Here is a 72,089-nt window from a genome sequence, read left to right on the forward strand (position 1 = left end):
TGCACTAATTACTTAATCTTTCTAAGCTTTATTGTCCTTATACTTACAACAAAGATGAGAATAGTCTCTATCCCATAGCATTATTTTGAAGATTAAAACAGAAACTAGGGGGCACCTGGGTGGCTCACTTGGTTTTGAGCATCTGACTCTTGATTTCGGCTCAAGTCATGATCTCACAGTTCGTGGGATGGAGCCCCATGTCAGGCTTTGCACTGATAGCACAGAGCCTGTTTGGGATCCTCTCTCCCTCTCTCTCTGCCCCTCCCCCACTTGTGCTCTGTCTCTCTCTCAAAATAAACAAACATTTAAAAAAGAGAGAGAAAAAAAATACATGTAAAGTACTTAGCAGAGTGTCCAAGACATAAGAAATAATCAATTAATGTTAGCTCTTTTGGTTATAATTTATTATTTTTGTTGTTATTAAAGTAGTACTACTTTGAAAGAATCAATGATTAGGGATAAGGTCCCTGTCTTGTCCAATTTACATTAAAAGGACTTAAGCCTACCCCATCTGGCAACGTGTTTTCCCTGGAAAGAAGCATAGGAACCTTTCCGTTATTGAAGTCCTTTCTAGAAGGTAGAGAATTACAACCAGAGAACAAGATAAATGCCTTATTATTGTGTGACTCTTGAATTTTAGACAGATTTCTGTTGGCTAGCAAGGTCAAGGTTTTTAATGTTTATAGAGGCATCTCTGCCAAAGTTCAGTTTTGGCTACTTTCTGTGATACTTTCAGTCCTTAGCTCTGATGATAGAAAAGAAATATTCAAAAGAATAAGAGGGAGGGATGGAGGAAGGAAGATAAAGAAGAAATAAAAAGGTCTCTGAAGTCCTGTCTTAAAGGATGATAAATCCAGTTGTTAATCATGTTGGAGGAATGCTAGCCTAAGGTTCCAACAGCTTCATTATGGATCTCTTGATATATCCTCATACAGTCTTCACAGAAATCTAATTAGAGGTTTGAAGTTGAGATTGTTGAAATTATTAAAATATAAAATTGCTCATTGAAATTAAATATAAGTAATTACTTAAGGAGCCTTTCCAGTGTGGAACTTTCCATTTTTCTCTTCTTTTTGGGATAATTATCTATATAATACCTAGCACTAAATGGTTAAAAACACACTGCACCCCTTCCCTGGGTCTAAGTTGAAAGAATGATTATTTGTCTTGCACAGGAAGTATCTCAACTTCTGTATTTCTGTGTACCGCAAGACGGCCTGGACCCAATCAGGAAGCATCACTTCCCACCAGGGTAGGGTGCACGCTCCATCACTGTGAGCAGACCAGCAATGAACACTGAGAGAAAGCGGCAACTCAGGCACCAGAGAGAACCCTGATCAGAACAAGACCAAGACAGAATTCCCCAGTTTAACAACTGGGACTTCATAGAACACTTCAGAAGTACAAAACCTCCACTGAAATTTTTGATAGAGGTTTGGCTTAAAACGTATGTTAGAAGTTGCAGATGAAATGATCACCAGCTCACCTCCAGCAGGATAAGTTTCTGAACTTCCTAGGAATCGTTCAAGCTTCTCTTCTGTGGCTTTAACCATGGGCAACTTTAAGACTCCCATCCCCTACACTTCCTTACATTTGGAAATATGTCCAAGTTTTTTCTCTTGAACCCACTCACTCTGTCTTGCTAGTTTGTTTTTTTTTTTTTTTGTTTTTTTTTTTTTAACCAACCCTTCAATTTTAACCAATGTCTTGCTGTTTCCTTGCTCACATGGATCTTATATTTCCTATCTCCCCTCACATCCAGATCTTCCTCGGTGTTCATCTATCAGACCTTTTTTTTTTTTTTAATTGAAGTTCTACACCTGTATAGTCGTCATATCCATTCCAAATATAAGAGCTCAGCCCAGCGATCTCCACTTGTCCGAGAAAGAGGTCAAGAGCAAGGATCCTGAAACATGAGTAAACGAATTCACTTACAAAAGAATGGAATAAGAAGGGCATGTGAAAGAAGACTATCAGCAGAAGCCAGAATAATAGGGATCCATAGCTGATCAGTTACTACCTTTCACCATGCTGGCAAAAGGTTCTCATAGGATACTTAGGAGCATGAGTATTCAAAAAATTAAAGTTGAGGCTTGGAGAGGGGGAGGAATGAGGAGGACTCGGGCCCTGCAATTTGGCCTATCTAGTACAAACATAAATTTCAGTGAAAACATCAGGACCTCGCAACTGCTTCCCATCTCGTTCTTGTCTGGTAAGAGAGAGCTGGATGAAGTCTCTGCTGGATGAAGTGATGAAGCCAAGATGCGTCAGCTTCTGGTTTTGCCCTCGACCTGTCCTGGGAAGACAATTAGACGAGCTTCTCTGGCATTATGGGGTTTTCCTGTTTAAGCCGAATCAAGCACATAAGCTAAAGTAAGCTGAGTTTTCTCAAAAGCTTCCAAATTACTCTTTGTGGGTCATGGCTAAACATTAGTTGTAGGAGAAAGTGGATGCAGTAGCCAACAAATCAGTATGTAGTCATCAGTTCCATTTTCCTAGCTGTTTTGAAAATGACATGTAAAACAGGACATGGAGGCTTTAGGGTTTAGATGTTTGGATGACTTTCTGCATTAGACCTCTTTGATGTTTAAAGCATCAAGTTCTAAATGAGTGTAATGCAAAGGCAACTCTAAGACAAAGTATGATGAGTGCAGGAAAATCATCAACATTCAAATTCTTTATGTGAGGCCATGTGCCTGGATATAGATTTCTACCTTATTTCTCATAAACAAGGTCCATGGTCCTGGAGGAGTAGGAATTACCAGATCAAGACTGATGGGGCAAACCTAGAATATCTTGAGTTTATTAAATGCAGTTGAAGCATCTTTTGAACAGAGGTTGAAAGGAAATATTCAAGAGGAAAATAAGATTGATAAAATTAAAATAAAAAGAAGATCAAAAGAGGAACTGCCAGCAACAAAATGGAACCACAGAAAATGAAAACATAAAATATAAAAGAAGAAGAAACACGGGGCTCAGAAAGAAGAAAGTAGGTTTGACCAGCACATGTATACCCCAGTATACTGATTCTCAAACTTGGCTGCACATTAGAATCCCCTGAGAAATGTTTTTAAGTACTAATGCCTAGGTCCCGCCTCTAGAAATTCTGATTAATTGGTCTGAGGGGAGGTTGGGAAGGGAAGTAAGATTAGCATTTCTCGTTTTCAAGCAACTCTCGTGGTCATGTCTGATTGATATTGCTGATTAAGATCGATTGGACCTCAATACTCATGTCCACAACAGGAGGCTTGTAACAAGTATAAAAAAGAACGGACTAAAGCCCCAGTGTTTCTTCGTCCCTTTTTTAGTCCCTGTGCTATCTATATGCTTTCTTTTCAATCTGTTGATTACCATAATGTCCCTCAAATTCTTGAACAGAGTTTGGCAATATGATGGATGCGGGGAAGTTTAGCTATATGAGAAAGCAAGAGTCAATTTGTAACAGAAAACCTACTTTACAGGAATGTTATTGGTAACCTCTAGGGGGAGCTGCACTCGCCTTCTCTTACCTCCTTTCTTTAGCGACCCCAAGGAGAATCGCTTGGGTTTAAGTTTAGGATTTTACTGGTTATTTGATATGAGATGGCACCACATTGCCAAGTTAATACTGTTATAATGTGGGTGTGGCCTATTTTGGCTTCTCTTCCTTGGAAAGCGAGGGGGAAAGAGAGTAAGACCTGCACTTGGGGTTTTTTTTGGAGGAGACAAGTAATTTCTACTGTTGGCTAAATGTGCACATATTAGCAGAGCAAAGAGGAGTCCTTCATGGCTCCATTGAAACCGCTTGGAGTTCTGCACTAGGCTTAGGACTTAACCTAATGTTTCTTTGCCTTGTGTTGCTCCACCTTGATCATCTATCAGGTCTTATCTGCCTCCTAGGTCCCCATCCTCACATTGAGGGGGAAGGTTGTTGTTATTGTTGTTTTTAAGTTTATTTGTTTATTGTGAGAGAGAGAGTGCGCAAAGGAGGGGCAGAGAGAGAGAGAGGGAGAGAGAGAAAATGCCAAGCAGCCTCCGTACTGTCCGTGCAGAGCCCCATGCGGGTCTCAAACTCAAGAACCATGGGATCATGACCTGAGCCAAAACCAAGAGTCAGTCCCTTAACCAACTGAGCCCCCGGGCAGTATTGTTTTGTTTTGTTTTGTTTTGTTTTGTTTGTTTTGTTTTGTTTAAGAGAGAAGAAATTGGAAACAGGACAGATGTTTGCCATTCAGCCTTGAAAAAGATAAGGGAAGTTAAGCCAAAAATATCAAGGCTGAACTTCTGAGTTTAAATAATAGAAAAATAATAGTGCCTGACTTTGCCTTAATTGCCTATCAGCATATCTATGACTGAGAAGCACACAAACTTAAAAATACTAATATTTAATAAAAGATGCTGAGCAGATGCTGAGCAAAATTGCTATAAACCATTGTCTCAGTTTGCTTGGGCTGCTATAACAAAATACCATAGACTGGCTGGCTTAAACAACAGAAATTTAGTCTCGTAGTTCTGGAGACTGGGGAGTTCATGATCAAGGTGCTGGCCAATTCAGTTTCTGGTAGGAGCCCTCTTCCTGGCTTATAGACAGCAGCCTTCTTACTGTGTCCTCACATGGCAGGGAGAGAGCACTGTGTGTCTTTTCCTCTCTTATAAGGGCACTGATCCCATCATAAGGGCCCCACCCTCATGATTTCATCTAAACCTAATTGTCTCCCAGAGGCCTCATCTTGAAATACCATCATGTTGGGAGTTAGAGCTTCAACATATGCACTTTAGGGGAACACAGTTATGTCCATAGAAGAGAGAGCGTCAAATTGAGAAACACAATTCTGTCCATAGAACAGAGAGGGTCAAATTGAGAAACCTCATACCCTTTAAATCCTGACCTTGGAAAGAATACTAAACTTGGAGAGAATGAAGAAAGGATGTGGCTTCCATCTTTTACTGCATTAGCCTGTCATTCTACCAAAAAACTTTCCTTATCTATCAAGGAAGACCCTTTGAAGTGGGTAGACAGGCCATTCCTCCTGCTCTATTTTTAGCCACATACTTTCCTCTAAAGGGCACTCAAGTGTTTAAACACATTCCTTACTCTTGAGTTCATAGCCCTTCAAAGTAGTATTCTGATACATTTCAAATATAAACAGATTCCAAATGTAATTTTAGGTAACATTGAAGATTTTGGTGGATAAGGAAAAGAGATTAAAATCATCTTCTTGGATGCTTGTTCTTTAGATCGCTTTTGAACTCATTGATGATGTGACTGATGTGATAAGATAAGCCCAGATTTTCCTCTCCCCTGGAGAAGGCACTGTCTGAACTTTCTGCTTTAGACACCTGAGAAAGAACTATCTCCCAAAGGTATTGATCCAGTCTAATTGAACCTATGCACTGATTACCCCACTTTAACTTCAGCATAAGTAAATTCATAAAACTCCAAATGCTGCATGGTAGGGGTTCTGATGTTAATCTAGTCCCTCATGATTCACTCCCATTTTCAGCATAATTGTAGTTTTAGACATTCAGCATCTACATTGAGAGGAATTTTAGATAATAATTTATTAATATTCTTAACCAGGATTAATTTGGGGGGTGGGGAGAGCATTGCAATGACTTCTGTCATCAACTACCTGGAGTTGGGTCAGACTTCTCAGGTAAAGGACACCGTCACTCACAAGAATGCCCTCATTTCAGACAGTGGCTGCAAGTTGCGGTGATCCCCAGGCCTCCCTCACTTCTGACCAACACTCTAAAAATTTGGGGGTTCCACTATCCACTTAGGTTCAATAATTCACTATAACAATTCAAAGAACTTCAGAAAGCCAGTATATTTGTTATTAAAGTATTATTTTAGCAAAAGGATACAAATCATAAAGTGAGGTCTGGGAGGGTTCTAAACTCAAATCTTCCATTGCCCTCTCTTCGTGGAGTCAAGAAGCATTACCCTCCTTACACATCAACAGAACACTGCCAACAAGGGAGGCACACTCAAGCTTTGGTGTCCAAAATTTTATGGGGTTTTCATTACTTAGGCATCATTGTTAGAATCATCTGTTGAATTCAATTTCTAGCCCCACCCTCCCTCTCTGGAGACCTAGCTAATATCACTGTGGCTCAAAACTCCAGCCCTCTAATCACATGTCCAGACTCCCATCCTGAGTCATCTCAACAACACAGACGACAGGGGCCCACCCAGAGTCAGCCTGTTAAACTATCAGGGCTGACCATAAATAGCAAAGACACTTTCCTATCACTCAGGAAATTCCAAGTATTTTGAGGCTGTGTCTCAGGAACCAGAGAGAAAAGTCAACCAAGTTCTTTATTATACTTGCCACCCACTGGTCTTTGGCCATGGTTCTCTTTATATGTGTAACATCTAGAATAGCCAATGTGCGGTAGGTACAGGAGGCTTTTGACTCAATGTCACGGTACTTTTGACCACCAGTATCAGTATTAGCTTGCCAATGATTCAGTGTTACACCATAAATATGGTACATATAACTCAAAAAATAAGAGTAAAAAGATACTGACATGTTATTGGAGTCCCACTAAGTAGTTATGTAGCTGAACCAATGTGAGTTAATTCCTTGGTGAGTCACAGATATACCAGGTGGACTTGTCACACCAAGTAAACTTTATTGGCAGCAACAAAGGAGATCACAGGGAATAACTTCCAAAGCCATGATTCCCCGAGCAAGGGTGGATGGATTCCTTTTATTTAGGGTTAGGAAGAATACCTAGGGAAGCCTTGTAATCATATGTAGAGGTGGGCATAAGGCTGTGAATATGCATATGCCTTATGTAAACATGCCTATACACACATTTTATGTTATGTAAATGAGGCTTGTGCTCATTTTAGTATTGTATATTAAAATGAGGTAAAGGTAGTTGTGATTCATTCTAGAGGTCACTGCATGGTCCATCTGTGCAGGCGCAAGTCAGGGATTTAACTCAAACCGGTCTAAATGGTCTGGGCAAGTGGGAGGTCTTGTCAGGGCAGTTGCTATTGCTAGACTGGTGGTTTCAGTTTCCACTTCCCTGAGTTAAGAGATAAGCTGAAAAAAAGAGCTTAAGGAAAGACTTGGGACAGAGGTCGGTGAGTACAAGCAGGTGGGCAGTAAAGGTCAGGTCTTAGCGCCTAACTGGTGACAATTAGCAATTAGCCCATTCATCATCATATCAAATAACCAAAATGTCTCTCTGGGCAAGGCCACTCGGGTTTGCTGGCTTCCATGTTACTGTCTCATTTTCAAAAAATAGAAGTAGTCTAAGAAATATATGGCATCACCCTTTTAGGCATCTGGTATCAGAGCTAGAAGAGTATCATCCCTTGTTCTGAGCCTCGTTCCAAGTGTTAATGTAATACATTGGAATTCCCTCATCGTGTAACCTGTTCATTCATTTTCCCTTAGCAATTATCTCTCCTTCTCTCCATTTATACCCGAAATGTTTAGCATGTGTAAGGAATGTTAGTTTCAGCTACTGGACTGGTTTAGGTTGCCAGATATACTCCTTTATCAAGTACCTCCCCTCAGTCTACTCCAATCCATTTAAGGTAGGATTACAGAAGTAAAGAATGAATGAACTACCACTAGGTAGTACAGCTGCATTAACTGTCAGCATCAGTTTTGCCAGATGTGGTTAAGGCACAATCCACCCCATCAAGCCCTTAGGAATTCTGACCCAAAGGTTTAAAGATACAGTTTCTTGCTTACAAATCATCCGTGTTTCCAACACGTGCGGTGGTATCCCTCATCCTAGGGTCACTGCGTGAGTAGGGAAAGGAAAAGTTGAGATGATGTGGGAAAGAAAGAAAAAATATAGTCACTGTCATACCATCCTTCTCCTCCTCCTCCTTTTCCCCAGATACACCAGAAAAGGAGAATAATTTGTGTAGTGGGAACCCTCCCTTGGCCCCCTTCATATTGAATGAGAGCACGCACTCATGAAGGTATGTAAGCCAGCCATTTATGTCTATATCTCCTCCCATTGGTTTTAGACAACCACTGTTCCAGCTACCCATTCCAATTCTCTTTTATTTTTTTTAATGTTTATTTATTTATTTTGAGAGAAAGAGAGGGGAGGTGAAGGGCAGAGAGAGAGAGAAAGAAAGAGGGAGAGAGAGAATCCTGATCAGGCTCCATGCTGTCAGCACAGAGCCTGACTCAGGGGTCTCATGAACCATAAGATCATGACCTGAGCCAAAATCAAGAGTGGGAGTTGGATGCTTAACTGATTGAGCCACGCAGGCACCCCTCCCATACTCTTTTATGAGGAAGAGCTCTCTCTGCCATTGTTGGACAATATGGACTGTGAAATGTTCCTTAGTCTGAAGAATTGTGACTCAGTGGTCCAAATTGTTGCAACATTTTCTGTTGTGGTCATTTTTTGTACTTTTAGCATTTACATCTACTATCAGGTATGCAAAGCTTAGTCCAGACTGTCTATTCCTGTCTGGACCCATTTTTAGCCTTTTGGGGTTACTGGAGTCAGTCCATTTTGCCAGATACATGCAGGGCCTTCCCCCAGGGAGTCTTCCTCATGGCCCTCTGCCTTCTTTGCCCCTCTCTCTGGCAGACAGAACAGTTCTAATGGAGATAGCAGTGCCCAGAAGAGTTCCATAATAAAACAGAAATAGTTTATTTCTGCAACATACTACAAGGGGATTGCAAGGAGGTACCTATGAGCAGGGAGCCTCTTTCCCCTAGGGCTGTCTTTGAAGCCACCTTAAAAGCTGCCAGACCCTATCACCACTTGGATAGTACCTTATAAACAGCCATCAAATGACCAACAAATAGCTGTTTGGTTTATGGATGGCAGTTCCAAAGCAAATGGCCAGCGTTTTGTTTGGAAGGTCATCACTCTGATCAAAGAAGGTAAAACAAATCAGTGTAGTGGGCTGAAGAGCACACTGTTTGCCCCTGTGTTGGGGATCTTATTGCCTCTCAAACAGTGACCAAATATGTGGCTATATGGTCAGGCAGAAGAGCAATGGTAAAGTTGGCTACTAAGGGCTGAAAATATGGGGTGAAAATTACTGTGGTAATTTGGAGGGTACTTTAAAGTAGGGTATGTCAATACCCATCAGAAGAACCACCTTCCAGGACTAGAAGGTGATCAGAATCAATGAGTAGGTTTTCTGGTGCACTCATTTAAGGCAGCTATCTGGGTCCATTAAATGAGTGGATCTTGGGGGACCACAGCAATGAAGAGATGAGCTAAATCTAGACATACTCCTCCTGTACCCTCTGAAGCGCAAAACATTATTATCTGTTGTGAGGTAACAGTAGTGCAACTCTCATTTCCACCCCTTGATTCTTGGACTGTGAAGCTTGGCTGTGGGAGAAACAGTACCATGTATTAGACACTGATTCATAACATATAAGTCTTTTAGAGAACCTTGCCCCTGTCTGGCAAGGCACTGTCACCTGGCTAGCACTGTAACTGGTTCTTTGAAAAACCATTCTACTATTCTGTCAAGCTAGCTGCTTCAGGATGGTGGGAAACATGATAAAACTACCAAATTCCATGAGCATGAGCCCATTGCCACACTTCATTTGCTGTGAAAATAAGTTGTTTGATCAGACGTAATGCTGTGTGGACTCCCATGACAGAATATTTTCCTTTATGAGTTCTGCATTTATGTTCTGCTTAGGGAAGTCTTCACTATTCCAAGATTATGTGAATAGTTTGTATTGTTTTCTTCTAATACTTTCATGATTTCAGATTTTTTGTGTGTGGTAAAAAACTCTATCTTTAATTCTTCTAGAATATTCTAATTATGAAGGGAGTGAAATAGAGGTTAAAATCCATTTTCCCTCCAATGACTAATTAGTTGTCTTACCAATCTCCATTGGTTTCAATTGCCACTTTCATTGCATGCTGTGTTCTTTTATATGTTTGAATCTGCTTTTCAGTTTTCTATTTAGTTCTGTATGCCAGTACCTGTATTTTATTTTCATGTTAATTTTTTAATATGTGATAGTTTGAGTCTGTGTTTTTCTTTTCAAAACTTCATTGATTACTATTTATTCCTCCAAATGTAGATTCATATTGTCAAGTTCAAAAAACTCTGCTGTAATTTGCTTTATGATATCACCAATTTTATAATGTAATTTACAAAAAAATTTTAAATGTAATTGACATCGTTACTATTGAGATTCTCTAATTAGAAATATGGTGTATTTTGTCGGATGGTCATGTCTTCCTTGTTTTCTTTGGATAGTTTTCTAGGTATTTGATACTTTTTGTTTCAACTGGGAATGAGGGTTTTTTCCACTAAATTTTCTTGCTTGTTCCTTTTCTATTACTCTTCATTGTTTTAATTTACTTTTGTGGTAATAGTCTCCTTTCTGTCCCTAATACCTTCTCCTCTACTCCATCCTCTCTATTGCAGAAGTCATCTTTCTAAATGGCAAATGTAATCATAAAACTCTCCTCCTCTAAACCTTAACTCCTCAGTGCCTTTGGGATAATATGCAAGCCGTTTAACCCGGTAGACAAGGCCCCCTTCTCCTACCACTTCTTCTAGCTTTATCCCTCATGGGTGTTCCTCTTCTCTCTCATTCTTCATTGATATACTGAACTAGCTTTAGTTCTCCAGATGCCCAACTGGCTATTCATGCTTTTGAACATGATATTTGCTTCAACTGAACCATCTTTGTCTGCTTTGTCCCTCCAGAAAACTCTTAATTTTCCTTCAGGAACCAATTCAACTGTTAACCTCCTGCTTAGAACTTTCTAAGAACCCCACAGAACTGATCAGCTTTTACCTTGTGCTACTACAAAACTTTGATGTAATCTTTATAGCTCTTGCCTAGAATATATTGTATATTTGTTTCTCCTGCTAAATTGTTGGCTTTTGATGTCAGTTATGTTGCTTTCTCATTTTTTTATTCTTAGTGGCCAGTTGTGCTTGGCATATAGTAGGTCTTAACAATTGTTTGTTGGATTCATAAAATAGAATAATAATAAAGCCATCCTAGTAAGACATAAACTCTAGTTTCCAAAAGCTAAAACTATACTGGAATACACACGCGCACACACACACACACACACACATATATATATATAATATATAATATATAATATATAATATATACATACATATATACATATATAATACATATATAAAATACATATATAATATATAATACATAATATATAAATACATAATATATATATTATATATATACATATATAATATATGTATATATATAATATATATAAATGAAAAAAAGAGTATGCAGGAGTAGGAGGAATATGGAAAGATAATATCTAATTTGAGCTAGGATAATGGGAAATTCTTCTAAGATGGAAGTGATACAAGTTGAGTATTTGAAAGACAGGTATGAATTAGTCCAATGCATGATTTAGTAAAGAGTATTGAAGAGAGCAGGAATAGCTTTTGCAAAACTACAGCTTAAGAAAACAGGCCAATTACTGCAAGGAGGGTATACATATTTCACCAGGAAAATATAGCCCAACTTTGTAGAAAAATACTGTGGCCTCCTACCTGGTGGGAGTCTTGGTTGAGTATCTCAAAATAGAATGGGCACCTGCTTGTCTGGCTTCTAAAGTATATGGAGTACATGAATCAGCCCTCAACCAAAAATAACAGTTTCTATTATCACTCTTCTTTTAATATTCTGTTCAAATATCTTTCCTAGGGGAGAGATTTCTCAGCCCCATCTAAATTGAACTGGATGCTTTTCTTTGTTCCTCTAGCATGGCAATCCCTTGGCATTTATGTGATCAATTTGTGTGCCTTACTCCCTTTTCTAGACTCAAATCTCTGTGAGTGTCATATTTATTTTTGCATTCCTAGTATCTATCACAATGCAAAACATTTGGGGAACACTCAAAAATAATATAATCAGAACTACTATTTGTTGTCTACCCCATGTGTCTGGTGAGTGTTTCTTAAATTAGAGGGATCCAGGAACTACTTAATGGTAGTTCACATCATATGGAATCAGTGAAACTGACATTACTTATTACCACTGTGACATTAAGAAATGTTTTCAATTCAGCTGTTATTTTAAAAACTCAACCGGGCACTTTTACTTTCCATATCTAATGTTCCTGATGTAGAGCAGTTTTACATGCACATGCTATCCATTTATTTACACAGCACTGAAAAGGTACACATTCAGTGACTGTTATCTATTGCATACACAGTTTTCAATATTTCCTTTAACATAAATTAAGATCAAGAGTCATAACATTGATCAACTATTCTCTGCAAAAAATATAAGGTGTGGAGTAGAACTTGGACCTAATCTCCTTTATTTAGCAGGGCAACACCTACTCTTGTTACAAACCCAGTAGGTATCCTGGAATTACATATTCTGATGCACCTCTCCCAGGCTATATTATGGTTTATGAAATCATCCAAAACTAACAAAAACATAACTTCTCCATAACAAGGTACTTCAGTGATGAATAAAAGAAAAAGTTATTGTGCACTTTTCCCTCAAATAGGTACAGCACCTATGGCAAATGATGATTCCTGCTCCACATACCAGTAGGTCCATCCAATTATGGAAATGAAATATCTACTAGATTGTAAATGTAATAATAATTGCTCATCCACACTGTGGGACATGCTCTAATTAATGGGATTTTGTGTCAGTCAGAGCTACCAATGCAGTAGAATGGAATTTTCAGAAATATATACAAGAATTTAATATATCATAAAAGTGGCATTTCTAATCATTGAGAATAGTTATTTGATTAATGTTATGGGGATAATAGTCAACCAATTACAAAAAACATAGATGTTGATTAATCCACTATCAACAGAAAAGGATCTAAGTTATTCATGTTAAAAATGCTATAGATAATTCATAATTTATTCAACCTGTCTCCTTTTGTTGAAGAATGAGTTTCCAACTTGGGGTCATTGCAAACGATGTAATAAATATCTTTGGCCTTTTATCCTATAGGTTGATGTACTTATTTGTAAAAAGTGGAGTTATAAAAGTAGGAATGCAGAATTAAAATGTATATGCATGTTTCATTACAAAAGATAGTGCCAGATTACTTTCCCAAATTACAGTAACTACAGTAGGAAGATTTGTAGGATGACCTCCTCCTCCTCCTCACCACATACACCCTGTAATAATCCCCAGTACTCGGAATATTGTAGATTTCCTGATTATGTCAACCTGTGGCTGACAGCCAGCAAAGAAATGGGGGGCCTCAGTCCCCATAACTGCAGGGAAACAAATTCTGCCAACAACCAGTGAGATGGAAGGAGGCCCAGATAAGAGCTGTGGCCCTAGCAGATATTTTGATTTCAACCTTGTGTGATTCTGAGCAGAGAATCCAAGCACACCCTCCCTGGATTTCTGACACTGTGAGCTAACACACTTGTGTTGTTTTGATGGTAATGTTACACAGCAATAGAAAATTAATACACTAAGAACTCACCCTTCCAATGACAATGTACAAGATAACATTTTCCTCATCTTACCAGCATCAAAACTAACTATAAATATTGTTAATTGAGTAGATTTGATAAGTAAAAGAAAATGGTATCTCATTATTGATACATTTTCAATAAAGAATATCTTTATTTTTTATTTGTTTAGATTTCTCCTTCTGTGAGTTGCCTATTCATATACTTTGACCATTTTGTCCTTGAGTCATTTGTCCAACCCTTGTCAAGGACTTCAGCAACCCCAAGCAGTTGTGCACATGCTGAACTGAACTATTGCACTTTCAAAGTCTAGTGGGGATGGAAACAGTAACCCAAAGGGTTTAGATAGTTTGTACTTATGGCACAGAGGGCAGCATGTACTCCATGTTCACATCTGCACCCCTTGTTCCCAAGGCCATGTGGGGAGGGACAGGGCTTGTGTGGACAGCCACGTAACTGGGTGCTGTCACAGCTGAGGAACCCCAACCTTAGGAAACTTCTAATCTTTTAAGGGGCTACAAGCAGTTCTGTCCAAGCTTTGCACCACACAGAGATTCCATCTTCGTTATGCTGGACCAGAAGCAAATCTGCCCTCTGACCCTGAGAAAGACACTATTTCTAGTTTTGAAGGCTGTGTGCTACATGATCCTAGAAAAAATATTCTAGAACAAAAGCTGACACAAGATGTGTGAAAACACCATGGAGAATTGCCTCCAAACAAACCCACCTCTTGTTTCCACACTTCTCTGAATATACCATTCTGTTGGCCATTTTCATCTGACTGATAAGACCACATCCGTTCAATTGTAAACACTTGCAGATCTCTTATTACCAGTGTTTTCTAGGAGAGAGGAGAGAATTATGCACAAGAATTACAATTCCAAGGGCACACGTTGTGTTCCTGAAAAAAAGCATTTTCAATTGTTGGGAAAAAAGTGATTTTGATTGTTGTGGACCCTCCTTTTCCACTGGGACATGCATCAGCCATTGGGCACAGGTTAACAGTGCCTCCTGGGCTTAATTCCAGGAATGTAAGGATGGATCTGTAATTTATTAAGGTAGCAGAGCACATAGTTATAAGACCTTTATACACACACACACACACACACACACACACACACACATTCAAATCTTACAACAGTGTGGTTGATAATAATATCATCATATTGAATAAGTAAAACAATAAAAGCATCTCAATTGGTTGTAAAAAAATCGATAAAATCAAACAGTTTTGTGATTTCCTTTTTAACTGAAATACAATTGACACACAAATTTCACATTACCTGTACCCATTACATTAGTTTCAGATGTACAACATAGTGATTCAACTCTATGTGTTATGCTAGTTCACCACAAGTGTAACTACAATCTGTTTCCATACAACACTGTTACAGTACCATTGATTATACTCCTTATGTTGAACCTGTCATCTCCATGACTTATTCCTTCCATAACTGGAACCCTGTATCTCCCACTCCCCGGTACCCATTTTGCCCATCCCCCCATTCCCTCCCCTCTGGCAAACATCCATTTGTTCTCCGTACTTATGGGTCTGTTTCTATTTTTTGTTTATTCATCTTTTTTTTAGATCCCACACATAAGTGAACTCAAATGATATTTCTCTTTCTCAGTCAGACTTATTTTTTCTTACATAATACCCTCTAACTCCATCGATGTCCCAAATGGCAAGATCTCATTCTTCTATATGGCTAAGTAATATTTCATTGTATGTGTATGTGTGTATCTATCTCTCTCTCTCTCTCTCTCTCTCTCTCTCTCTCTATATATATATATATATATATATATTACATTGTATATAATGTATGTATAATAAAGTATATTATTTATACTTCTTTATTCATCTATCAGTGGACACTTAGGTTGCTTTCGTAAGAGTTCTTTTTAAGCCAAGATATAGTGTAAAATCGAACACTTTTTCTTGATTTTAAAAGAACTCTTTGAAAATTTATATGTTCCTATTTCCTTAAGATGATAAGGAACAATTTCAAGCCAATAATCAACACCAACATCATACCTAAGAATTAAAAACTAAAGATAACTGTGTTAATCCCATGACAAAGAGAAAGGACAGAGGTCAATGACAATTGTTTTCTGTAAAAAAAATTTCAGTACAGATTGACAGAAAGATTAATCCACATCTACCATGTCTCTCTAACTCTGCTATCCAGTGAGTGAAATTTTTCCTTAGGAAGACACCCTCTAAGCTATAGGCTCCACACTTTCCCCCACCTGTCTTCCTCCTCCTCTCCTTGCCTTAACTACTAATATAGCCTCAAAGTGTACACAGTTGTTCCCAATTTCCCATATTTGGAAAAGACTGAAGCACCAGTTCAGCCCCCTGTAATTTTGCTCAAGGGAAAAGCACATGAAGGTGGAAGTGAATGAAGGAGCAGAGAGTATGAAAAGAGAGGACGCACTGAATCTGCAAGCCACAGGAAAGAAGCTGACCTCTAGCCCAGGTGCATCCCTGGTTAGCTCCCATGACCATCATTAATTTATGGACTGCACTTGGTAAAGATTTCCTATTTTACCTTCCAAATTTACAAAAATGTTGGCACTCACCTGCTTTTTAGAAAGGGAGATTAAAACAGGTCACTCGAAAGCAGGATTACAGGAGGAACTTGCTCATCTGTGAGCCAAGAACCAGGCTCCTGGGTCCCTCAGCCTCCCCAGGGCATTCAGCACTGCTGCTTTATTTTCTGCAACTGGATGTTAAGTCAAACCTCTGTATGTAATGCTGTGATAAATCTCTGATTTCTGAAGACAGAATTTCTCTCCCTTTCATCCAAGAACATACAGTTACAGTCCCTCAAAATAAGAACCCTAATTTTTCAGAACAAGTCAGCTATAATCATAATGCTTCAAACGTTCCAGGTGTTTGTAAGACCATCAGTTAGAGTGAAACCTTTTCTTTGAACCCATTCAACCAGAGTGAAACTCTGCCTGTGGTAAAAAAGAAAGCAGCACATGGTTTTATGGTACTCGCCCCACCACCTTCCACGGTGGTGAGACAGAAACCTGTCTGGAGTGAAGAACACGGGGGAATTTGTAGCAGTTATTATCTGTCATAAATGTAACTGCTCCAGATGTGTTCTGTCCAGTCAACATCTGATGTCTTGATCATGAGAATAACCAGAAACAGGCCCAAATACAGACCTAAAGGAAAGTGGGGTCTTAAACCTGGGAATCAGAAATCGGCCATGGTCTGTGTAGCCCTTTTAGGCTACTGACTCCAATTTTTAGGAATGCTCTATTTCTAGGCCTCCTGGGAATTTCAACAGTAGGAACAAAAAATGAGGGGTGAGAGGTGATAAGAAGAAAGAGATACTGTCAACTCACATGTAAGTTACTTAGCATAAAGCTGGGATATATTAAGTACTTAATAAATGAACTGAGCACAATTCCAATAATGATGGCTACTAAGTATGAATCAGATGTAATGCTCAAGGCTTTGGGTAATCATTGAATTATGTCTTCACAATAGTCCTATGAACTAAATATAGTTATTGCCCCATATAATGGACGGGAAACTGAATTTCAAAGCCAGTGAGTATTCTAACTAGTGATAACATACATAGCTCATCAATGACAAACTGGAACTAGAGACCCACTCAGTCTGATTCCAGCCTCACGGTCTTATCCACTGTGTTATACAATCAAGCTAAGAGGAAAGGTTCTTGACAGAAATAGCATGATGAGCATAAGAGGGAGGATTACACTCAGGGGGAGAATGACTCCACAAAGATTTCCAGGCAGTATACCCAATTAATGGGTAATCTGTGTGATCTGCCCATCTAGAAACATATCATTCCTATCCTCTCAGATAAGACCCCAAGTCTCATGTTCACTTTCCCTCGACTTTCTAGACAATCTGAAATTCCTATGTTCCTATGTTCCTCTATTACATGCATCCAGAGATTTTGATTATCTTCTTAACTACTATACACCAGCACCTTGCACAATGCTTGCTATGGAATAGATGATCAATTAATTGTTTAAACTAATGACTGAATCAATAAATGAATTTATATATCTCTTATACTCTTCCTCCTGATCCTTCAAAATGATGCATTACTGGTTATCTCCAGCCTCCTTGAGATTAGCAGAAATTTTTTTTTATTTTTATTTTACTCCCATTTATTTCAGATTCCAGCTTGGATGGAATACTTTGATAACACTTATCTTTGTCTTTTTTTTTTTTATTTTACTTTAGAGAGAGAGAGAGAATGGGGAAGGGACAAAGGGAGAGAGAGAAAGAATCTTGAGCCCCAGTGTGAGGCTCAATCCCACAACCCTGGGATCATGACCTGAGCTAAAATCAAGAGTCAAACGCTCAACTGACTGAGCCACCCAGACGCCCCTGTCTTTGTCTTTATTAAGTAACTACCACCATCTATATGTCATTTCCACATCAGCATGAAAACTCTAAGAAGAGGAGCTCTAGGGAACTGTCACTGGAATATAAAGTTCTCAAACAATTACCCTTAACATCTTAACAAATCAAATATGATCCCAGAGCACAGTTAGTATATAAGTGATCGTATAAACCTGGAGAAACCATCTTTCCACGCAAAAGATATTTCAATTCTAGTTGGGAAAATGGCAGGCACAAAAAGCAGAAGAGATCTCCAGGATACACGACCCAGCTACCAAAGCATCCTTGAAATAGATTGATATAATGATATAGCTTGGCCAATTAATTAGGGAGGAAGGCAAGACCAGAACTCCCAGTAAAAGCCCTAGAAACCCTGTAAGTTGTAAGATCAGCCACAGTGACTGCATACAAAATAGATTAGGTTGCCCACTGTCAACAGAAAACATCTTGAGGAACATCACTTCTGTAATTCTCTGTATTTGAAGAGAAATTCATATTAGCACACAAGAAACATAGGAGCTACCTTTCTTGTCTAGTGAGCATAAGTTGTTCTTGCCAGAAATTCTCTTTTCTCCTGGCCACTGACTCAGTTATCACTTGGTGATTCTCAGGAATTAGCCAGCTAGTTTCCTATAACAAAATTTAGGTCAAAACTACAACTTCTGTTTTTTTTAAAAAAAGGAGTGGTAATCAAAGGCACCCCCACATTTCAAAATCAAATATATATCTACCTTTCTCATCTCTCTTTTATTCTCTCAGTGACATTCAACGCTGCACTCTTCCTTTGTAAAAATTTCTCTCCTGGTTTGAGGTTGTGCTCTCTCCTGGTTTTTCTTTTAAGTTTATTTATTTATTTTGAGAGACAGAGAGAGAATCCCAAGTGGGCTCCACTGTTGATTTCATGAACTGTGAGATCATGACCTGAGCCAAAGCCAAGAGTTGGATGTTGAATGGACTGAGCCATGTAGGTGCCACTCTCCTGGTTTTTCTTCTGGTTCCTTGGACACTATTTCTTGTTATGGAAGAGTCAAAATATACAAGGATACATTATATTCTACATGGAAACATCTCATGCTTAAATCCTGGATGCTTTGGTATAGAATCCTGGATTTGACTCTATGACCTTAGACACATTATTCCATGCATCTAAGCTTCAATATTTTCATCCTCAGTGAGAGCAAAGACATGGGAATCTGGCAGAGTGGTAGATACACACTAAATTTCATTTATATATCATCATCAGAAATTGAATAAGCATTGACACTGGACTGCATTTCACAGGGAGTTATTATATACCCCCCTTTAATAATTAAATAATTATTGAATAATAATTATTATTATTAAAATCAGTTTACACAACAATGCTAAAATTACTCCATTTTTTAAAGATAGCAGTTTGACAATTTCTGGTGGCTCAAGGTGAACCAACATATGATTGGTTCTCTGTGTTAGTTTTTGGCTGTAGGTAGAGGGATGGGTTGATCACAACATCTACAGAGGACAGTTATTGTACTCATTATCCAGGAGATACTTGCTGAAAGATTTACATATCTTATCTCATTTAACACTCACAACAATCCTGTAAATGAGATACTAAAATATTTCTGTTTCACAGAAGAGTAAACTAAGGCATAGAAAGAATGAGAATCTGCCCAGTCACACATCACTAAGTGGCAGAGCCAGGTATGTCTGATGTCAAACCGTCTCCTGCTCACTCTCCACCCCAAACTTCTTATCAAAAATCTGCTTTTTCTTTGTGGTTCTAGAGTCAATTTTTGGATCTTAGCCTAGACATTTAAACCCCCTGCTTCTGAATAATATGTATGTAGATATTTACAATAAAACTGTTAAATTCTATAAAGTCTGATGTTCCTTTTAGCTTGGACATGTGATGATTCTTTGATTTTATACATATAATAAATTCTTATTAAGGTAAAAGTGAAAAGTGACTGATAAAAATTTTGGTATGTCACCTGCACTGACCAGCTGAGGCGCCACTTGCCATTTATTAAGTAATAAGAGCTTTCATTACAAAAAAAAACTCATTTTGAAAGAGAATTGCAGGCATCAACTACAAGCCAATGGCAGCAACATCATTCAGCAGCAAATCTGTCCCAGATCTATCAAGACATACTATACTGATAACTACCTTCTCTATGTCAAAAGTGAGTTATTCGTTCAACAAATAGTTGTGACAGACGCTGGATTCAGCTGAACATGGTTCTTAAAGACTATTTTTTGCCTATATGGTGGACTACACTCTCTGCAGGACCCTTCTCCTCCTGTTTCCTGGATGAAACACACCTAAATGCATTTCTGGGATATCTGTGAAGGCTCCAACCAACAACAGCCCCAGAAAACCAAGTCCTCCCTCCCCCACCAAAAAAGAGTGAGTTGAAATCAGAGTAGGAATCCATGAGGAATAAGCAAGAGAAAAATGTAAGATTTTCTGCAGGTCATTTGATCAGAACTGCAGCTAAACGAGAAACTAAGCCTCAGATTAGGCAACCTACATCAAAGACTCCCACGGAAAGTCAGAAACCTAGAAAGAGGTGAAAGTGGTCCCAGTTTGGTAGTGCCTCCTGGATGCTGGTAGAAACAACTGGAAATCCTCTACTAACTGAAACTACTTCCAGTTTATGGCCTCAGGATCCTCATAGATTAACTTCAACCAGCTAGGAACTCAAAGAAAAATTGCTTAATTTCCCAGTCACCAAAAGCACCTGAGAGGGTATTTCCCTGACTGAGTTTCCCTGACTGAGAGGGAAAACAAAACAAAACAACAGTAAATTTAGAGAACAAATTACTAAAACTCTGGAATTAGCTGATACCTAATATAAAATAATTATGTATGAAATGCTTCTAGAGATGGAGTCACAAAAATGAGCAATAATCAAAAGACTATCATAAATGGACAGGCAGGTGTGAAATTAAAAAGTATAGTTGTTGAGGAGGAGTTTTGAAAACCAGAGAGAAAAGGCAGATCACCTACAAAGGAATAAAAAATTAGATTAAACTGGCAGCTGACTTTTCAACTATAACAATGGAAGCCAAGCTAGTGTTTTTAAGGTGTTGAAAGGAAATAACTGTCAACCAAAAATTGTGTGCTATTAAGACTACCTTTCAAAAATTAAGTTTAATAAAGACATTTCCAGATAAATAAAACTAGTAGTCACCACCAACAGACATCCCTAAAGAGACTTCTAAGAATATATTTCAGGCAATAAGGAAGATGTTCCCTGAAAGAAGTCTAAGCTGGACTTAGAAGCTGAAAAAAATTATGAGCAAAGAAAATGGTAAATATATGGGTGAATTTAAACATTTTATTTATAGGAAAACCATAATAATAAAGACTGATCAATGGGTTAAAAAAGAAAGAACCTAAGAATGTGTATGACAGTAATAGTATATAAGCTAATACAAAAGTGAATGAAAATAAAGTATTCTAGATCCTTATCTTATTCAGTAAAGTTAGACTTTGATATTTGATGTTTGATATTTGATGGCAAAGTTGCAAGAGTAATTACTGAAAGCAATAGAAATAAAAATGAAAAACTAGAGGGGAAATAAATAAAAATTTAATTAATAGAAAGACAAGAGAAAAGCATGAAAAAGTAGAACAAATACAAAGCAACAGTAAGATGGAGTGGGAAAAAAAGTCAATATATATGAGAATAAATTTTTTTAACTGTGATGAACTAAAGTCAACAATTTAAAAGGTATAGATTGTTCACTTAGATTTTTAAAAATTGAGTTATATCCTATTCACAAGAGAGCCAGTTAAAGCCTATTTACAAGAGAATTGTCTAAGGCTGTCAGCAAACTATGGCCTATAAGCAAAAATTATGCTCACTGCCTGTTTTTATGAAGTTCTATTGGAACAAGACATGCCCATTTGTTTACATATTGTCTATGGCTGCTTTCACTTTGCAACAGCAGAGTTGTATCATTGAAGAGAGTATGCACTGCAAACCTGGAAATATTTATTCTGGAACTTTACAGAAGAAAGTTTGCTGATGCCTGACCTAAAATAAACATGTGGCAAGGTTAAAAGATTCAGTTAATCTAGAAGACATATTTTTTTAATTAACTCTTTGCAACTAAGAAAGTAACAAAACCTTGACAAGACAATTTAAAGACAACATAACTAGGGGTGCCTGGGTGGCTCAGTCGGTTAGGTGTCCAACTCGAATTCAGCTCAGGTCATGATTTCACAGTTCATGGGATCCAGCCCTGCATCGGGCTCCACACTGACAATGCAGAGCCTGCTTGAGATTCTCTCTCTCCCTCTTTCTGTACCCCTTCTCCACTCTCTATCTCTTCTCTCTCTCTCAAAATAAACATTAAAAAAAAAAAGACGACATAAGTAAATAGAACAGTATACTATGCTCATGGATTACAAAACTTAAAATTGGTGAGATGTCATTTCACCCCAAATTGTTCTATAGATTCAGTTCAATCTCAATCTAAATTCCCAGCAGAGGTTTGTTTTGTTTTGTTTTGGATTTTAAAAGCTTATTCTAAAATTTATATGGAAATGTAAAGAACCTAGAATAGCCAAGGCAGTCTTGTAGAAGAATAAAGGTGGACAACTTACACTATCTGACATCAAGACATTATGAAACTGAGGAAATTAAGACAATATTACATTGGCACAAAAATAGAGCAACAGTAAAGAATAGAGAGCCATAAAAAACCCCACACATATACAGTTACCTGATTTGTGTCAAAGATGCCAATTCAGTAGGAAAAGGATAATCAATTCAAAAACTAGTGACAGATCAATTGGATATCCAATTTTAAAAATTAACCTTAATTCCAACTTTATAGAACATCTAAAAATCTGTTCCGAATAGATCGTAAGCCTAAATATGAAAGCTAAAGCAGTAAAAATTCTCATAGAAAAAAATAGAAGAATATTTTCTTGAACTTGGAGAAGAGAAAGGTCTTTTAAACAGGACACAGAAAGCACTAACCTTAAAGAAAAGATTGATATATTGGACTTCCTTAAAACCAAAAGTAACTATTAAGATAATAAAAGCCAAGCCACACAGAGATTTTTTTAATACATACATTTGACAAAGACTTATTATCTATATCTTTAAAATTCTATAAATCAATTAGGGAAGGACAGACAAACTAGTGGGGGTGAAATGAGTAAAAATCCAAATACTTACTTAAGGAAAAAAAAGAGAGAGCGTGAGATCCAAATGGCCAAAAAGCATATGAAACTGTGCTCAACATCATTAGTCATCATAGAAATGCAAATTAAAAACCACAATGACATACCAGTACACACCCACCAGAATTAATAAAATTAAAATACAGACAATACCAAGTGTTTGCAAGGATGTAGAGCAACTGGAATTCTCATGCTAATAGTACTAATAGGAGAGGAAATTGGTGTGCTTCAGCTTACAAAACTATTTGGCAATATTTACTAAGATGATATACATACTTAATTTATGACTTAGCCGTTCTACTCCTGGGCATTTACCAATAAATGTGAATGTTTATTCCCTCCACAGAAGGCATGTACAACGTTTGTAGAAAGGTTATTTATCATAGCTCCACCGTAGAAACAACCTAAATGATTAGGGAAGGTAGATGGGGGACATATTCACACAATGGAGTTCTTCAGGACAATTTTTTTTTAATTTTTTAATGTTTTTATTTATTTATTTTGAGAGAGAGGGAGGGAGAGAGAGAATCCCAAGCAGGTCCCATGCTGTCAGAGCAGAGACCGATGTGGGACTCAGTCTCACAAACAGGGAGATCATGACCTGAGCCTAAATCAAGAGTCAGATACTTAACCAACTGAGCCACCCAGGCATCGCTCAGAACAACTTTAAAAAACAAATCTACAGGGGTGCCTGGGTGGCTCAGTCAGTTAAGCTTCAGACTTTGGCTCAGGTCGTGATCTCAGGGCTCGTGAGTTTGAGCCATGTGTTGGGCTCTGTGCTGACAGCTCAGAACCTGGAGCCTGCTTTGGATTCTGTGTCTCCCTCTCTCTCTCTGCCCCTCCCCTGCTCTCTCTCTCTCTCTCTCTCTCAACAATAAATAAGCATTAAAAAATTTAAATAAGGGCTCGTGGGTGGCTCAGTTGGTTAAGTGTCTGACTTCAGCTCAGGTCGTGATCTCATGGTTCACGAGTTTGAGCCCCACATCGGGCTCTGTGCTGACAGCTCAGAGCCTGGAGCCTGCTTCAGATTCTGTGTCTCCCCCTCTCTGCTCCTGCCCCACTTGTGCTCTGTCTCTGTCTCTTAAAAATAAACAAATATTTTAAAAATTTAAATAAAAAAATAAAAAATAAAATAAAAGATAAATCTGATACACAAAACAATATAAATTTCAAAATCATAATACTAACAAAAAGGTACAAAAAATACACGTTGTAGATTTGTATGAAATTAGCCATATTAACAGATTTAAAAAATATATAATTTCAATAGATGAAGAAAAAGCACACAGAATTCAACACACTTTTATGATAAAACCTCCCAGCAAACTTGAAGTGAACCAACTTCTTCAACCCGAGAATGAGCATCTGTAAGAAACCCACAGCTAGTAGCACAATTAATGTTGAAAGACTAAATTTTTCCCCTAAGACTAAAAAGAAGGCAATATATAAAGAAGTCTTACACTGAATGCTTAAGAAGATAATCCAATTTTTTAAATGGGTAAAATATTTAAATAGTCATACCACAAAAGTTACACAAATGTCTGATGAGCACATGAAATGATGTTCAACATCATTAGTCATCAGGGAACTGCAACACAAAACCACAGTTAGATAACTACACACATTAGAATGTCTAAAATTTGAAAGACTGACAATAGCAAGTATTGATGAGGATGTGGAGAAACTGAAATTCTCATATATTCCTGGTGAAAATCGAAAATGATACAAGCATTTTTTTTAATGCTTGAGCCATTTCTTATAAAGTTAAACTTACGTGTACCATATGTCCCAACATCCCACACCTAAGTAATTACCCAAGAAAAATGAAAATATGTCTCCACACCAAAACCTGTACATGTACATTCAAGGCAGCTTTATTCATAATAGCTGAAAGCTGAAAACAACCCAAACATTCATCAAGAAATAAATCGATAAGCAAAGTGTGATCTATCCATCTCATAGAATACCAATCTGTAATAAGAAGGAAATAATTATTGTTACATACATCAACACAGATAACTCTCAAAAACATTCTGCTGAAATAAAGAAACAGAGACAAAGAGTAGATGATAATTGTTTCAATTTACTTGAAATTCTACAAAAGGCAAAAGACATTTCTAGTAAAAATAGGTTAATGGGAGAGAGAATGACTGCAAAGGGTCATGAAGGTACATTTGGGGAAGATGGGAAAAGTCATATTTTAATTGTGGCGGTGGTTTCATAGGTGTATACATCCACTGAAACTCATCTAACTTTATTCTTAAAAAGGGTGCACTTTATTGTTGATAGAACTGCTGTAAATGTCCAGCAACTGAGGGGTGCCTGGGTGGCTCAGTCGGTTGAGCAACCGAATCTTGATCTTGGCTCAGATCATGATCTCACAGTTTAGTGAGTTTGAGCCCCTCATCGAGTACAGAGAATTCTCCCTCTCTCTCTGTCCCTCCCCTGCCTCCCCTGCTCAAACTCTCTCTGTCTCTTTCAAAATAAATAAATAAACTTTTTTAAAAATGTCCATTAAAAAAAATAATAAATAAAATAAAAAAATTTAAAAATGTCCATTGACTGATGAATGGATAAAGAAGATGTGGTGTGTGTGTATGTATGTATGTGTGTATGTGTGTGTAATGAAATATTACTTGGCAATCAAAAAGAATGAAATCTTGCCACTTGCAACAATGATAGAACTAAAGTGTATTATGTTAGGTGAAATAGTCAATCAGAGAAAAACAAATATTATATGATTTTACTCATATGTGGAATTGAAGGGGAAAAAATGAACATAGGGGAAGGGAGGGAAAAATAAGAAAAACAGAGAGGGAGGCAAACCATAAGAGACTCTGAAATTCAGAGAACAAACTGAGGATTGCTGGAGGGAAGGTGGAGGGGGATGGGCTAAATAGGTGATGGGCAATAAGGAGGGCACTTGTTGGGATGAGCACTGGGTTAATTATATGTAAGTGATGAATCACTGGGTTCTACTCTTGAAACCAATACTACACTGTATGTTAACTAACTTTAATTTAAATAAATAAAATTTTAAAGTTTGCACTTTAATGTGTGTAAATTAAATCTCAATAAAGTTTATTTAAAATACTATAAGGGTGCCTGGGTGGCTCAGTCAGTTGAGCATCAGACTTTGGCTCAGGTCATGATCTCGCGGTTTGTGAGTTCGAGCCCGGCGTCGGGCTCTGTGCTGACAGCTTGGAGCCTGGAGCCTGCTTCGGATTCTGTGTCTCCCTCGCTCTCTGCCCCTCCCCCACTCATGCTCTGTCCTCTCTCTCTCTCCCTCTCTCTCAAAAATAAATCAACATTAAAAAAAATAAAATACTATAGATTAGGGGTGCGTGGGTGTCTCAGTTGGTTAAGAGTACAACTTTGGCTCAGGTCATGACTCCTGGATGGTGATTTTGAGCGCTGCATCGGTCTCCACGCTGACAGTGGGGAGCCTGCTTGAGATTCTCTCCCTCACCCTCACCCTCTACCCCTCCCCCATTCTCTCTCTCTCTCAAAATAAATAAACTTTAAAAAATAAAATACTATAGATTAAATTAATTACTATAGATTAAAAGACTATAGACTAATAAAGCAACACTTTGAGGAAGATGTACAGCTTTGCATGCATACATTAGAAAGAAGTGTTAAAATTAATGATAATAAGCTTCCAAGCTAGGAAGTTAGAAAAAGAACAAGAAAAAAAAAAAAGCAAAGAAAGTAGCAGACGAGGGGCGACTGGGTCGCTCAGTCAGTTAAGCGTCCAACGTTGGCTCAGGTCATGATCTCGTGGTCCGTGGTTTCGAGCCCCGCCTCGGGCTCTGTGCTGACAGTCAGAGCCTGGAGCCTGCTTCAGATTCTGTGTCTCCTTTCTCTCTCCTCCCCCACTCATGCTCTGTCTCTCTCTTCTCAAAAATAAACGTTAAAAAAAAAAAAAGAAAGAAAGAAAATAGGAGACGATAAAGATTAGAGCAGAACTGATTGAAACAGAACAGAAAGAAACAAAATAAAGAATCAACAATGCTAAAAGTTCTTTGGAAAGAATAACAGACAAGTTTCTAACAGTACTGCTTAATACTGCAACCATTAGTCATCTGTGGCTATTTAAATTTAAATATAGATGAATTGAAGTTAAATACCATTAATGTAGTTCCTCATTATGCTAGCTTCAAGGGCTCAATAGCCACATCTGGCTAGTGGCTACCTCATTGGACAGAGCAGAAAAGAGCATTCCCCCCTCACTGAAAGTTTTCTTGGATAGCTTTGCTCAAACAAGTCAGATCATAAAAAAAGAGGAGGCCTATACAAGGTCCCTGCCCTCAGGAAATGTTTGGCCTCATGAGAGAAAAAGACAAATTACACAGGCAACTACAACATGATAGAATTATTCTCATGCACTCCGATGATACTGAGAAGTTAAGGGTTCTATGCAACCACATAGGAGGAACATCTAGCCCAAGTCTGCATCACCCTAGAGGGTTTCTCAGAGGAAGATATTTTTTTAAGGTAAGTATGAGGTAGCCAGAGAGCTAGGAAGAGAATGTACTTGGCTAGAAGCCCTGACCCCTCGGAGACAAAAGGTGACGGTATCGAGTACATCTATCCATCACGACCTAGATGTCTAACACTAAATTTCAATTTCACCCAACAAATATTGACTAGAGTCCTGATGCAGAGAAGGCATCTGTTCTACTCATTGGGGTAAGAGAGTGTGAGAAAAAGCCATACTTTCGAGGAGCTCATAACACAGTGGGGAGATAGACCTTAAAGACAAAAAATCATGCAGAGGTTGCATAGTATCCCTATCAGCTTTAGAAGCCACCTAAGCCATACACTAGTGATCATTTACTCTAAGGTGTATAAGATATGGTGGGTTTTTTAACTGACAGAAGAGAAGACTGGAAGAGAATTTAGGGAGAAGTAGGGAGAAAGAAGAAGGAAAGAACAGAGGCTTGGCAAGGATCTTGACAGCATGGATACACTGCTAAGCACATATCTCCCTACCATATTAATGGAGGTGGGTAGGCAGGAAGAAAAAGGCACTTATTAGCAGCTTGTTATATCCTCCTGATCACCTTTATCCATTGCCAGCCATGTTCCCCCTGCCCTGCATGGAGAAGACTGTGCTTGCCAAGATCTAGGTACAGCAAGGAGGATGGTGTGGATGGACAGAAAACATCGAGAGACAGAGTCACATGTAAGAAGCCAATATCCTCTTACCCTCAGCACTGCCTCTAATGGGCCACAGAGCCCTGGGTTGATGGCACCCAGAAAAGCAAAATAGATATTGCTATTTTTCTTCCTTCTCAGAAAACTGGAAGACGATCTACACTTTCCAAAGTTCAGTTAATTCAGGAACAAATACATATTGACACTTCTGTGTTCCAAACTCTAGAGAATCAATGATGAACAAGAGGGTTGTTTTGTTTTGTTTTGTTTTGTTTTGTTTTGTTTTGTTAATTATTGCATGGGGGCTTGTAGAAGAGAAAGATACAAAAAACACAAGGGAAAGTACATGGTGCCATTAGAGTACATAGGAAGGGTACCCAGTCTACCCTTGGGTGGTGGTGGGGTTGGGGATCATGGCAGGCTTCCATGAGAAAGATGGTTCCATCTAATGATATACCATCTAATGATATGTGACACTTTGTTTCCTTTAAACCCCAGGGCATAGGTTCAGGGGTTAAGGGAGGAGATATCTGGCTACACAGGAAAAAGAGCAGTGGTATGGAGGCCAGATCTACTACAACCCAAGTAAAGTCAGCTTTCCCAGTCATTGGTGTGGTCTCCTTCTAGGGCACCTTATGAATAACAACAAACATGTTGTTTCCAAGGCCAGGGTTCAGTGCCAGGTTAATCTAATCCCTAAGTCTTGAAATAACAGGAAGCACAAAGCAGACCTGACCCCAACTGGCCCTGCTGCTTTGTTGAAAGCCAATCACCTGCTGCTTTGCTAGCCAATCACCAGCTCCCAGAGCTGGAGGCCATGCCAGAAAAAATGTGGGCCCCAGGAGCAAGGTGTTGAAGTTGAAGGCAGAATTCATCCACATCTAGCCCCAGACAGGAGGTTGCAAAAGGGAATTCTGAAATATGAAATATGTAATGCAACCAACGCTGGCATCTTAACCAGATGGGAGGGAGATGGAGGGATGGATGCATGGATGCATGGATGTGTGGATGGATGATTAGAAGAAAGAGTAGAGGGAGGAGCAGAATGTGCAGCAGAAAGCCTCTGGGGTAGAAGGGAAAACTAGTGTCATGTGGCCAACCAGTCGGGAAATGCCTCTGGTTAGAAATAAGCCAACTACACCTCCCTGGAGTTGACCACATGACATTTTTCTCTAGTTTTCGGCCAAAACCAAGTTTGTGCCATCAGTGCTGAAAGGCTTAAAATTCAAAGGAAACATTTCCACCGCTGCGGGTAGTGTCTGGGGAAGTCCGTGTTAGTTAGCTCTACCCTGACCTGAAGGATGATCACTTACTTTCAGGACAGGGACTAAGAGAGAGTTGTCACCAGGAAAGATTAAAAATGAGACCAAAGCAACCACGACCACAACAAAAAGAGAGAGAGAGAGAGATAAAGAGAGACTTAGAAAATGAACACCTACTTGCTTTCGGATGAACAAGTTGAGTCAAAGTGGTGTTGAGGTGATAGATCCTATATTATATGTAGCCAAGAACCCCCCAGAACTAAACAAATACAGTGGTTTTCCTTTCCCCCCAAAAATATGATTGTTGCAGCCTCTACTGGTGGGGAGAAGGTGAGAAACACATTCTAAAATGCATCAAGATTTACTTAATGTATATAATTCAATTGACTGTTTTGTCTTGTCTCTTTTGTGTTTTGTTCTATTTTGTTTCGAATTTACTTCTGTTGAGCCAGCCTGAGTTGCAGTGGTGAAGCAGCAAGAGATGGTTTTCTTACTTCAGGAAAATGCCACCTTTCTTCCTCACCCCTTCCCTTTGCAGTCGCCTCCCACCCCCCACCTGTTCCTCTCTGTCTGTACATCTGCACTACCCTCAGCATCCAGGGCTCCTCATGCCAAGGCTTTGACAAGCATCCTTTGTATTATTGTGCACTACAGCCCTGTGGAGAGGCCAGCCAAAGTATCATTTTTGCCATTTTACAGATGCAAACACTGAGAACAAAGAAGTATAATGACTTGTACTGTAGTAAATGGCAGAGTTCTAATAAGAACCCAGGCCTTTCAACCCAAGTCTCAGACTTTCTTCAAGCAGATCATACTGGATAAGTGAAGTTAATTATATGTCAAACCAAATTTGTGCTCACACAAATTTGTATGAGCTATATCATGGGTAGCTATATCACGGATCCCTAAAAGTGATGCTTCTGAACTAACAGCTATGCATGATACATCCTCAGTTGGTTAAAATATTCCTCTTACATATATGACATCAAAAACACCAGTCACTTAGAGAAATGGCTGAACTATAATGTCTCTTATTTAAGAATATTTTTTAGTGGTGCCTGGGTCACTCAGTCACTTAAGCGTCCAACTCTTGGTTGTGGCTCAGGTCATGATCTCACAGCTTCATGGGTTTAAGCCCCATGTTGGGCTCTGCCGCTGGCAGTGTGGAGCCTGCTTGGGATTCTCTCTCCCTCTCTCTCTGCCCCTCCCGCACCTGCACTCTCTCTGTCTCTCTCAAAATAAATAAATAAACTTAAAAAAAAAAAAGAATATTTTTTGAGTACTGTAGTGGATGCTATGGCATTACCACCCAGATCCCTGCATCCAGAATTAAATAAAGCACACTCATTATTCCCTTAGCTTTGGAGAGTTTGGGCAGCAGCTGACAACTCTAGGTGAGTTATTTCCTGGGAACTGCCCTCTGGCCCGTGAAAGCTGCCTTTCTTGAGGCCTCCACTGGGAGAGCCAACCTTCATCCCATGACTAGCAGATGAGTAATGAAAGCCCACTTCGCTTGCCTCAAGAGGGCAGGGGTCATTCCAGCTTTAGAGTTACCCAAGGTATTGATGGGATCTCATGAGGTTTTCCATTTCGACTCTTTCCTCTACCCATCCTACTGCCTTCATTCCCTCTCAGGTGTGAGAATATCCCCGCACACAAATCCCTGTCTCATGTAGATGTTTTCCTGTGGAATTCTATCAAAGACAAGCACAGTGAGATAGGCACTGTAAGCTGCCTTTAAAGAAGTTGGCCTGGTGGGGGAGGCAAAGAAGCAAAGGAGTAATCACAGTATAGGATGGCATGTCTACAGTGGAGCTATAAACCCCAGGGGGGAGCTGGGATGGCAGGGTGTAAATTCCAGTCACAGAAAATAGTGTATCCCTTGATAGTCTTTTGTTATAAAATGTAGATGTCCTTGGTTCCTCTCTCATAACACTGATTTCAATGGCCAAGAAGGCTGTGATGATCCATTCGGGTATGAGAAGAAAAGGCCAAAGGACTAGCTCAACCAAGATTGTGACGTTTACATTTCGGAGAAATGAGGATTTTTTTTTTCTGCCCTTTTCCTTGAGATATCTTTCTACTGGTTAAGGATAGCCTAACTTCTAAAATTCAACATGTTTTATCTAAAGATTTGCAGCAGGTAATTCATAAATGTTTTTGTAGTGACTGATTTGTAACCCTGAGATTAAGACTTTTTCTGGGAATGCTGCAAAACAGTGACTTTGCAGAAATAATCAAATGTGTAATCATGAATGTAGAGTTCATCTGCTCCTCAATCTATAATGACTAGATAAATTAGAATTCCAGCATGCCCCTGTAGTGGATGTGTGTGGAGCATGATGGATGGGGGGTACAGTGTCAGGGCTCAGGGGCTCCTCAACTCCAAGGACTAAGTGATATTTAAACCCATCCTCAAATGGCCTCACATGGCTAAAATTACTTTGGGCCTGGCTTCTCCAATCTCTGGAAGCCATGTTTTATTAACTTAATCCCTAGGCTCTATTGGTTGGTTGATAGCTGTTCATTATAATCCCCCAACTCCTCTAAAATAGATAATGATATATAGGTAGATGATGATGATGAGATGATAGATAGATAGATAAAATAAAAGCTGAAGTTGATCTTTAAAGCAGCCCCTGGGGAAGACCAAGCAGCCCCAGAGTCCTTTCTCTTTAGCCCACCCATATTGGGGGTTTCTCCAGCCAGGAACTTCCTATGAGGAAGAGGAGGAGAAAAGACTATCAGAGGCCAAAATCCTCAGTCATTCAGAGAAGACATGAAAGATAGTATCGGCCACTGGTGTTTAGATTGCACTTTATCAGCCCTTAGAGAATCTCAAAGGTCCCTGGGACACTTTGTCATCATGGAGGGATTTTCTTAAGGTAGGGGTTTCCCCAAGAGTCTCTGACAAGTTTCCCTGTCTGTAGTTGCCCAGAGCCCTCTGTCTCACTGTCCAAATGACCGGATTTTGTTGATCATCGGATGTGTGATGCTACACATATTAACTGAGATATAAATAACTGGAATTTTTTTTGACCCTCTGCTTTCTTTTGGGGTGGAGATAAGTTTGCTGCAACCTTCAAAGTGAACAAAAGTAACATAAATTCCAGTGTCCTGGGACAAGTAAACTGTCAATCCAAACTGTTATAATTCTCACAACCAGTCTCTAAAATATTTTTACTATTAATCTATCCTATTTAAGGAGAGGCAGCATGGTATATTGGAGGAGTATATCTGACTTCAAATCCCAGGTCTACCAGTTAGAGTTAATGTCACATTGAGCAAGTTACTTAGGCCCCTAAGCCTCAGGTGTGTCTATCAGTAAAGTGGGTGTTCTAACGACATGTCATTGCAGTTCTTATGAAGAGGAAAGGAATTGTTAGTGAAACACAGGACTTGTGTGCTTACCAAATGGTAGCCATTCTTTTGTATTTTTTTTTTTTTAATATTAAACATGCGATGCTAGTTTCTGCTGTGCTTCTGGGTTGTTTTTTTTTTATGTTTATTTATTTTGAGAGAGAGAAAAAGTATGAGCAGAGGAGAGGCAGAGAGAAAGAGAGAGAGAGAGAGAGAATCCCCAGCAGTCTCCCCCTCAGCATGGAGCCCAATGAGAGGCTTGATCTCACAACCTTGAGATCATGACCTGAGCCAAAATCAAGCATCAGACACTTAACCAACTGAGCCACCCAGGCGCCCCTCATGACCATTCTTGGTATAGTTTTACCCACTATAAATACTCACTACAAAAATTCACTGTCATTAAAGACAAAAAAAAAAAAAAAGAGTTTCATTTAATTTCTTGATGCCTAAGTATCTTTATGCATAAAAAAATTACTATAGGACTGGCTGAATTCTGCAGTTTCTTTCAACTCAGACTTTCTACAGTTCAGTTATAACTAACATGAATGAAACAGATAGAGAAACCATTATTTTTTTAAGTTTCTTTTTTTTAATGTTTTATTTATTTCTGAGAGAGAGAGCAAGCACAAGCGGGGGCAGGGGCAGAGAGAGAGGGCAACAGAGGATCTGAAGCAGGCCCCTTGCTGACAGCAGAGAACCTGATGCCAGGCTTGAACCTGCGAGCTGCGAGATCTTTACATGAGCTGAAGTTAAACACTTAATCGACTGAGCCACCCAGGCACCCGAAACTATTATTTTTATATAGAACTTTAACAAATGTGTTCGATAGAAAATTAGATGAATCAGAACACCACATTTCCTAGCATTTTGACTAATTAAAATGTGACAGTTGTTGTTTTTAAAGCATTTCAGATTAAAAGGAATAACAAGAACATTCAAGAGTCTATAACATAAAATTCCATTCCCTGTACCACAAATGTCATTATAGCCCTTACCTGAAAAACCGGGTAGTAATGTAATTAATTCTTTGAATTGTTGTGATGATTCAGGTTTTAAAGAAATGCAAATCATTAAGCCTAATTGCCTGGCACATAATAAGAGCAAAACAAGAGCAGCTATTTGTATTAGCTGGTATAACAAAAGCATTTCCAAACACTCCTGGATCTCTGCAGGAATGGCTCCTCCACTCACTGATTCATTCATTCAACCAATATCTACCGAACACACATTGTTTACAAGGCACTGGTCTAGTCACTGGCAATGGGGACGCGAGGGTGAAGAGAGGGCTGTCTCTGAGCCCATCTCCTTTGAGAATCTTTCTCTGACCACTCGAGCCTGGGTCACACCCCATCCAACACACCACCCTGTCACCCCTGCAGGTCACTACGATTTGATTCAGAAGTGCTTATCACTACCCAAAATTCTCTTTTTCATGTATTTGTTGACTCACTTATTTTCAGTTCGCTCACTCCAGCCCAACCCCCCCCAGGACACACATTCCACGGAGGCAGGAACTGTGTCTTCTCACTTACCACTGTATTCCCTGCACGGTACAGGCTTAGGCTGACTCAGGGCTCACATAATTCAACCTCACTTTCATAGCAAAACTCCAGAGAAGAAAATCATCAGAAAAATTCATTTGCTTTTCTTTGTTGGTTATGTTGATGTGTGGAATTAATGAAAGAAAAGCTGAAAAGAGGTGAGATCATTTAATTCACAGAAGCAAACACCCATGAACAACGGCCTTCAATTATCCGGAAGTCTGGGTTCTAATGCTGTGAGACTGTGTGCAACACAGCCTCCCCAACCACATCCTGATCTATAAAATAGAAAGGACGATGTCCTCTCTGACAAACCCGCTTGTAGAGCCATCATAGGGCAAAAACATACAAATACACAAATGTAGCTGCCATTCAGACCCTATTCCTTACCACATTCTTCACACGCATCTGCCCAGCTGGATCTTACACAAGCGAGCCTTTGAAGTACAGAAGAGCAGGGATCATTTTCATTCTGTTTTCCAGAAAAGGATACTGATACGTACAGAGTTCTTCGGACTGTGGTAAGAAAAGAGCAAGGAGAGAAGGGGGAAGGAGGAAGCAAAGGGTCAAGCAGCATATTTGCAAGATGCTATTGTTCATCCACACTCACTTTCATCATTTCCTGTGACCCTCTCAGTCACCCTCGTCCCACTTTATAAATGAGGAAACTGAAGTCCAGAGAGTTTAAGGGAATGGCTTTCCCACAGGGAGCCTACTGGTAAATGGAGACAACAGGCTCCACCCATTTCAAACCCCACACACTTCATTTTCACCCTGTTGCTTCCAAGAAATGATCAAGGGCAAGAAATTTGGGAGGAGACAAACATGCTATGAAAAAGAAAATTTTTAATTACTCAATAATTTTTTAAATAAAGGAGAATTATCAACTCTTTATTTTTTTTCCCAGTTGAACTTTGGGGGGAAATGTATGTGGAGCAACATGAGGTTCGCCACGGGGAAGACTTTAATAACAGATACAGTGTTTTCGTCACTAATGAGCTAATGAAAGATACCTTTGGAATAGGGTTCCAAGATGTGTGTAAACCCTGACACCAGGGCGCCTGGATGGCTTAGTTGGTTGAGTGTCCAACTTCAGCCCAGGTCAGGATCTCGCAGTTTGTGGGTTCCAGCCCCGCGTTGGGCTCTGTGCTGACAGCTCAGAGCCTGGAGCCTGCTTCGGATTCTATGTCTCCCTCTCTCTGCCCCTCCCCTGCTCACGCTCTGTCTCTTTCTCTCAAAACTAAATAAACATACATACATACATACATACATACATAAAAATTCTGACATCAAACCTTTCATCATTCTAGGAGGATTTGAATGAGAGTCTATGTGAAGACAAAGATGTTAACTTAAAGTTTCTAGTTGTGATCTTTGATCTTTATAAAACAGAACTGTCTTTTTAAATTATAAAAGGATACATTTTTACACACTTTTAAAAATTCAGAAGTGAATAATATAGACAGTACCCCCACAAACTCGCCTCATAATCCAGAGACAATCATCATTAACAGCTTGACATAGTTACTGTCTACACTGTATTTGTTTATGCACGCATAAACTTTTACCTGCTTGTGACCATTCTGTACATACTGTTCTCTAACCATTTTTTCTCACTCTTTATGATAGACAGTGTCTCAAGTCAATAAGATAGATCTACCTTTTTCTTTTCAATAGCTACGTAGTGGATATACCATAAGTATTATTTCCTTTGTCTTTGTTTAGGAATTTAATACAATCTTTTCAGAGACGGAACATATTGTTCCACCAGTTTTTTTTTTTTTTCATTCTCCTGTCCAGTTTGAAGTTCCCACACAGTTTTAGTAGGTCCTACTATATAGGTGTGAAAACAGTCATTTCTTTCTTTCCCAGAAGCTTTGGCCACTTGGTCCACTAATTCCGTGTATGTAAGAAATACTGACCAAAAAAATAAGCATTCATTTCTAGAACAAAAAAGGTCTTGAGGTAAAGGTTACGGAGTCTTCTGCTTCATACAGAACTTGTGAAAAATAAAATCTTTATTGCATGAGGCTCAAAGTCAATATCCCATGGCCGGAGAAGTGACCACAATCTCACATCGTGGAAGTACTTAGAATGCTTATAAACCACGTAAAGGACTTTGGACTTCATCCTGGAGGCAGTAGGAGTCGGTGGGATATGGATGTGTTCTTTAACTGGAGGACAGCATGATCAGATAAATGATATAGAAAGATCTCGTGGGCTGAAGATAACGGTTTAAAATGAGGAAAACCCAAGGGTGAGAAGACCCAGTTGCTCATGAATGAAAAGTTTCTTTTAAAGATTTAAGTATTATACTTTATTAATACTTTATTTTTCTAAAGCTACTGCTCTATATACTTTATTAAGGTATTAAGTATCGTTGGGGAAAATTGACTCTAAGCCTGGGTATAATCACGCTGACAGAACTATAAATACAAACTCTGACCTTACCTTCACCTTCTAAAATGTCCCTTGCTCTTGGTAAATTGCCAAAGAACTGACTTTCACTTCCAAGCTTCTATTCCTTACCACATGAACCTCTCTCTCTAGAGGACTACTCAAGGATCCTCCCAGCATGGGAGCTACTCCCTCCACAGCAAGAGAAAGGGCAAGGAGGAAGCCTAATTAGCCTTATGACCTAATCTCAGAAGTCACACAATGTCACATCCACCACATGTATTTCATTAGAAGTAAGTCATTTAGTCCTAATCACACTTAAGGGGAGAGGAACTAAGTATCATCTCTTGAAGAGGGGAGGGTCAGAGAATTCATTGACATATTTTAAAACCACCACAGGAGTCCAGTTTCAAATCCAGACGGATGCCCATGAGAACCAGAGCCTGAGGGGACTGTGAGACATAATTCTCCAGGAATTGATGAAAGCAAAAGGAAATTCTTCGGACTTCTACAGACCTTAGAAGTGGGTGGTTTAGTTTATCTAGACAGCTGAGGCGTGGGGAGGCCAGATGATATTTTAGTAATACTATGAACCTCCACATATTATCAGCTCTGTTAATGAGAGCATAACATCTAACTCTTTCCTGTCATTCCTCGTGAACTATGAGAACATCTCAAGTATTTCATCATTTCTATGTATTCCAAATTTTAACTCCAACCAAGAAAATTTAGCACAAACATTAGTGTTCAGGGAGTGTGTTCTTCTCTTCTGGAGCAGGATTAGACATATTTCATTTGGAGAATGTGAACCTTAAAACAAGCCTTCAAGTACCTGGATACTCTTTTCTGTTCAGGCTTCTGTGAAAGACAACTTTAGCTCATGTGTGTTTGTGTGCTAGAAATTAGATTGAGAAATTACATTCTTAAACCAGGTTATTGAGCCAGTCGGACACTGTAGGGTACAGGCAGGAATAAACTTTACTTTTTATCACCACTGTCCCCCTTTGAATCCTGCATAATTAATTCATTTACCCTCCCCTAAATGAAATCTCAAGCAGACCTCATAGTTTTTCCAATCACTCTCAAACAGTAAAATACTACTATATTTTATCTGGCCTAAAATGAGCATACCTTTCCATTTTAACATCTCCTCTCTGAGTCTTAATGTCATCGTATAATCACAATTGGAGGGGTTGTTTTTTTTCCTTTCTTAGTTGTATATGAAATAATGGAGCATCTTATCATCAATAGCATCTTAGAGTCAATGAAACATAGTATCTCTTCTTCTACTATTAAAAAAATCTATTTAAGAATAGTAACCAAAATTCTATTCTCATCAAATTTAAAACTTCTTCCTTCTGGGGGCTCTGGCCTACTGCAGGCTTGGAAGCTGGTAATGAAAAACAAAAGGGGGGTGCTTAGATTCGTATCTACCTCTTATTCTACCGTCTCCTTCACTCCCTAGCTGAGGCCTTGGGACCTCTCAGGGATTGGAATAAAGTGAGTGAAAAGAAGTCAGGGTAAATAAAAGTACAGTTACAGTACAGCTAGTTATACTCTGACAGAGATAACCTCTCTGTGAGGGATGTTCTAAATGTCAATTCTTTCTTTCTTGGAGTGGTTTTGTGGCTTTTTCAGAGACAACTTCCATCACTGGAAATCTCTCGCCTACGGTTCCTTTGACGTACACCATGCCTCCTCCAGCTGGCCACTTACAACTTCCTCTTTAGCCACTGGTTTTTTATAGCCCACCCCTCCATTGGGTCAGTCCCTTTGTGTGGAGTCCCATTCGGAACAACCCAGTAGGATTCCCTCCTGTGGGGCCTCACGGGTTCATGGGGAGTTCAAGCATCCCTTGTCACACCAGCGGCTAGAAGTTGTGGTGGATTCCAGGAGGGCCACCTTCCCTTGTTCTGCTACAAGTCAGTGGAGCTCAGGCCAGTGACGCTCACCTTTAGACTCTGTGGTTGTGGGTCAGCTGCTAGTCCCTGCATCCCTCCGACTTGAAGGAACACACGAAAACCCTCCAGATGTCTCCATGAAGCATCCTCACTGGGTCTGAGGACACCATCTTATTACTTGCCGCTTGGAATGGTCAGTCTTGAGCAACCTGACTTCTGTTTTACATTTCATCGTCAACTTTGAGACAAACACACTCACACATAAAATGCTAAGTAAATCAAATTTTGTTTATTAAATCAATTCCTGGACTACTTTTTCAAAAAAAAAAAGTTGAGAAATTCTTTGTCATAAAAAATATGAGTAAGGTGAGATATAGTAACTATTTACTTTATGCTAGGTCAAATTATATACTGTTGAGGTATTGAGGACAAAACCTCAACAATGTGGTTATGTCTGCTAAGACTGCATAACCTAAATCTAATCATGAGGAAATGGCAGATAAAGACTCCAAATACAGAAATCAAATCAAATTATCAGCTTTCATACTGACAAAGATAACTGGGGGAATTTAGAGGCCAAATGCTAATGCCTGCTAGTATCTCACTCCTGAATTAATCAGACTTCACACGGGTCCCCCCCCCTCCCCCCCGCCCAGTTCTGTGCATAAACCATAGGCCTCTTAATTCAGGGGACAATGTCTCCCCTAGGAGAAAAGGACCCTAAAATACATGCGGGGCTCTGGGGTAGGCAGATCTAAAAGAGAAAAGAACCCAGAAAGGGCTGAAATACACATCCTCACAAGGCCCCCAGCAAAATTACAAAGATGAGCTTTGTAGATAGTTCCCCTTCCTAGGGGGGGGATCTAGACCCTCAGGCACAGGGCTTGAAGACTGGACAACATCTTAGCTGGAATTAACACTTTCCTCCAGGTGAGATATACTCCAGGTAAGCTTAGCTTTCTTCCAAGGCACAAGTCCTGAAAGTTAGCTCAGGAATTAAAAAAATAATAATAATAAAGAAAGAAATTCCTTTTTTTTTTTTTTAATGTTTATTTTTGAGAGACAAAGATAGACAGAGTGTGAGTGGGGGAGGGGCAGAGAGAGGAGACACAGAATCCAAAGCAGGCTCCAGGCTCTGAGCTGTCAGCACAGAGCCTGACACAGGCTGGTACTTACGAACCATGAGTTTCAGCCCCCAATCACCAGCACAGAGTCAGCCTGTGTAAGTGGTACCCCTTCATGATCAATTCCTTCTCTTAATCTCAATCTCACTGAAGCTTTGAGTAGGACAGATTTTAGGGTGGAAATTCTCTTCCTTTTCTACCACATGGTTGAAAATTCTACTTTGATGGCCCGTGCAGGGATTCTGTGAAGAAGAGAAAGTGGATCCCTCTACATGAGAGAGCTGAATACTTTAGCGGTGTCCGTTTGCTGTCCATTATACAGGTTTTTTTTTTTCCTTCTGGTTTATCATTTGCCTTCAATTTTTTTGACATTGGCCAAAAGAGAACTTTTTATGACTTTTATGTACAGAAAACTCAACAGCGTCCACTTAGCCCAGTTTGGTGACCTTTAGCCTTTGCCTTCTCTGACTTGGCAATGCGAGCTACTGACTTTGGACCCTGATGTTGCCTCCCCAGTGACAGGCTATCTCATCATATCTGTCATTGTCACTGGCCCTGCTGGCTTCCACCAGCTTAGCCAGAACCCCTTTGTCTTCTGAGTTAATTTGTGTGAAGGTGACAGTGGTGCAGGTCTTCCAGTGAACCAGATGCCCCAGCCTAGTCTTCCCCTGTATGATACCACAGGGAACCCCCATATTACGACACAGGGCAAGCAGGAAGACAGCCAGCTCAATGGGATCCACACCATATGCAATCACCACCAGCTGAGCCTTCTTGTTTTCCATCAAGGTGGTGACAGCGTTAACCACAGCTTGAAGGGCAGGAGGCCTCTTAGTGGGGACATCCCCTTTGCTGGCAGCTTTCTTCTCAGCCCAGGCCAACGATCTCTGCTTCTTCTCTTCCTTTTTCTCTGGTCTCTTCCTGTGGGCCAGCTTAAGCAGCTGAGAGATGTTTGGTGGTCCAAGAACTGGGTGAACTTGTTAATCTGGGAGGCAGACACTGATAGAGAATAGCCCTTTGCCACTGCAGCCGGAGGTAGTGGGGCCATTTGACAGAGCAGGTAAGGTCCCTTTTGGGCTGGATGTCCTGTCTAATGCCAAAATTCTTGGGCCTTTTCTCAAACAGGGGATTGACCACCTTCTTGGCCTCCTGCTTCTTCACAACAGCAGGGGCCAGGGCCACCTTCTTCCCCTTAGCCTTCTTTCCTTTTGGCATCTTCGATGGGCGGAGGAGAGAGCCATTGCCTTCAATTTTATGTGATTTCCTAAATACAGATATTTTGAATACTTAGCATGTTAATAGAAAATTTAAAGACAATAAAGAATTCATTAGGAACACAAGATAAAACCTTTTAACATTTTTAGTTATTAGCAACTCACTCATTCATCGGAAAATTGAGTTTTGTTTTCAACTATGTGTGTACCATGCCCACTTTACTTCAGAATCACTTTGGAACATCAGATCTCATGCAAAAATACCTCTAATTTTGTGTCTCTGAAGCAGTAACACGTTCATTGAGACAGCATATTTTAGCATCTCTCTCATAGATCTTAAGTTTTCTAAGAAGGTACAAGACTGATCTGATTTTCAAGAAGTTATCTCACTTTTGATCTTCTCTGGGTTTTTCTTTCTTTTAAAAGACCATACTCCCTTTAGATAATCTCTCCTAGAATTCAACACTTTTTTATAGACTATCAATACTTCTCTTGAAAACTTGTCAATTTTCATTAATCACAGAAAGCATATCTTTTCTCTTCACATATTACACACACTTTTTAGCGTGGAAGCTAAATGTCCTTATTCTGAACTATCTGGTCATTCAGGTTTAAGTGTATCTGTAGTATATAAATAGCAATATTTGGATTTTGCGTTTGAAGGCCAGCCTAGGAGTCTTAGTCTTATAATAGGGACATTTGGAGCACTCATATTAATTATTCTAAGCAATGTGCTTAGTATATCATCTTGTATGCTTTCTATTTTTATACTTCTTGCTATTTCCCTTCTTTATAATCCTATCTTTTGCTGCATTGACTTGTATTAGCTTTTTCTTGTTTTCTAGAACTTACTGGTCATAAGCCCTATTTATACTATTGTCATCTTGACATAATAGTTATCATAATAAATACATCTGAACCCATATTTCTGTATAAAAATCAATCATGATTTCCCCCTGTGAAATACGACAACCTCTCCCCTACCTATCTTACTAGTTTTAACTGAGCTCTCTGATCCAAACAATTATTCTGTTTTTTCTTACTTTATATATCTTATCTTCTAAGAAATATTGTTTACATTTTCATTGTGTTATAATCTTAGTAACAACTCTAAAATTTACTGGCCTGTCTGCTTACTGATTTTTGCTTTACATCCTTCTTCCCATTCTTGAGCTCTTAATTTTGATTCATTTCTCAGCCTATTGAACCAAAAGAACACTTGCTAAGTCTCCATTAGGCTGTATATGCTATTGCCCCCACCTACACTTTCCTCAGCCTTAATGCCCACCATTTGATTGTATCCAACTTTCTACTCCGTGTTCCCACAGCACGTCCATTGTGCATACTTCTGATATGGAACTTATTTCATTCTGTGCATGCACTACTGGAATTTAAGCTCCTTGAGAAAATGAAAATTAGTAGTAGGAAACCTCATTAAAATGGAGTCAGGAAGTTTCAGCAGGGGGAGCTCTCATGAACTACAATCATAGTCAATTACAGACCCAACAGGAAGAGCCAGATTTGACCTTGCCCAGACTTGACCTTGTACATGGATACAACTCTACTATTCCAGCCAGAAGAAGAGATACTTTCCTCATTCCCTACTCCACCACCCACCCCCATCTCCCCACCCCTACAACAGCTCAGTCAATGAGAAGCCACCACACTTCAAACTCTTAGTTTACAGCAATGGACTTTTAGTTCATAACAGCCTTCTCAACATGCCCCCTTTCTTCTTAAAAAAGCGTACCTCTCCTTTGTCCGCCAGACTTGCCTACAGTTTTATGACAGCCTGTTTGTCCCAGATTGCAATTCTCTTTCATTCCTGAATAAACCCATCTTTTGCTGTTAAAATAACTGGCAGTTTTAATTTTAATTTTAACAAGAGCAATTGTGGTTTTTTTTCCCCTCTGTCATTTCTGCTTTGTTTCAAGTTAGCTACAAAGAGTCTGGGAAGCAAAAAATAGAGACTCTGTCACTATTGAAAGAAGATAATCATTAGCTGAATTATTTAATATTTGATCACTGGGAACATTTCAGTATTCCATGTGCCATGCTGTAATGCTGAATTTGTAGACAGAAACATGGAAGAGAGAGAGCTGAAAGACATCATTCCCTTCTAGGAGCCATTCATCTGATAGTCAAAGCCACACTCTCCCACGTGAGGTACAATCAAGAAGAAGGCTGAGCACCAGACATGAGCTACGCCCACACTTAAGTGACAGGAGAACGGAGCGGGGCAGGTGGTGATGAGGAGAAGCAGGTAGCAGATTGAATCAACCCAGTGCCGACAGAAGTGGTCAACAGTATCTAACAATGGAGAAAGATCATGAAAGATGAGGGATGAGAACAAAAACAAGGTCGTTAGAGGTTGATGATCTTGTTTTCCATCTTTTATATATGATTAAGTCATCTCTGTGCCTTTCAGTTGTTATTTAAAACCGTGAATATTTAGATAAACAAAACCTCTGGCCAACCTGGGTACTTGCTGAAATGGGTCAATTAGCATATTTGAAAATTCAATATACTGTAGTCACATGCATGGAAATAAATGGTAAAAAGATTTTAAAAATTAATGTGGCATTTCAATCCCTCTCTATCTCAATCCCCATAAAAGTTGCTTTAATAAATTAAATGTTCCATTCATATTTCTTATAGCATAAAAGTCTAATCACCTTTAGGGGCGCCTGGGTGGCTCAGTCGGTTGAGCGTCCGACTTCAGCTCAGGTCACGATCTCACGGTTCGTGAGTTAGAGCCCCGCATCAGGCTCTGGGCTGATGGCTCAGAGCCTGGGGCCTGCTTCCGATTCTGTCTCCCTCTCTCTCTGCCCCTCCCCCATTCATGCTCTGTCTCTCTCTGTCTCAAAAATAAATAAACATTAAAAAAAAATTTTTTTTTTAAAAAGTCTAATCACCTTTAAATGTAAACTTTATTTTTTTTTTTATTTATTTTTGAGACAGAGAGAGACAGAGTATGAACGGGGGAGGGTAAGAGAGAGAGGGAGACACAGAATCCAAAGCAGACTCAGGCTCTGAGCTGTCAGCACAGAGCCCGACGCGGGGCTCGAACTCACAGACCATGAGATCATGACCTGAGCCGAAGTCGGACGCTTAACCGACTGAGCCACCCAGGCGCCCCGAATGTAAACTTTAAATGTAAAAAGTCTTGTCATCAAGAAAAAAAGAATATCAAATAAAAAATATCATGGCAGAGTTATTCACCTATTTGCATTTAACCACAGTCTATTGCTTTAGGAAAAGATTACTAAGGATTTGGAAAACTCCATGAAATCATATTCACATATGTGAAGGCAAAAAAATGTATATATATATATATATATGTATCACCCAAGTGTACTGTACATTGTACAGGCTCATGATGAAAGAGAATCTGCTTTTGGCGTTCACACTGATTCTTTGGCAATTTTCAAGGGCAAGGGCAAGAAGGTACTTCTACTTAAACATATAGTTTGTCACTGAATAGCTTATCAAGATTGTATCAGTTTTCTCTAAAAATCTTTGCACTCAGAGGAATTTCTTCATTACCACACATAACATGAGACGTTTCAGAACAGAGGGCTTTTTCAAATGAGAAATTCAATATCTAGAAGGAAACTTATCGTTTATGGCCAAAACCACATGATGATTAATTTACTTGTTGAAATAAGTGTGTGTCAAGAACTTAACTATATTTAAGTGTGGTGTACATCAGTGTTTCTCATACCATCTATGGCAAAGGACCTTTTTTCCCTAGCCCATCATGATCTAATACCTTTGAAAAATATAATAAAAATAAGTTACTAAACAAAATAACTTAAAAAACAGCCCAACTTCTTATTATTACTTTCCACAGAATAAAATTACTCTCTCAAATTGCCCTTATAATGTTCTAAATACTCTCATTTTCTGTTCTTATCTATTTGTTGGCTACTGATAGTGGTGGCCCAGCCCCAGTCCATGGACCACTTTTGAGATATGATATTCACCATAAACTGATACTCATGGGGCACCTGGGTGGCTCAGTCGGTTAAGCGTCCAACTTCGGCTCAGGTCATGATCTCATGGTTCAGGAGTTCGAGCCCCGCATTGGGCTCTGTGCTGCCTGGAGCCTGCTTCGGATTCTTTGTCTCCCTTTCTCTCTGCCCCCACCCCCACTCGTGCTGTCTCTTTCTCTCAAATATAAATAAAAATATTTTTAAAAACCTGATATTCATGACATTATATCCATCACAAAATGGTTAAATTGTACAGTGACATCTCTATCCTGATTCTTATGCAGGGCTAGTGACAAGGAGAGAGTATGTTTAATGCTTTAACCAACACGGGCGTTTGTGTCTCAACTCAATGGAGGCTTCCTTTGCTGCTTTGACTCTAATTAGGAAATGATTCTTTCAGTGAAAACAAATTCTGAAACCCTCCTCCTACTGGCACAACTAAGAGCAGACCAATTACAGAAGAGAACAGATACACAGAAAGAGAACTTGCATGGAAACTACACAATCAGGCTTCTTTTATAATCTGATCTAGGGGTGCCTGGGTGGCTCAGTCGGTTGAGCATCCGACTTCAGCTCAGGTCATGATCTCACAGTCTGTGAGTTTGAGCCACGCGTCGGGCTCTGTGCTGACAGCTCAGAGCATGGAGCCTGCTTCAGATTCTGTGTCTCCCTCTCTCTCTGCACCTCCTCTGCTCGCGCTCTGTCTCTCTCTCTCTCAAAAATAAACATTAAAAAAAATTTAAAAAAAAAGAAGAAATAATCTGATTTAAAAATGGGCAGAGGACCTGAAGAGACATTTTTCCATAGAAGATGTGCAGATGCTCAACAGACACATGAAAAGATGCTCAATGTCATTCATTGTCAGGGAAATACAAATCAAAACTACAATGAGATATCACAACTGTCAGAATGGCTAAAATAAAAAAGATAAGAAATAACAAGTTTTGGCAAGGATGTGGGGGAAAGGCAACCCTCATGAACTGTTGGTGCAGCCACTGTGGAAAACAGTATGGAGTCTCCTCAAAATATTAAAAAAAGAAATACCTTTTGATCCAGTAATTCCAGTACTGGGTATGTACCCAAAGAAAATGAAAACACTAATTTGAAAAAACATTTGCACCCCTATATTTATAGCAGCATTATTTACAATAGCCAAGATATGGAAGCACTCTAAGTGTCTATCAATAGATGAATGGGTAAAGGGGCACCTGGGTGGGTCAGTCAGTTGAGCATCCGACTTTGGCTCAGGTCATGATCTCACAATTCATGAGTTTGAGCCCCACATCAGGCTCTGTGCTGACAGCTCAGAGCCTGGAGCCTGCTTTGGATTCTGTGTCTCCCTCTTTCTCTGCCCCTCCTCCACTCACACTCTCTCTCTCTCTCTCTCTCTCTCTCTCTCAAAAATAAATAAACATTAAAAAAAATTAAAAATAGATGAATGGGTAAAGAATATGTGATACACACGCACACACACACACACACACACACACACACACATGCACACACACAGGAACATCATGCAGCCATGAAAAAGGATGAGATCTTGCCATTTGGGACACCACCAATGGGCCTAGAAGGTATAATGCTAATTGAAGTAAGTCAGATTGAGAAATACAAATACCATATGACTTTCCCCATATTCAGAGTCTAAAAAACAAAATGCAGAATCAGACCTAAAAATACAGAGAACAAACTGATGGTTGTCAGAGGGAAGGGGGTGTTGGGGAATGGGCAAAATGGGTGAAGGGGAGTGGGAGATAAAGGCTTCCAGTTATGGAATGAATAAATCACAGGAATAAAAATACAGCATAGGGAATATAGTCAATGATATTGTAATAGCATTGTATGGTGACATGATAGCTATACTTGTAGTAAGCACAGCATAATGTACAACATAATCACTATGTTGTACACCTGAAACTAATGTAACATTGTGTGTCAACTAAAAAAATTTTTTTTTAAATTTTTTTTTTTTTTAACGTTTATTTATTTTTGAGACAGAGAGACAGAGCATGAACGGGGGAGGGTCAGAGAGAGGGAGACACAGAATCTGAAACAGGCTCCAGGCTCTGGGCTGTGAGCACAGAGCCTGACGCGGGGCTCGAACCCACGGACCGCGAGATCATGACCTGAGCCGAAGTCGGCCGCTTAACCGACTGAGCCACCCAGGCGCCCCAAAAAATTTTTAATAAAAATATAAAGCATTGATTATCAAATTAATGATTAATTATAAGTTAAATTATTTTACTAATTATTAAATTTAGTGTTGATTAAAAAAATTTTTTTTAGAGATACAGAGAGAGGTGGAGAGGGGCATAGGGACAGAGAAAGAGAATCCTAAACAGGCTGTATGCTCAGCACATAGCCTGACACATGGCTCAATCCCATGACCCTGGGATCGTGCCCTGAGCCAAAATCAAGAGTTGGACACTCAGCTGATTGAGCCACCCAGGTGCCCCAAATTTAGTGTTGATTTTAAAATCATTATATTTGAGGGGCACCTGAGTGGCTCAGTTGGTTGAGTGTCCAACTCTTAATTTCAGCTCAGGTCATGATCTCACTGTCATGAGATCAAGCCCCATATCAGGCTCTGCACTGAGCACGGAGCCTGCTTGAGATTCTCTCTCTCCCCCTCTGCTCTTCTCCCCCATTATCTCTCTCTCTCTCAAAAATAAATAAAATAAATAAAATACTTTAAAAAGTCATTATATTTGAAATCTACTTTTAAGTTACATTTTATCACTTCCCAATATTGGCAAGAAATCACACCCTGTGGTATTTTAAGGAACTTACTTGCAGCTAAGTTATTTAGAAAGCAAAAAAATCCTTTCAAAAAAATTTATAGCAAAAAAAATGTTATATGGCTATGAAAACATTTTAATAAATCTGAAATGACATAGGGCTTCCAAAATTGTTTTAAGAGCCCTGCTCACGGTGAATAAACACACTGGCTTTGTTAGGTGAAGGAGTGAATTCAGAGGGCCCAGCTTGGAAAGATTTGGGGAGCAGTACTAGAACACAGATACTTCCAGGTTGACATATCATGCAAACAGGTGCATTGTGCGGGGCTTGGTGGAAGGAGCCACATTTCTAAACAGAGAATGGAGATGGGTCTAGCAAGGAATCACATGTTCCTAACATCGACGGTAGGGAACATTAAAAACATGACAGGAAGAAAGGAATGAGCAGAATCCAAATCCAAATCAGGCAAAGAAAACAGGACCATACACTAGATCAGACCAGGCTGGAGGCTCTCTCCCTAACCACACTGAAGATCGTTCCTCTCAGACTTTCAGAGAGGGAGATTGGGAGTTTATAGCAAACTTGCGAATGATCTTTATTGTTGTTACATTTACTCATTAAAGTATTTCTAAACATATAAAATTTCTTAAATTTCATATTGTGAATCCAATCTTTTAATGGGCCTCTCCAGGTATGATTATTGTCTTGGTCGATTCAGGCTGGCGTAACAAAATACCACAGACTGGATGCCTTATAAATTACAGAAATTTATTGTTCACAGTTCTGGAGGCTGAAAGTCCAAGATCATGGTGCAAAGATGAGTGTCCTCTTCTGGATCACAGAATTCTCTAGTAAGCTCGCATGGTGGAAAGACAAGCTAGCTTTCTGGGGCCACTTTTATAAGGGAACTAATCTCCTTCATGAGAGATCTGTCCTTGCCACCTAATCACTTCCCAAAGACCCTGTCTCCTAATACCATTACCTGGAGTATTAGGTTTTCAACATGTGAGTTTTGGAGGGACCATATATTCAGACCATAGCAGTTATGAACGGGTATGTAGACAGACTGGAAACATCCTGTGTCTTAGAGCATTTGCATAGTACATGCCTTTTTTCAGTTAAGCTTTTACTTGAAAATTTTTAACTTTTTTATTGATGTATGTAGAGAAAAGGGCACAAACTTTATATGCAGAGCTCAACGTATGAGTGTTCCCCAACAGATCATAACACAGGATAATTGCACCACCTCAGATGGTTCCCTCCCAGTCAATATACCCCAGATGGAATCATTATTCTGATTTGTCACCATGATTAATTTTGCCTTTATTGAGCTCCCCATAATGGAATCTTACAGTATGTGCTTTTTTGTTCTTGGCTTCGTTTGCTCACCATTAAATCTATAATGTTCATCTACCTTGTCATATGGTAGCTATAATTTGTTCTATTTTTATTAGTATTATAACAAAAATTGCATTAATATACCACAATTAATTTATAATTCTACTGTTGATGGACATCTGGGTTGTTTCCCAATTTTTTAATAAAGGTCATATACTGTTAACATTGTTACATTTTCTTGGTGAGCATATGCATTTATTATTGATGAGTATACCTCTGAGAGTGGATTTTCTAGGTCACGAGATATGCATATGTTCATTTTTTGTAAGTGGATGTATCAGTTTACAATTCTGTCAGCAGTGTGTAAGAATTCTAATTGCCTCACATCCTTGTTAACACTTGGAATTGTCAATCCTTTTAGTATTAGCCATTCTGGTGGGTGGATTTGTGGTTTTAATTTGCATTTACCCAATAACTAGTGATGTTGAGCACATTTTCATATTCTTATGGCCATTTATATATCCTGTTTAAGTCACCTTTAACCAACATTGTATGGAATTATCTGTCTTATTGATTGAGTAGTTCTAATGCTTTCTGTGTTAAGAAATCCTTCCCTACTCCTAAGGTCATACAGATTTTTCTCCCATGCTTTCTCCTAAAAGCCTTGTTTTATATTTCACCTTTAGGTCTATGATCCACCTAGAATGATGAAGATGGCCCGAATTCTTTGCTGAACTTCTCATTGAGAGGCCAAGTCTAGATGCCACCCCTGTGATTCTGGGCTAGCCTTAGTGACTTACATGACCAATAGAATGTGGCATACATATCATTCTGAGACTTCTGAGGCTGGTTAGAAAAAGCCTTACAGCTTTAATCTTGGCCTCTTGGAACACTCAGGAAGCTTTGGGCTGCCACCTTATAGGCCCAATTATTTGAGAACACCATGCTGGAGAAGACAAGTATATGTTTTAATAGTCCCAGCTGAGCCTAGATTTCCAACCCATCAGAACCCACTGAGGGGCCAGATAGGTGAGTAAAGTCACCATGGACCCTCCGGATCATCCCATCCACCAGCTGAATACCACCAATATTAACACCACATTGAGCAGGAGAATTACCCAAATAAACCTTACCCAAATTCCTGGCACACAAAATTGAATTATGATAAAATAACTGTTGTTTTAGGCCACTACAGTTTGGGGTGTTTATTATGCAGTGACAGATAAGCAGAACATGATGTGAAGTAGAGGGTCAAGGTTTTTCAATTGCACCATTTAAGTAAAAGATCATCATTTCTTCATGTCACTGTAGTAGTACTCTTCCTAAATCAGATGACTGCATGAGGGTCTGTTTCTAGATCCTATATTCTATTCTATATATCAATTTGTCTATTATTTTAGTTACTATAGCTTTATTAATAAGTCTTGATGCCTAGCAGTTAAAGTCCCCCAAATTTGGTCTTTGTCAAGATTGTCTTAGCTCTTCTCAGCATTTTTGCATTTCCATATGAGTTTGAGAATCAAGTTATCAAAATTCATTTCAAATCTTAGTAGGGGCACCTCGGTGTCTCAGTTGGTTGAGCATACGGCTTGAGCTCAGGTCATGATCTCGCAGTTTGTGAGTTTGAGCCCTGCGTCGGGCTCTGTGCTGATGGCTCAGAGCCTGGAGCCTGCTTCCGATTCTGTGTCTCCCTCTCTCTCTGCCCCTCCTCTGTTCACACTCTGTCCCTCTCCCTCTCAAAAATAAGTAAACATTTATAAATAAATAAATAAATAAATGGAATCCAACTAAAAAAATCTGTTTCAATTGCATTGAATCTGTAAATCAATCTGGGAAGAACTGCCATTTTAACAATATTAAGTCCTCTAGTTCATGACCATGGTATATTTTTTCATTTATTGCCTTCTTTAATTTCAATCAAGAATGTTATTTCTGGGCATTTGTTATTGTTGTTACTTTTGTTGTTTGATGTCACTACAAATAGTATTTTTAAAGTTTTATGTCCTAAGTTTTTGTTACTAGCATATACAATTTTAATTTACTTTTGTATCCATAAAGTTTGCTAAATTTGTACATTTTAAATATATAAATGGCAAGTTTATCTGTAGGTTCTTTTGAGACAAGGCAATTATATTTTCTTAGAAAAAGTTCCATTTCTTCCTTTCTAATCCTTATGCCTTTTATTTATCTTTTGTTATTGCATTGCTAGGACCTTCAACCTCTCAAGGCTGCTCAAGCAGAACCCAGTATAAAGAGAGGCTGTGGAATAGTTAATATTACCTCTGAAATCACACTGAAAAGAGTTCCCAGACAGCCTCCATCACATTCTAGCTGTGTGAATTTGGATAACTTACTTAATTTTCCTGTTCCTCAGCTTTCTCGGTTTTTAAACAAAAATGACAACGGTGGGGTGCCTGGGTGGCTCAGGTGATTAAGTGTCTGACTCAATTTCAGCTCAGGTCATGGTCTCACAGTCGTGATGGGAGAGATAGAGCCCCACATCAGGCTCTGCACTAAGTGTGAATCCTGCTTGAAATTCTCTCTCCTCTCTCTCTGCCTCTCCCCTGCTCTCTTGCTCTCTAAACAAACAAACAAACAAACATTTAAAAACGTACAGTGAAGCCTACTTCATAAAAGTTGTCATGAAGGGCACCTGGGTGGCTCAGTCAAGTGACTGACTCTTGATCTCAGCTCAGGTCTTGATCTCACAGTCATGAGTTCAAGCCTGGAGTCATGATTTCATGCACCAAGCATGAAGCCTACTTTAAAAAAGGGAAAAAAAGGGGTGTCTGGGTGGCTAGGTTGGTTAAGCATCCAAATTCGGCTCAGGTCATGATCTCAGTGAGTTTAAGCCCCACATTGGGCTCTCTGCTGACATCTCAGAGCCTGGAGCCCACTTCAGATTCTGTGTCTCCCTCTCTCTCTGCCCAACCCCAGCTCATGCTCTGTCTCTCTCCCTCTCCTTCAAAAATAAACATTTAAAAAAACTTTTTTTTAAAGAGAGAGAAAAAAAGTCCTGAAACTTAAATGAGTACACATAAAACACAGGGAACAATATCTGCCTCATATTAAACACACATTAGCTATTTTCATTGCTTTAAATCCTACACATGAATACCTTTTTAAAGTTTTTTTTTAATTTATTTATTTTGACAGAGAGAGAGAGAGAGAGAGCATGAGCAGGGGAGGGGCAGAGAGAGAGAGGGAGAGAGAGAATCCCAAGCAGGCTCCACACTGGCAAAATGGAGCCCAACACAGGGCTTGAACTCATGAACTGAGATCATGACCTGAGCTGAAACCAGGAGTCGATACTTAACCAACTGACCCACCTAGGTGCCCCAATCCTACACATGAATACTTTAAAAAAAATTTTTAATATAATTTATTGTCAGGTTGGCTAACATACAGTGTATACAGTGTGCTTTTGGTTTTGGGAGTAGATTCCCATGATTCATTACTTACATAAAACACCCAGTGCTCATCTCAACAAGTGCCCTCTTCAATGCCCATAACCCATTTTCTCCTCTCCCCACCCCCCCATTAACCCTCAGTTTGGTCTCTGTATTTAAGAGTCTCTATGGTTTGCCTCCCTGTTTGAAACTATTTTTTCCCCTTCCCTTCCCCCATGGTCTTCTGTTAAGTTTCTCAAGTTACACATACAAGTGAAAACATATGATATCTCTCTTTGTCTGACTAACTTATTTCACTTAGCATAATACCCTCCAGTTCCATCCACATTGCTACAAATGGAAGGATTTCATTCTTTCTCATTGTCAAGTAGTATTCCATTGTATATATAAACCACATCTTCTCTATCCATTCATCAGTTGATGGACATTTAGGCTCTTTCCATAATTTGGCTATTGTTGAAAGTGCTGCTATAAACATTGGGATACATGTGCCCCTATGAATCAGCACTCCTGAATCCTTTGGATAAATTCCCAGTAGTGCAATTGCTGGGTCATAGGATAGTTCTATTCTTTATTTTTTGAGGAACCTCCACACTGTTTTCCAGAGTGGCCGCACCAGTTTGCATTCCCACCAACAGTGCAAGAGGGTTTCCATTTCTCCACATCCTTGCCAGCATCTGTTGTTTCCTGAGTTTTTCATTTTAGCCATTCTTACTGGTGTGAGGTGGTATCTCAGTGTAGTTTTGATTTGTATTTCCCTGACGATGAGTGATGTTGAGCATCTTTTCATGTATCTGTTGGCCATCTGGATGTCTTTGGAAAAGTATCTATTCATGTCTTCTGCTTGGGATTCTCTCTCCTCTCTCTCTGCCTCTCCCTTGCTCTCTTGCTCTTTAACTAAATAAACAAACAAACATTTTAAAAAATGACAATGATGCCTCCCTCATACAAGTTGTCATGAGGGGCACCTGGGTGGCTCAGTCAGTTAAGTGCCTGACTTTTGATCTCAGCTCTGGTCTTGAACTCATGGTCATGAGTTCAAACCTGAGTTGAGCTCTGCACTGAGCATGAAAGTCAAAATAGTAAAAATTTTAAAAGAAAAAATAGGAGAATATTTTCAGGACTTTATAGTCACGAGGGCCTTTTTAAAAAGATATAAAAAGCAAAATTCAAAAAGTAGATAAACTTGACTAAATTCAAATTAAAACCTGTATGGTAAAAGTTACCATAAACAAAAAATTTACAGACAAAAGATCCAGAGTACATAAGAACCATAATATAATAAGAAAATGTGAGGGGCTACCAGGTGGCTCAGTCGGTTGAGCGTCCGACTTTGGCTCAGGTCATGATCTCACGGTTCGTGAGTTCGAGCCCCACATCGGGCTCTGTGCTGACAACTCAGAGCCTGGAGCCTGCTTTGGATTCTGTGTCTCCCTCTCTCTCTGCCCCATCCCCACTCATGCTCTGCCTCTCTCTGTCTTAAAAATAAAAACATTTTTAAAAATTAAAAAAGAAAAGAAAAGATGAACATACGTCATGTTGTCACATACGACGTGTTCAAGTGAAAAACACGTCCAGGATATGAATAGGCAAGTCATAGAAGAAGAAATACAAACAGTAAACAGGTAAAGATGTTCAATTTTCACTGATAGCCAAAAACTTTAAATAGACTAATTAAAACAACAATATGATTGCTATGTCACCTACCAGATTAGCCACAATTGATTTGTTTGATATTCTTAAGTGTTATCAGTGGTATGAAGAAATGGGTAATCTTATATACACTACTGGCTACTTTGGAGAATAATTTGGCACATCTATGAATGTGTTTAAATGTACATTCTGTGATCCAGTAAGACTCCTTCAAAGGATGTATCTATAGAAACCACTCTACCTGTGCAAAAGAGGGCTGCACCTGAAGGCTCCTTGGGGTGTTTTAAAATAACAAAACTTGGAAGCAAACTAACCTCCACACACAGGAAAATGACAAAGTAAATCACAACCTATCTGCTAAGCAGTTTAAAAGAATGAGGTAGTTTCTAAGTATTGGCATAGAAAAGTCTCCGAGAGAAATCATGGAGAAAAAAGAGTAAGTGACTGGATGATACAGTATAATATATTTTGTTAAACACAAGATTACACAAAACGATATTACATATGTTCCCCACGGACATGTATATGATGTAAATGCATAGGAAAATCCATGGATGATATCTGTATGATAGCATCACACCAAAATATGATCCAGGTTGAACCTGTGTGGCCATCTGGTAACTCTGTACCTCTGCTGCAGGTGCTAGGATCAAAGATGATCATGGGGACTTTTTAGCCTTATGCAGAATAACACTTTATTTTTTCTAGGAGATGTAGTTAATAATTACATATGTAATTAAAATATAATCTTTAAAAGTAAGCAACTAGAATGGAAGAAAGTATTCCATCCATAATAGCAACAAAACACAAGAAATATCTAAGCATATCTTTTTTTCAAAACTGATTTTATTTTCTTTTTAAAGTGTGTGTGTGTGTGTGTGTGAGAGAGAGAGAGAGAGAGAGAGAGAGAGAATGAGTGAGGAAGGGCAGAGAGAGAGGGAGAGAGAAAGAATCTTGGGCAGGCTTCACACTGTTAGCAACAGAGCCCAAAGCTGGGCTCAATCTCACAAACTGTGAGATCCTCATGACATGAGCTGAAACCAAGAGTTGGACACCTATTTGACTGAGCCACCCAGGGGCCGAACACACACAGTTTTTTTTAATGAAGGATCACAAATCACTGGAAAAGAAAAAGATTACTCCAATACATGGTAGTTGGAGAATTGGTTGGCTATTTGTTAAATACAGATTTTCATAAATTTCAATTTTCAAATCAGACATGTAAAACATATTACAATGGTTTAAAGAGTCATTCTAAAATGTATCAATCACTAAGACTAGAAGCATCAATATGAGGTTGATTACTCATTTTAAAACAATGGAAAGCCATTCCCCTTCCTCCTCCCTTTCCCTTCCTTCCTGAACAATTCAGTCCTAAAGCTGTTAGGTCACTGTAGGGCAGAGCAAAGCAGTCATTCTCAAGTTCAGAGAAGCAGAAGAGAATAGAAAATTCACAGATGGGACACCTGGCTCAGTCGGTTGAGCATCTGACTCTTGATTTCAGCTCAGGTCATGATCCCAGGGTTGTGGAATCAAGCCCCCTCATCAGGTTCCACACTGATCTTGGAGCCTCCTTAAGATTCTCTCCCTGTCTGTCTCTCTCTCTCTCCCTCTGCCCCCCTCCTCTGCTCTCTCTCTCTCAAAATAATAATAATAATAAATTAAATTAAAATGAAGAAAAAAATTCACAGAGAAATTCAATAACTAACAAAATATATTTTTCACATTTCAGCCTCATCAGTATCTAAAAATATGTATATTAAATATTGAGATATATTTTGACATATCAAAAAACCTTAATGGGAATATCCAATTCTGGCAAGGGTAAGGAAACAAGAATTTGTATACAAAGCTGTTAAAAACCTTTCAGAAACCAATCTGGCTATATGAACGAAGAGACTTAAAATATTTTGTGCCTTAGGGGTGCCTGCATGGCTCAGGTGATTGAGCGTCTGACTTCAGCTCAGGTCATGATCACTCCCAGTTCGTGAGTTGAAGTCCATGAGTTTGAGTCCCACATTGGGCCCTGTGCTCACAGCTCAGAGCCTGGAGCCCACTTCAGGATTCTGTGTCTCCCTTTCTCCCTGCCCCTCCCCAGCTCACACTCTCTCTCTCTCTCTCTCAAAAATAAATAAACATTAATATATGTGCCTTAGTATTAAATATTAATATTAAATATTAATATTTATTAAATATGTCTTGTGCCCTTTGACTTAGTAATTACATGTACGGAAAGCTATTTTTGAGGAAAGACTGTGAAATACCAAAAAGAAAAATGCCTTAGATGTAAAGATGTTCACCAGAGCATTTTTATAGCAATTAAAATATTGGAAAACAACATAAGTGTCTAATAACAGGTAAACAGTTGTATAAAGTATAGGCTATTTACTAAAGGAACTATTATGCATCCTAAAACTATGCTTAAAAAAAACTACAAAAAATGCTTATGCTATAACAGTTTTAAAAAGCACAGTGAAAATAGAGTCTGATGCCATCATAACAATGTATAAAATGCAAAAACAATAGAAAAATGAAACAAAGTTAAATAAAATTGTCTTTTAAAGTATAACTTTGGGGGATTTTTCCCCTTTCAAACAAGTGAAAAATCAAATTTCACAGCTGTAGCAAATTTGATGTAATTTGAGCAACTTGTTTAGTTCAACAAGCAAGTATTGGGACCAATGCCAAGCAGTACCCTAGGACCTATTATCTGGAAAGCAGCATTCTGTATTACTACTAAGAAATTTCAAAAGGAAAACATGTGTTTTCACCATGAGGCATTTGTCTTTACAGAAAGAAAGAAAGAAAGGAAAAGAAAGAAAGAAAGAAAGAGAGAAGGAGAGAAAGGGAGAGAGAAGGAGAGAGAGGGAGAAGGAGGGAGGAAAAGAGGAAGGAAGGAAAGAAGGGAAGAAAGAAAGAAAAGAGAGAGAGGGAGGGAGTGTGGGAGGGGGAAGGAGAAAGCAAGCTAGTAGGAGCATTTTGCTGAACTATCCCAGACTTACAAGTTAGTTCTGCACTTCCTCAAAAATGCCATCATCATGTGCAAGCCAGATAGCTTTCCCAAAACAAGTGTAACCAGTGTTGCATACATTCTATTCATCATCTTTTAATGACATTTATTTCATATCTACACATTGCCCCCGTCCATGGGATTCGTTTAGGATATAGAAGAATAAGACTAGCACTTTCAAAAATGAAACTGTCAAAATAAAAATACAAAATAAATAAATAAATAAATAAATAAATAAACCAAATTTGGAGAAAATTATGGAAACCCTGAAACACCAACCCACCTTGTTGATCAGGAATATTCATAACTGTTCAAAACCAATTCAGCATACCTAAAAATAATTATCAATTATAATAATAATTAATCATTAATACTGATGTTAATTATTCTTTCACATGATTTTCATTTTGCATCACATGATGTTAATATGTGGTATTAATTAACAATATCAATCACATATTATTATGTAATTTGTAAAATGTGATTAAAAATTATCAACATTAAATACTAATTGAACACGAACTAAGCTTTTACACAATTTTTTTCATTTAGTCTTCACAAAAGCTGATGTCATTAACCAAAATACAAGAGTTGATATTATTACCTCATTTTACAAATGAGGAAGCTGAGGCTCAAAGAGGCTACCTAATTTGCATAAGGTCAACCGTCTAGAAAAGGCCAAGGCATTTTCACACATATAGAAAAGCCAGATTGTGACAGACCTTCGAGCCATGCTCTGTGCCTCAGCACACTGCCTCCCTTTGAAAGTCGAGCTCCTGGAACAGTGGTGGTGAAAAGTAAACCCTGACTAATCATAATGATCACTGATTACAACATGCTTTCAATATGGTGAGTTAAAGTCTGGTACCTAGTCATAGTTGAATTGTATTTCCAAGGCGAAGAATTTAACTAAAATCTTAAGTTTAGATCTACTCTTACCCCTACCTAGCAAATTCAGGCTCTTTCCTTTCACACCCCACTTTAAAAAGACACACTACATTTTCTCTTTTCAAAACCCAGAAGGCAAAATAATTAACAGAGTCTCAGAAATGGGTTGCCTTTCAGATGCTTATTTTAGTACTTCTAGTTTTCCAATCTAGTCTCAATAACAATTAGCACAAACTTCTGTTCTGAAGGGCAGTACTGTATTTTGGGTTTCCTGGAAACCACCACTGCCAAGGCAGCACACACAATGTTATCACGATGACGCATCTTCAAGAGGAAGTGAACAAGTATTATTAGGACCTTACCTCTCCTCTTAAAAGGTTTGGAAGTTTTGGAAATCCTGCAGTCAAAAATAAAACTAGCTCCTTATGAAAGGAAATCTAAACGTCTTCCCTTTCAAAAGGGCAAACTGAAAGGTCACCAAATAAAATTAAGAAACGGGTTCTGAAAATAGCAAAGTGGTTAATGGTATCCCTTTGTCAAAACTTGTAATTTAATAAGGATTTTCATTCTTCAGCTCAAAAATGACATCTCCTCCAGGGTGGGGTCAATTTACTCTCTCCTTTTGTCATTCATTCCTAGTGGTCTTTCTTATCTCCCTTGGAGATATAAAAGAGAAAGACCTGTAAGCTTGAAGTCAGAAGATGTGAGTTCTATTTCTTTTCCTGCCATTAGACGAACTGTGTAAAATAGGTAAGAGGGGTGCCTGGGTGGCTCAGCTGGTTGAGTGTCCGACTTCAGCCCAGGTCATGATCTCGAGATTCATGGATTTGAGCCCCGCCTCAGGCTCTGTGCTGACAGCTCTAAGCCTGAAGCCTGCTTCAGATTCTGTGTCTCTCTGCCCCTCCCCAGCTCGCGCTCTCTCTCTCTCTCTCTCTCAAAAATAAACTTCAAAAAACAACATTAAAAAAATAGATAAAAGAACAAGTTCCTTCCTGATTCACAATGTGATCACATCGGTGAATTTTCTTTGTGAAAAAACAAAGCCCGAGATCAGTGGTTCTCAAATGCTTTTGCTCCCCAGGGTACATTTGCCAATATCTGGAGACATTTTTGATTGTCACAACTAAGTGTGCAGATGCTACCTGGCATCTAGCAGGTCAAGGCCAAAGATACTGCCAAACATCCTACAATATACAGGACAGCCCCTCACACCAGAAAATTATCTATCTGGCCCAAAAGCCAATAGTGCTGAGGTGGAGAAACCCTGCTCTAGACAAATGCAAGCTACCCTCAGCTTCCCCAACCAATGCCTTGGATGCAGGCAAATCTCCTAGATGTGCCAGAATGACTGTGACCTGCAAGGGAGCCTCTCAGATCCAGCTCTTCTCACCCAGCAAGAGCGAAGAAGCAAAGCCAGAGTCTTCCCTAGCCCAGAGCCCCAGGGTGAGGACCTGCACAAGGCTGAGGGAAGGGCTGAGATCCCCTTGTCAGTCTCAAGCTTACCAACAGTCACCTTCCCCAGCTGCTCTCCTAGGATCCAAGTGGTCTGAAACATGTTCTCCAACTGGATTAATGTGGAGCACTAAACAGTATTTACTGAGTGCCCACCCGCATGCTGTTAAGAAAGATACAGAAGATATAATCCTGTTTAATAAATAAATCCTTGCCATCATCATGTAGAAGTTTAGAATCTAGTAGATGAAAGGGCACAAATAACAAGTGAAGAATCCCAGACACTTTTGCTCCTTTAAAATTACATGTGACAGGGGTGCGCCTGATTCACAGTCAGTGAAGCGCCTGATTTTGGCTCAGGTCATGATCTTGTGGTGAGTTCGAGCCCCGCATTGGGCTCTGTGCTGACAGATTACAATACTGAGATTACAGTACTCTCACAGAACTGTCATGAGATATAAATGATATGCATTAGTGGTATGTCATAAGCGTTAGACAAATCCCAGGTACATAGTAAGTGCCCCATTAATGTTATTTTCCTTCCTTCTCTGTTGGTGTGGGCTCCAATTTGTCCCTATGACATAAAATTTCTCCATATTCCATCGTAGAAGTGCCCTCACAATTCCCTGCCCCCAAATTCCTCAGGTCCTGGATCCTATCGATGTTCTCTCACCCCTCCTGGAAGTCTCCGTAGCTCTAGGATTACCCCTAAAATTCCTGCTCCTCCCCTGACCTGATTTCTTATATTCCTATTCTGCTTATCTAAAATCTGATTATAGCACACTAGTGGACATTCTGCTAAATTCAAGTTTGTGGTCTGAAAAAAAATCTCACTGTTGAAGTTTAGGGGAGTGTGATGAAGGCGGGAACCAGGGCATTTGGTCTCCAGCAGCCTCTTCTACCACCAGAGGGAAGGGATCTACAAGCATGGATGTTCCCTCAGGAGGGCTTGCCTGGTCATTGGCAGGGCTCCCACAAGGAACCTTTGGCTAATCTCAACCTCAATGTTGGGGCACCTGGGTGGCTCAGTCTGTTAGGCATCTGACTCTTGATTTCGGCTCAGGTCATGATCTCACAGTTAGTTCAAGCTCCACCTTGGGTTCTGCACTGACAGTGCAGATCCTGCTTGGGATTCTCTCTCTCTCCCTCTCTCTCTGCCCCTCCCCTGCTCATGTTCTCTCTCTCTCTCTCTCTCTCTCTCAAAATAAATAAACTTAAAAAAAAAATCTCAACCTCAGTGTTAATCTCACCAGGATTAGGAAATGGCCTGCCTTCCAGAAGACCCAGGGTTCTTATCCTCTCCCTTATATATCTGCTGGACATCTGATCCTTTGATACAATGATTAGTCTGCCTTGTGGGGCTTTACTCCCTGCAGTGGTTCCTATCATTTGAGGACAATAAGATCCCCACAGGCAAATAACAACACATTATTACTTCTCACTTGTTAGTTTCCTAACAATGAGAATTTGTGTTCCTTCTTCCTTTTTAAGGAAACCACAGCACTAATGATGCAAAAAAAATACACATCAAAGATATTTCCCAACACTTCATTCTGCTCAAGATCTCTCTTTTCTGTCATCAGCCAGATTTCCCAATCCAATGGGTGGCAGTTCCAAATGTTATCTCCACTCTGTCTCCACCTTCTCTCACCAGATGGTCTAGCCTCCTACACACCAAGGAAACGGAAGCCATTAGTCAAAAACTCCAACATTCCTAATATCCACCTCCTAATGTCTATACTAGGGCAATAAACAGTAACTAGGAAATCTGTAGCTGTATGGAAGAATCCCATGTTTTGGTCAAAGATAAGTGACTCTGGGTGGTGATGAAAGCTTAAAACAACATTATCTAAGAGGGAGGGGGAAATTTAGTCATTACCACCAACCAAAATGAAATGTTCCTTTCCCTTTAGCAAAATCAGTGCTCCTCAAGAGTCTAAGGAGAGAGATACCACACTACTGAATCCTTGACTCTAGCAATTCAATCAGGGGTCTCCAAATGAATGAGGCCAAATTAGAGTTTTGGCCTTTTCTTACAATTTCTTCCAGACTTGCTTTTATATTTCCTGTTTTCCAGCCTTCCATTTATTCATTTAACCCATATTTATTTATTTATTAAGACTTTTCACTTAAAATCAATTGTGTCTTCACTACCAGCACTCATGAGGGTAGTGAAGACAGAATTGATTAAAAAAATTTTTTAATGTTTATTTATTATTGAAACACAGAGAGAGACAGAGCATGAGCAGGGGAGGGGCAGAGAGAGGAGGAGACACAGAATCTGAAGCAGGCTCCAAGCTCTGAGCTGTCAGCACAGAGCCCGACGCGGGGCTTGAACTCACAAACCACGAGATCATGACCTGAGCCAAAGTTGGACGCTCAACTGACTGAGCCACCCAGGTGCCCCAGACAGAATTGATTTTAAAAGACTCAAGGGGCCCCTAGGTGGCTCAGTGGTTTAAGTGTCCAACTGTTGATTTTGGCTCCCACATCAGGCTCTGAGCCTGCTTGGGATTCTCTCTCTCCCTCTCTCTCTGCCCCTCCCCCCCTCTCAAAATAAATAAACATTTTTAAAAAATAAAAGACTCAAAGACCACTGTTTTCATGAAGCTTGTGTTCTTTGGGGAGTAAATGAAATAAGTAAATGTATGATCAAAGGTGCTATTTTCTAGGCCAAAAAAAAAGGGGGGGGGGGAAGAGTTCCAGTGAGGAGGTGAATGGATATAACTACAAATAAGATAATCGGGGAAGCCCTGTGCAATAACATGAGTAAGTCTTGCAGGAAGTGAGGGAGTTAGCCATGCAAACATCTGTGAGATGACCGTTGCACACAGAGGGAAGAATGAGTGCAAAGGCTCCAAGACAAGCAGCAGCCTGATGCATTCAAGAAACAACAAGGATCCCAGTGTGACTGAAGAGAACAGTAGGGAGAGAAGAGGTCAGAGGACTAACAGAAGCCACACCACAGTAGTTTGGGCAACCACTGTGATTATTTTGGCTTTTATTGAGGGCGAGAAGGAAAGTCATTGGATAACTCTGAGAAGAGATATGGCAGGTAAACTACATGTTATGCCAGATATTACAAACTTCTATGGAGAAAAATCGAAACAAGGGCAAATAAATGATGAGGCAACAGGGGAGGGACCCTATGGTTATTATTTTGCACTTCCCCATTCTCTTCTTCTTTCTAACTCAACTGATTCTTCAAGGCTCAGCTCACATTGACATCTCCTCCAAGAAGAATTCTCTGAATTGTCCTCCCTGAACTGGGTAAGAGTGACCCTTTTCTGTATTCTCATAGCACCCTAAACAATCCTTTCTTGAACATTTATCACACTGTTTTGGGATAGTCTGTTTATTGTGTCTTTAGTAAGAACTCACAAAACATTTGTTGAAGAAATGAAAAAATGGATGATGGATGGATGGATGGATGGATGAAACAGAGTAAAACAGAGAGAGTGAATGGAAGTAGAGAAGATAGTTCTCTACTTCCTGAGGCTAGCTGGAATAGAGGTGATGGCAATGGGAATAAAGAGGAGGAAACAGGTGTTAGAGACATTGTAAATGCAAAATGAAATATCTGATAATTTTATGAATGTTAAAGTGGGCATGGAAAAAGAGTTCCTCAAGTGATCTCATAGGTTCTAAAAACTGCAAGGCTTAAGAAAAATAGAACTTTTTAAAGTTTTATTTATTTAAGTAATCTCTTTATCACGTGTGGGGCTCTAACTTACAGCCCCCACATCAAGAGTTGCACATTCCTCCAACTGAGCCAGCCAGGCTTAGCCCCAAGAAATGGGAATTCGTAAAAGAAGAGCTCTTTTGGAAAGGTTTTTTAGGATGGCCATGTCTAATTCATTCATCCATTTTATTTATTTGTTTGTTTGTTTATTTATTTATTTATTTATTTATTTTTGAGAGAGAGAGAGAGCACGAATGCACACGCATGCATGTCGGGAAGAGGCAGAGACAGAGAGAAGAGAGAATCTTAAGCAGGGTCCATGCCGGGCGTGGAGCCTGATGTGGGGTTCAATCTCATGACTGTGAGATCGTGACCTGAGCCGAAATCAAGAGTGAGACCCCTAACTGACTGAGCCACCCAGGCGCCCCTTCTTTCATTATTTTAATAGCCTTATATTGAGCTTTTCCTAAATGTCTTTCCTTATGCTCAGAGCTGGTAAGAAAAAGCTAGATATGTCATGATCTCTGGCCTCAAAGGCATGTCGGTATGAAACCGTAAAGAAGCAAGTCCCTAGTACCTTTGTCCTGAAGTAACATTGTAGGGTACGACTATAGAACTGGGCATGCAGGACTTTCAGGTGTGGGACAGTTCAAGGGCTTCTAAGTCAAGTGTTCTTGGGTTTTGCACCTAAATATCTGGAAGCCTGAGAAAACTACCTAAACTCCCTAAGCTTGACTCTCTTCATTTGCAAGAGAGAGAGAGAGAGAGAGAGAGAGAGAGAGAGAGAAGAGAAGAGAAAACCTACCTGGCAAGGTTGTCAAGAAAATGTAATAGGATAAAATGTGGGAAAACATCTACAGTTCTCCCTTGGAATACTTGGTGCTTTAACATCACTGGGCTTCCTTCTCTCTCAGTCCCAAGTTCAACATAAGCCAGGGTTGCATCAGGGGTCCCAGGAATTTAAATTCGCATTAGCCTCAGTTTCAGGCATGCATTAATATTTTCCCTATGTTAACCCACACTGACTCCTTTATTTTCCATTGAAAAAAATATCTCACTTCAACATCTGGAGACCAAATGTATTATGAGAAGACAGGAAGGAAGACAATGGATATTGAATTACTTTATATTCCACTTACACAAAATAAAAATAGTTTTGAAAGTTCTGTACATATTTTCAACATTTACTCAGACAGGACTTATCACAATCACAGGGTGTTTTCATCAAATCATTGGCAAAGCTATATATAGAAAAAAGATATCTGTTCAAAAAGTTGGGGTAATCTCTCTCATTGGAACATTTCTGCCTCTCACACTGCAAGTATATTTTCCAATACTGAATATTTATATGGTAGCTGAAATTTCAACCACATCTGTCATAGGAGAAATTTGGGGTCAGAGAGAGAAAGACGCTATTTTTTTGTTTTTATTTATTTTGAGAGACAGAGAGAGAGTAGGGGAAGAGGAGAGAGAGAGGGAGAGAGAATTCTAAGCAGGCTCCTCACCGTCTGCACAGAGTCCAATGCAGGGCTCAAACTCACAAACTGTGAGATCATGACCTGAGCTGAAACCAAGAGCAGGACACTCAACCAACCCGAGCCCACCCAGTCGCCCCAAAAGAGGCACTATTTGAATATAGAGCTCTTTGATCCAAAAAGCTAGGCAGAAGCAATCTCAGTTAATCCAGGAACACTTTGTAATGAAAATTAGGTGAGAAGAAAAAAAAATGTGCCTGTAACATAACAACCCCGGGATCAGTTTTGTTTTGTTTTCATGAGAAGTAGGGTCTCGTGAAGAACACACATACTTCACACAGAATAGACCAAAATTTTTCTGGAAAAAATTACTCCAATAGAGAAGTGTGTTTGTCATCAAGTTCTCTGGGAGAAAAACTGGTTTTAGCGTTGCCAACAGAGAGAGAGAACCAAAGTTAAAGCAGCTACCATCACCAGTGACCCTCGCCCCAGGGAAATCATCAAGCAGCCAGCAGAAGAAGACCCCAGTGTTAACTGACTGGTGCCTGAGATGCCTGAGTTGTGAAGCCTAGGAAGGGTCTGAACATGTTGTTTCATTATGTTGAAGGAAGAGCAAGAGTGATCCTGAGGGCAAGGGCCAGGGACTTCAGGTGAGGAGGACCTAAGGGAAGAACAACCTAAGGGAGGACTGATGAGAGAAAATGGGTAGGACTGGAAGAAAAAGAGAGTGAAGGAATGAGGAAGCCTTGTGGTGGTTCAACTTCTTGAGGACATAAGATGAAGCCATATCCACCCCTCATGAGCCCCCACCTAACTCTACCCCCCACCATGAGTAATCTAGCTCAAAGCCACAACCTTTCACCTCCCTCTGACCCTCTCACCTCCACCTCAACTCTGTGCAGCTGTAGGACACTTACTCAAACCATTCAGGAAGGGAGTTGTTTAAACATCTTAAATCAGATTATGTGTCCTATCCACAGAAAAGACACGAGTCCTCAGAAAGGAGCAGATTGTAGAAAAAAATACGCGCACACCCCACTGTGGATCGCTGGACCACAGTACCAACCATGATGACCACCTCCCCTAAGAAAATAAAAAATCAGGGGCACCTGGGTGGCTCAGTCGGTTAAGCATCCAATTTCAGCTCAGGTCATGATCTCACAGCTCATGGGTTGGAGCCCCACATCAGTCTCTGTGATGACACTTGGAGCCTGGAGCCTGCTTCAGATTCTCTGTTTCCCTCTCTCTCTGCCCCTCCCCTGCTTGTGCTCTGTGTGTATCTCTCTCTCAAAAATAAAAAACATTAAAAACCATTTTTTTTAAAGAAAAGAAAAATCCCTCTGGTTTCTGCCCCGCTCCCACTAAGGAGCCATCTAAAACATATCTACTAGAAGGAGTGAAAGAAGAGTCCATTTGTGTATTAAACTGTTCATTCCCTACCTTGAAACTGAGTTTGCATACACTCTCCAGACAATTACAGAAGCTCCTAGATGGTGTGGGAGAAGGGAATTGATGGAACATGGTCTCCCTCAGATTCAGAAGCACTGATGTGCCTGAGACAAGTACCAAGGGAGACAGAAAGGTGAGGACAGGGTGCTGGTTTCAATAAGAACAAATGCAGAGGAGCATCTTTTAAATTACAAACCCACCTCCCCGACATAGCCAGAGACCATGGGTGTCCTGCCAACTCAGAAAAACTCACCACAAAAGTACCAGAGAAAGAAAACAGCCCTCTTACTGAGTAAACATTAAACCAGAAGGTGATCCACATCACAGATAATCCACTGAAGAGATCGCAAGGCGGAAAAGAAATCTCATCCTTTTCTGTAGTCAAGCAGATATAACCCGTTTCATTGTTCTCAAGACAAACAATAACTAGTCCTCAAGGAAGAGCATTTGACGACACCATTTGCCGCGTATAGTTCCTCCCAAATTTACCTGATAAAATCACCGTGTTTACTAATGTGCCTTTATCCAAAGGAAATATACATTGCTTATTTACTTGAGACAAGAAGGAAAATAGCAACTTGGGGTCACACACTACCAAAGTTGGGCTCCTCCCTATTCCCAGAGACTGGGAAATAGAGGTGCTATCTTCCTCAATTACATTTCAAAAGGATGGCTCCCAAGTTCTTGAAAAAGATCGCTACTTACAAAACTGGCTAGAGGCAACTGGGTGGCTCAATTGGTTAAGCGTCTGATTCTTGGTTTCAGCCCAGGTCATGATTTCACAGCTCATGAGTTCAAGCCCTGCGTCAGGCTCTGTGCTGGCAGCATGGAGCCTGCTTGGGATTCTCTGTCTCTGTCTCTGTCTCTGTCTCTCTGCCCCTTCCCCGCTTGCACGCTGTGTCTCAAAATAAATAAACATTTTTAAAAAACTGTCTAGAGGCTTATTTACCTTTTACAAAGGTTTATAGACATCTCAAACGGGCAAAGAAAGAACTCAAAATTACAGTTTTCTTTAAGTAAATACTCTAAGGAAAGGGGGAGGAGGAGTCTCCCTTCTTGCACCAGGGATAATTCAATATTTTCTTGTTTACATTTGTATTTCCCCTAACACAACATCTGCCTTATTTACCTCAAACTGGAAATAACACTCATTCAGATGCAACAATGCATCAGCCATGCAACAAATATTAACTCATTCAACCATTGAGCATTATTCTAGATATTGGGAAAAGGACAGTGAGCAAAATAGACAGGAGTTTTCTATTCTAATGGGGGAGGCAAGCAAGAAGAAATAAACATTCCATATGTATGGCCATACATGGTATTTATAATACATCATATGATAACATGCATAATGTGCTATGAGGGAAAATACAACAGTAGAGATTATATAGCATGATGCAGAACTACATGTATAGTGTGATTAGGGGTAGCATCTTGGGAATCCTAAAGTAGTAAAGAAACAAGCCATGTGGAGGGCATTATGGGGTTGGGGGTCAGGGGGGCAAGTACATTTATGGGTAATAAGTAGATCTAAACCCACAAGGTTTCTCAACCTCAGCACTATTGACATTCTGAGCCACATAATTCTTTGTTATGAGGAGCTGTCCTGTATATTGTAGAATTTTGAGCAACAGCCCTCACCTCTACTCACTAGATGCTGGTAGCTCCCCTCTCCTAGATGTGACAACCAAACTGTCTCCAGACATTGCCAAACGTTCCTGAGGGCAGGGGGTGGGGGCAGTAAAATCACCCCAGTTAAAAACCACTCATCACTGGCATAAACTTGAGACCGAGTCTTAGGCAATGATTCTTAAATTCGGGAGGTGCAGCTAAAGGAGTCCTTAGATTGAAACATAGCTTCAAATACATAGAAAAGAAGAATGACAAAAGATCAGTAATCTAAGTACCTATTTTTAAAAGCTAGGAAAACAAAGGCATACCAAACCCGTATCAAGTTAAAGAATGAAATAATGAAGATAAAAACAAAGATCAACAAATATAAACATACAATAGAGAAAGATAAATGCACAATAGAGAAAAATCAACAAAGCCAAAAGCTAGTTCTTTGACAATTTTAATAAAATTTATATAGCCCTATCAAGAACAATAAAGAAACAAGGCACAAATTACTAGTGTCAAGCATGAAGAATAGACAGCACTACAAATCCTACAAACATTATCATAAGGAGATGTTAGGAACAATGTTATGGAAATGAATTTGAAAATTTGGATGAAAATGTCAAGTGTCCTATAAATACAGAGAACACACTGCTGGTTGCCAGAGAGGAGCAGGTGGGGGGATGGGCAAAATGAGTGAAGGGGAGTAAGAGAAACAGGCTTCCAGTTATGAAATAAAGAAATCACAGGATAAAAGATACAGCATAAGGAATATAGTCAATGATATTGTAATAGCATTGTATGATAAGAGATTATAGCTACACTTGTGGTGAGCATAGCATAAGGTATACACTTGTAGAATCATTATTTATACACCTGAAACTAATGTAACATTGTTTGTCAACTACATACTCCAAAATTTTGTTTTAAAAAAGAAAGGACAGGGGCGCCTGGGTGGCTCAGTCAGTTAAGTGTTCAACTCTTGATTTCAGCTCAGGTCATGATCTCACAGTGGTGAGATCAAGTCCTGCATCGGGCTCTGTGCTGGGCAAAAGCCTACTTAAGATTCTCTCTTCCTCTGCCCCTCCCCTGCTCCCTCTCTCGAAAGAAAGAAAGAAAGAAAGAAAGAAAGAGAAAAAGAAAAAGAAACAAGACAAGTCTTAGAAAAATGCAAAATATCAAAACTGAAACAAAATAAAATAGAAAATCTGAATAGTAATACAGTAAAACCTTGGATTGCAAGTAACTTGTTGTACAAGTGTTCCACAAGATGAGCAAACATTTCTAATACATTTTAACTTTATAAACAAGCAATATCTTGCAATACGAGTAGTATGTGACATCAACTGTCAGATGACCACAACTGAGCCAATGGTTCTCTCCCCCTGTCTCTCTCATTGCAGGATTATGGGTGATCATTTCCCATGCTCGGATGCTTGTTCCCAGGCTGCGGTGTTTGGCAGAAATCAGTGATTTTTCAGAACATTGAAAGGTGCCCACAGCTGGCATTGGTGTATTTTTTGTCACTTCGAAGAACCTATGGACAGTCCTTTGCTTTTCCATACAAGAGTAATCTTAGGGATACTTTGCTTCATTCTAGGTCAGGCTGCCTGCAGACATAGACCCTTTCCTCTGCTGCCTTATTGCCAGTTACATTAAATACAGTATATGACAAGAGTTTATTAATACTTTATTGTAGTCAACATACGTTAGTGATAGTGAAAGTCATCTTACACATAACTCTCCTCTCTCTTGTCTCCCTCACACCAGCCAGGAAGGTTTTCAAAGGTAAGTGCAGGTTATTTATTTTTCTTTATATTTTGTATTTTCTTTATTATTTTGTATTATATTACAGTATTGTAATCATTTTTACATGAATATTTTTGGGTTGTGGAACGAATCATCTGAGTTTCCATTATTTTTTTAAATATTTATTTATTTGTGTGGGAGAGAGAGTACAAGCAGGGAAGGGGCAGAGAGAGAGGGAACACAGAATCTGAAGCAGGCTCCAGGCTCTGAGCTGTCAGCCCAGAGCCCAGTGCAGGATTCAAACTCATGAGCCATGAGACCATGACCTGAGCTGAAGTTGGATGCTTAACCAACTGAACCACCCAAGTGTGCCTCCATTATTTCTTATGGGGAAATTTTCTTTGATATGCAAGTGCTTTGGATTACAAGCATATTTCCAGAATGAATTAACCAAGGTTTTACTGTATATATTTAAATAAACTGAATCTATAATTTAAAACATCTCCACAAAGAAATCTTCAGGTCTACACACCTACGCTAATAAATTCTTCCAAATATTTAAGGAAGAAATAATACTAATATACTCAAACCCTTACAGAGAATTGGAAAAAATAAAAACACTTCTCAACTGATTTTATAAAGTCAGCATAATCTTATTACCAAAAACGAGGTAAGGATATCACAAGGGGGAGAGGGAGTAATTACAATCTTTTCATGAATATCAATTCAAAAACTCTAAACAATATGTGACCAAAATGAATTGAGACATATAAAAAATAATGCATTATCAACAAGTTGAATTTATTCTAGGAACACAACGTTTAATATTCAAAACTAGCATGATAATATCAATGAATCCATAAAAAGCATGTGATAAAATTCAACACTCATTCATGATTTTTTAAAAAATGTTTTAAAACTAGAAAGAACGTCCTTAATGTAATTAAGAATACTTAACAAAAATCCTGTAGCAAATATAACTTAGAGGGAAATATTGAAAGCTTTGCCCCTAAGACTGGAAATGAGGCTAAGATACCCATTCAGCATTTCAACTCAACATCATATTGGAGATACTAGCCAATGGAATAAACCAATAAAAAGAAATAAAAGGCATTTTTAAAACAGCCATTAGTCAAAAATTATGTTTGGAAAAATCCAAAAGAAACTAGATGTCCAGTTAGAATTCCTAATGAATTTAGACCAATATACAAAAAAAAAAAAAAAAATGTATTTCTACCAACTAGAAAAAAATTTTTAAACGGTTTTAAAGTACCATTGGGATGGGCTTGTAGCTATGACACCATGAAGCAGTCAGCAAATCCCCTCTGCAAAACAACAACAACCAAAAAGGATAAAACTGGCCACATCATTCTTCATGACTTCATCTTTCATGGAGAGGGGCGTTACAATATTGAGACTGATAAAGCTTTGCTCCCCATCTAAGGGGGCAGCTCTGTCCTCTGGAAAGTTGGCCTACAAGGAAGTTCTTCATTGTCTGGTGAGTACCGATCAGGGGTCTTAAAAGAATCTTCACAGGGACTCTACCTTCCAGTTCCTTCTCAGTTCCACATACTACCTCATTCAATTCTCCTACAGGTGAAAAAGTGAAAGTATGAGACGGGTAAGATGCCCCCTCCTTGACCTACAAGTTGGAAGGAGCCAAAAATAAAACCTCTCACTTTATACCCCAGTGAACACATACTTGTTGAACATTTGCCGCTGTACATGCTGATGTGTGTACGAGGTCCCCACTCTGCAAAGTTATAGGTCCCTCAGGAGACCCACTGTATGGAAGCCACAGTTCCCACACTCTTGCCTTACTACATAAGGCAGAGAACGCAGATGTGTGAAGAAGCAAGTGTGAGACAGGAAGGAGTGGTGATTATGTCGAGCTGGAGAGTTTCTGCCTAAAAACATTCAGATTCAAAAATTGGTGTATATTCCCCTGTGGGCCAAAGAAATGAGCCTGCAACTTTAAAGGTCAGCACCCCACTCATCCATCACCCACAGGGGAGCCATCCCAAAGGGAAAAGAAAAGATAAAACAATTTCAGCTATCAATACGTCGTGTGTGGAAAATAAAACGGGCTTATGTGAGGGCAAATACGGAAGGAGAGGGATGTGTTAACTCTTCAGGGAAGATAGCCCATTCCAGAGCCCTGCCTGTCTGTCTGTGTCTCCACCAAGAGTTTCCAGTGAGGAACTCAGTTCTCAAGAGGCTTATTCTCTGACCTGTGCTTATGAAATGAAGTAATCCAAAATTCCACTCTGATGAGGTGAGCTATTAGAATAATCAGGAAGATGATCTCTTCTTTGGAAAATCTTACCCAAAGATCATTGAAAGAGTTAGGTTTTAACAAGTCCGGGCAGATTCTGAAAAGGAACGATTGTCTTACTAGAAAATCGGCCTGTCACTCTTCATGCATTCCAGAAATCACATATTATAGACAATTTGATTATTTGAGTATTCTGAGGTTTGCCTAGCACTGGACTTTGCTCCTGGTGAGCAACTTATGTCTCTCCATGTTGTTGTTGTTGTTGTTGTTGTTGTTGTTGTTGTTATTGTTTTGAGTTTGTTTTGTTTTTTACATTATATTCTTTCCAGTAGTTCACATCCTTGTCTCGCAGTCTTTTCATGGTCCAAGCTGTATGTCTTTAATGTTTTGCACCTACTCTCAGTAA

The 72,089-nt window shown here is 39.4% G+C and overlaps 1 pseudogene; it reads right to left on the bottom strand.

Annotated features, from left to right (window-relative positions):
• Nucleotides 1-39,761: 39,761 nt before the first annotated feature.
• Nucleotides 39,762-59,550, bottom strand: LOC122211497 (annotated as a pseudogene).
• Between the last annotated feature and the right edge of the window lie 12,539 nt (nucleotides 59,551-72,089).

The sequence above is a fragment of the Panthera leo genome, chromosome F3 (genome assembly GCF_018350215.1).
Source record: "Panthera leo isolate Ple1 chromosome F3, P.leo_Ple1_pat1.1, whole genome shotgun sequence".
Classification (NCBI taxonomy): Eukaryota; Metazoa; Chordata; class Mammalia; order Carnivora; family Felidae; genus Panthera; species Panthera leo.